At 41.7% G+C, this 72,089-nt stretch overlaps 1 protein-coding gene across 1 annotated transcript; it reads left to right on the plus strand.

Moving 5' to 3' along the window:
* Nucleotides 1–31,476: 31,476 nt before the first annotated feature.
* Nucleotides 31,477–32,166, plus strand: LOC119561846 (ARL14 effector protein). The gene is made up of 2 exons (XM_037875326.1): nt 31,477–31,721; nt 31,875–32,166. Exons 1-2 carry the CDS (start codon nt 31,523–31,525, stop codon nt 32,036–32,038), a joined length of 363 nt encoding a protein of 120 aa, XP_037731254.1. The 5' UTR covers nt 31,477–31,522; the 3' UTR covers nt 32,039–32,166.
* The last annotated feature ends 39,923 nt before the right edge of the window (nt 32,167–72,089 follow it).

The following is a 72,089-nucleotide window of genomic DNA, read 5'->3' on the forward strand; positions in this document are numbered from 1 at the left end:
TCAGTCTGTCAGTCTGTCAGTCTGTCAGTCTGTCAGTCTGTCAGTCTGTCAGTCTGTCAGTCTGTCAGTCTGTCAGTCTGTCAGTCTGTCAGTCTGTCAGTCTGTCAGTCTGTCAGTCTGTCAGTCTGTCATCAGTCTGTCAGTCTGTCAGTCTGTCAGTCTGTCAGTCTGTCAGTCTGTCAGTCTGTCAGTCTGTCAGTCTGTCAGTCTGTCAGTCTGTCAGTCTGTCAGTCTGTCAGTCTGTCAGTCTGTCAGTCTGTCAGTCTGTCAGTCTGTCAGTCTGTCAGTCTGTCAGTCTGTCAGTCTGTCAGTCTGTCAGTCTGTCAGTCTGTCAGTCTGTCAGTCTGTCAGTCTGTCAGTCTGTCAGTCTGTCAGTCTGTCAGTCTGTCAGTCTGTCAGTCTGTCAGTCTGTCAGTCTGTCAGTCTGTCAGTCTGTCAGTCTGTCAGTCTGTCAGTCTGTCAGTCTGTCAGTCTGTCAGTCTGTCAGTCTGTCAGTCTGTCAGTCTGTCAGTCTGTCAGTCTGTCAGTCTGTCAGTCTGTCAGTCTGTCAGTCTGTCAGTCTGTCAGTCTGTCAGTCTGTCAGTCTGTCAGTCTGTCAGTCTGTCAGTCTGTCAGTCTGTCAGTCTGTCAGTCTGTCAGTCTGTCAGTCTGTCAGTCTGTCAGTCTGTCAGTCTGTCAGTCTGTCAGTCTGTCAGTCTGTCAGTCTGTCAGTCTGTCAGTCTGTCAGTCTGTCAGTCTGTCAGTCTGTCAGTCTGTCAGTCTGTCAGTCTGTCAGTCTGTCAGTCTGTCAGTCTGTCAGTCTGTCAGTCTGTCAGTCTGTCAGTCTGTCAGTCTGTCAGTCTGTCAGTCTGTCAGTCTGTCAGTCTGTCAGTCTGTCAGTCTGTCAGTCTGTCAGTCTGTCAGTCTGTCAGTCTGTCAGTCTGTCAGTCTGTCAGTCTGTCAGTCTGTCAGTCTGTCAGTCTGTCAGTCTGTCAGTCTGTCAGTCTGTCAGTCTGTCAGTCTGTCAGTCTGTCAGTCTGTCAGTCTGTCAGTCTGTCAGTCTGTCAGTCTGTCAGTCTGTCAGTCTGTCAGTCTGTCAGTCTGTCAGTCTGTCAGTCTGTCAGTCTGTCAGTCTGTCAGTCTGTCAGTCTGTCAGTCTGTCAGTCTGTCAGTCTGTCAGTCTGTCAGTCTGTCAGTCTGTCAGTCTGTCAGTCTGTCAGTCTGTCAGTCTGTCAGTCTGTCAGTCTGTCAGTCTGTCAGTCTGTCAGTCTGTCAGTCTGTCAGTCTGTCAGTCTGTCAGTCTGTCAGTCTGTCAGTCTGTCAGTCTGTCAGTCTGTCAGTCTGTCAGTCTGTCAGTCTGTCAGTCTGTCAGTCTGTCAGTCTGTCAGTCTGTCAGTCTGTCAGTCTGTCAGTCTGTCAGTCTGTCAGTCTGTCAGTCTGTCAGTCTGTCAGTCTGTCAGTCTGTCAGTCTGTCAGTCTGTCAGTCTGTCAGTCTGTCAGTCTGTCAGTCTGTCAGTCTGTCAGTCTGTCAGTCTGTCAGTCTGTCAGTCTGTCAGTCTGTCAGTCTGTCAGTCTGTCAGTCTGTCAGTCTGTCAGTCTGTCAGTCTGTCAGTCTGTCAGTCTGTCAGTCTGTCAGTCTGTCAGTCTGTCAGTCTGTCAGTCTGTCAGTCTGTCAGTCTGTCAGTCTGTCAGTCTGTCAGTCTGTCAGTCTGTCAGTCTGTCAGTCTGTCAGTCTGTCAGTCTGTCAGTCTGTCAGTCTGTCAGTCTGTCAGTCTGTCAGTCTGTCAGTCTGTCAGTCTGTCAGTCTGTCAGTCTGTCAGTCTGTCAGTCTGTCAGTCTGTCAGTCTGTCAGTCTGTCAGTCTGTCAGTCTGTCAGTCTGTCAGTCTGTCAGTCTGTCAGTCTGTCAGTCTGTCAGTCTGTCAGTCTGTCAGTCTGTCAGTCTGTCAGTCTGTCAGTCTGTCAGTCTGTCAGTCTGTCAGTCTGTCAGTCTGTCAGTCTGTCAGTCTGTCAGTCTGTCAGTCTGTCAGTCTGTCAGTCTGTCAGTCTGTCAGTCTGTCAGTCTGTCAGTCTGTCAGTCTGTCAGTCTGTCAGTCTGTCAGTCTGTCAGTCTGTCAGTCTGTCAGTCTGTCAGTCTGTCAGTCTGTCAGTCTGTCAGTCTGTCAGTCTGTCAGTCTGTCAGTCTGTCAGTCTGTCAGTCTGTCAGTCTGTCAGTCTGTCAGTCTGTCAGTCTGTCAGTCTGTCAGTCTGTCAGTCTGTCAGTCTGTCAGTCTGTCAGTCTGTCAGTCTGTCAGTCTGTCAGTCTGTCAGTCTGTCAGTCTGTCAGTCTGTCAGTCTGTCAGTCTGTCAGTCTGTCAGTCTGTCAGTCTGTCAGTCTGTCAGTCTGTCAGTCTGTCAGTCTGTCAGTCTGTCAGTCTGTCAGTCTGTCAGTCTGTCAGTCTGTCAGTCTGTCAGTCTGTCAGTCTGTCAGTCTGTCAGTCTGTCAGTCTGTCAGTCTGTCAGTCTGTCAGTCTGTCAGTCTGTCAGTCTGTCAGTCTGTCAGTCTGTCAGTCTGTCAGTCTGTCAGTCTGTCAGTCTGTCAGTCTGTCAGTCTGTCAGTCTGTCAGTCTGTCAGTCTGTCAGTCTGTCAGTCTGTCAGTCTGTCAGTCTGTCAGTCTGTCAGTCTGTCAGTCTGTCAGTCTGTCAGTCTGTCAGTCTGTCAGTCTGTCAGTCTGTCAGTCTGTCAGTCTGTCAGTCTGTCAGTCTGTCAGTCTGTCAGTCTGTCAGTCTGTCAGTCTGTCAGTCTGTCAGTCTGTCAGTCTGTCAGTCTGTCAGTCTGTCAGTCTGTCAGTCTGTCAGTCTGTCAGTCTGTCAGTCTGTCAGTCTGTCAGTCTGTCAGTCTGTCAGTCTGTCAGTCTGTCAGTCTGTCAGTCTGTCAGTCTGTCAGTCTGTCAGTCTGTCAGTCTGTCAGTCTGTCAGTCTGTCAGTCTGTCAGTCTGTCAGTCTGTCAGTCTGTCAGTCTGTCAGTCTGTCAGTCTGTCAGTCTGTCAGTCTGTCAGTCTGTCAGTCTGTCAGTCTGTCAGTCTGTCAGTCTGTCAGTCTGTCAGTCTGTCAGTCTGTCAGTCTGTCAGTCTGTCAGTCTGTCAGTCTGTCAGTCTGTCAGTCTGTCAGTCTGTCAGTCTGTCAGTCTGTCAGTCTGTCAGTCTGTCAGTCTGTCAGTCTGTCAGTCTGTCAGTCTGTCAGTCTGTCAGTCTGTCAGTCTGTCAGTCTGTCAGTCTGTCAGTCTGTCAGTCTGTCAGTCTGTCAGTCTGTCAGTCTGTCAGTCTGTCAGTCTGTCAGTCTGTCAGTCTGTCAGTCTGTCAGTCTGTCAGTCTGTCAGTCTGTCAGTCTGTCAGTCTGTCAGTCTGTCAGTCTGTCAGTCTGTCAGTCTGTCAGTCTGTCAGTCTGTCAGTCTGTCAGTCTGTCAGTCTGTCAGTCTGTCAGTCTGTCAGTCTGTCAGTCTGTCAGTCTGTCAGTCTGTCAGTCTGTCAGTCTGTCAGTCTGTCAGTCTGTCAGTCTGTCAGTCTGTCAGTCTGTCAGTCTGTCAGTCTGTCAGTCTGTCAGTCTGTCAGTCTGTCAGTCTGTCAGTCTGTCAGTCTGTCAGTCTGTCAGTCTGTCAGTCTGTCAGTCTGTCAGTCTGTCAGTCTGTCAGTCTGTCAGTCTGTCAGTCTGTCAGTCTGTCAGTCTGTCAGTCTGTCAGTCTGTCAGTCTGTCAGTCTGTCAGTCTGTCAGTCTGTCAGTCTGTCAGTCTGTCAGTCTGTCAGTCTGTCAGTCTGTCAGTCTGTCAGTCTGTCAGTCTGTCAGTCTGTCAGTCTGTCAGTCTGTCAGTCTGTCAGTCTGTCAGTCTGTCAGTCTGTCAGTCTGTCAGTCTGTCAGTCTGTCAGTCTGTCAGTCTGTCAGTCTGTCAGTCTGTCAGTCTGTCAGTCTGTCAGTCTGTCAGTCTGTCAGTCTGTCAGTCTGTCAGTCTGTCAGTCTGTCAGTCTGTCAGTCTGTCAGTCTGTCAGTCTGTCAGTCTGTCAGTCTGTCAGTCTGTCAGTCTGTCAGTCTGTCAGTCTGTCAGTCTGTCAGTCTGTCAGTCTGTCAGTCTGTCAGTCTGTCAGTCTGTCAGTCTGTCAGTCTGTCAGTCTGTCAGTCTGTCAGTCTGTCAGTCTGTCAGTCTGTCAGTCTGTCAGTCTGTCAGTCTGTCAGTCTGTCAGTCTGTCAGTCTGTCAGTCTGTCAGTCTGTCAGTCTGTCAGTCTGTCAGTCTGTCAGTCTGTCAGTCTGTCAGTCTGTCAGTCTGTCAGTCTGTCAGTCTGTCAGTCTGTCAGTCTGTCAGTCTGTCAGTCTGTCAGTCTGTCAGTCTGTCAGTCTGTCAGTCTGTCAGTCTGTCAGTCTGTCAGTCTGTCAGTCTGTCAGTCTGTCAGTCTGTCAGTCTGTCAGTCTGTCAGTCTGTCAGTCTGTCAGTCTGTCAGTCTGTCAGTCTGTCAGTCTGTCAGTCTGTCAGTCTGTCAGTCTGTCAGTCTGTCAGTCTGTCAGTCTGTCAGTCTGTCAGTCTGTCAGTCTGTCAGTCTGTCAGTCTGTCAGTCTGTCAGTCTGTCAGTCTGTCAGTCTGTCAGTCTGTCAGTCTGTCAGTCTGTCAGTCTGTCAGTCTGTCAGTCTGTCAGTCTGTCAGTCTGTCAGTCTGTCAGTCTGTCAGTCTGTCAGTCTGTCAGTCTGTCAGTCTGTCAGTCTGTCAGTCTGTCAGTCTGTCAGTCTGTCAGTCTGTCAGTCTGTCAGTCTGTCAGTCTGTCAGTCTGTCAGTCTGTCAGTCTGTCAGTCTGTCAGTCTGTCAGTCTGTCAGTCTGTCAGTCTGTCAGTCTGTCAGTCTGTCAGTCTGTCAGTCTGTCAGTCTGTCAGTCTGTCAGTCTGTCAGTCTGTCAGTCTGTCAGTCTGTCAGTCTGTCAGTCTGTCAGTCTGTCAGTCTGTCAGTCTGTCAGTCTGTCAGTCTGTCAGTCTGTCAGTCTGTCAGTCTGTCAGTCTGTCAGTCTGTCAGTCTGTCAGTCTGTCAGTCTGTCAGTCTGTCAGTCTGTCAGTCTGTCAGTCTGTCAGTCTGTCAGTCTGTCAGTCTGTCAGTCTGTCAGTCTGTCAGTCTGTCAGTCTGTCAGTCTGTCAGTCTGTCAGTCTGTCAGTCTGTCAGTCTGTCAGTCTGTCAGTCTGTCAGTCTGTCAGTCTGTCAGTCTGTCAGTCTGTCAGTCTGTCAGTCTGTCAGTCTGTCAGTCTGTCAGTCTGTCAGTCTGTCAGTCTGTCAGTCTGTCAGTCTGTCAGTCTGTCAGTCTGTCAGTCTGTCAGTCTGTCAGTCTGTCAGTCTGTCAGTCTGTCAGTCTGTCAGTCTGTCAGTCTGTCAGTCTGTCAGTCTGTCAGTCTGTCAGTCTGTCAGTCTGTCAGTCTGTCAGTCTGTCAGTCTGTCAGTCTGTCAGTCTGTCAGTCTGTCAGTCTGTCAGTCTGTCAGTCTGTCAGTCTGTCAGTCTGTCAGTCTGTCAGTCTGTCAGTCTGTCAGTCTGTCAGTCTGTCAGTCTGTCAGTCTGTCAGTCTGTCAGTCTGTCAGTCTGTCAGTCTGTCAGTCTGTCAGTCTGTCAGTCTGTCAGTCTGTCAGTCTGTCAGTCTGTCAGTCTGTCAGTCTGTCAGTCTGTCAGTCTGTCAGTCTGTCAGTCTGTCAGTCTGTCAGTCTGTCAGTCTGTCAGTCTGTCAGTCTGTCAGTCTGTCAGTCTGTCAGTCTGTCAGTCTGTCAGTCTGTCAGTCTGTCAGTCTGTCAGTCTGTCAGTCTGTCAGTCTGTCAGTCTGTCAGTCTGTCAGTCTGTCAGTCTGTCAGTCTGTCAGTCTGTCAGTCTGTCAGTCTGTCAGTCTGTCAGTCTGTCAGTCTGTCAGTCTGTCAGTCTGTCAGTCTGTCAGTCTGTCAGTCTGTCAGTCTGTCAGTCTGTCAGTCTGTCAGTCTGTCAGTCTGTCAGTCTGTCAGTCTGTCAGTCTGTCAGTCTGTCAGTCTGTCAGTCTGTCAGTCTGTCAGTCTGTCAGTCTGTCAGTCTGTCAGTCTGTCAGTCTGTCAGTCTGTCAGTCTGTCAGTCTGTCAGTCTGTCAGTCTGTCAGTCTGTCAGTCTGTCAGTCTGTCAGTCTGTCAGTCTGTCAGTCTGTCAGTCTGTCAGTCTGTCAGTCTGTCAGTCTGTCAGTCTGTCAGTCTGTCAGTCTGTCAGTCTGTCAGTCTGTCAGTCTGTCAGTCTGTCAGTCTGTCAGTCTGTCAGTCTGTCAGTCTGTCAGTCTGTCAGTCTGTCAGTCTGTCAGTCTGTCAGTCTGTCAGTCTGTCAGTCTGTCAGTCTGTCAGTCTGTCAGTCTGTCAGTCTGTCAGTCTGTCAGTCTGTCAGTCTGTCAGTCTGTCAGTCTGTCAGTCTGTCAGTCTGTCAGTCTGTCAGTCTGTCAGTCTGTCAGTCTGTCAGTCTGTCAGTCTGTCAGTCTGTCAGTCTGTCAGTCTGTCAGTCTGTCAGTCTGTCAGTCTGTCAGTCTGTCAGTCTGTCAGTCTGTCAGTCTGTCAGTCTGTCAGTCTGTCAGTCTGTCAGTCTGTCAGTCTGTCAGTCTGTCAGTCTGTCAGTCTGTCAGTCTGTCAGTCTGTCAGTCTGTCAGTCTGTCAGTCTGTCAGTCTGTCAGTCTGTCAGTCTGTCAGTCTGTCAGTCTGTCAGTCTGTCAGTCTGTCAGTCTGTCAGTCTGTCAGTCTGTCAGTCTGTCAGTCTGTCAGTCTGTCAGTCTGTCAGTCTGTCAGTCTGTCAGTCTGTCAGTCTGTCAGTCTGTCAGTCTGTCAGTCTGTCAGTCTGTCAGTCTGTCAGTCTGTCAGTCTGTCAGTCTGTCAGTCTGTCAGTCTGTCAGTCTGTCAGTCTGTCAGTCTGTCAGTCTGTCAGTCTGTCAGTCTGTCAGTCTGTCAGTCTGTCAGTCTGTCAGTCTGTCAGTCTGTCAGTCTGTCAGTCTGTCAGTCTGTCAGTCTGTCAGTCTGTCAGTCTGTCAGTCTGTCAGTCTGTCAGTCTGTCAGTCTGTCAGTCTGTCAGTCTGTCAGTCTGTCAGTCTGTCAGTCTGTCAGTCTGTCAGTCTGTCAGTCTGTCAGTCTGTCAGTCTGTCAGTCTGTCAGTCTGTCAGTCTGTCAGTCTGTCAGTCTGTCAGTCTGTCAGTCTGTCAGTCTGTCAGTCTGTCAGTCTGTCAGTCTGTCAGTCTGTCAGTCTGTCAGTCTGTCAGTCTGTCAGTCTGTCAGTCTGTCAGTCTGTCAGTCTGTCAGTCTGTCAGTCTGTCAGTCTGTCAGTCTGTCAGTCTGTCAGTCTGTCAGTCTGTCAGTCTGTCAGTCTGTCAGTCTGTCAGTCTGTCAGTCTGTCAGTCTGTCAGTCTGTCAGTCTGTCAGTCTGTCAGTCTGTCAGTCTGTCAGTCTGTCAGTCTGTCAGTCTGTCAGTCTGTCAGTCTGTCAGTCTGTCAGTCTGTCAGTCTGTCAGTCTGTCAGTCTGTCAGTCTGTCAGTCTGTCAGTCTGTCAGTCTGTCAGTCTGTCAGTCTGTCAGTCTGTCAGTCTGTCAGTCTGTCAGTCTGTCAGTCTGTCAGTCTGTCAGTCTGTCAGTCTGTCAGTCTGTCAGTCTGTCAGTCTGTCAGTCTGTCAGTCTGTCAGTCTGTCAGTCTGTCAGTCTGTCAGTCTGTCAGTCTGTCAGTCTGTCAGTCTGTCAGTCTGTCAGTCTGTCAGTCTGTCAGTCTGTCAGTCTGTCAGTCTGTCAGTCTGTCAGTCTGTCAGTCTGTCAGTCTGTCAGTCTGTCAGTCTGTCAGTCTGTCAGTCTGTCAGTCTGTCAGTCTGTCAGTCTGTCAGTCTGTCAGTCTGTCAGTCTGTCAGTCTGTCAGTCTGTCAGTCTGTCAGTCTGTCAGTCTGTCAGTCTGTCAGTCTGTCAGTCTGTCAGTCTGTCAGTCTGTCAGTCTGTCAGTCTGTCAGTCTGTCAGTCTGTCAGTCTGTCAGTCTGTCAGTCTGTCAGTCTGTCAGTCTGTCAGTCTGTCAGTCTGTCAGTCTGTCAGTCTGTCAGTCTGTCAGTCTGTCAGTCTGTCAGTCTGTCAGTCTGTCAGTCTGTCAGTCTGTCAGTCTGTCAGTCTGTCAGTCTGTCAGTCTGTCAGTCTGTCAGTCTGTCAGTCTGTCAGTCTGTCAGTCTGTCAGTCTGTCAGTCTGTCAGTCTGTCAGTCTGTCAGTCTGTCAGTCTGTCAGTCTGTCAGTCTGTCAGTCTGTCAGTCTGTCAGTCTGTCAGTCTGTCAGTCTGTCAGTCTGTCAGTCTGTCAGTCTGTCAGTCTGTCAGTCTGTCAGTCTGTCAGTCTGTCAGTCTGTCAGTCTGTCAGTCTGTCAGTCTGTCAGTCTGTCAGTCTGTCAGTCTGTCAGTCTGTCAGTCTGTCAGTCTGTCAGTCTGTCAGTCTGTCAGTCTGTCAGTCTGTCAGTCTGTCAGTCTGTCAGTCTGTCAGTCTGTCAGTCTGTCAGTCTGTCAGTCTGTCAGTCTGTCAGTCTGTCAGTCTGTCAGTCTGTCAGTCTGTCAGTCTGTCAGTCTGTCAGTCTGTCAGTCTGTCAGTCTGTCAGTCTGTCAGTCTGTCAGTCTGTCAGTCTGTCAGTCTGTCAGTCTGTCAGTCTGTCAGTCTGTCAGTCTGTCAGTCTGTCAGTCTGTCAGTCTGTCAGTCTGTCAGTCTGTCAGTCTGTCAGTCTGTCAGTCTGTCAGTCTGTCAGGCTGTCAGGCTGTCAGTCTGTCAGTCTGTCAGTCTGTCAGTCTGTCAGTCTGTCAGTCTGTCAGTCTGTCAGTCTGTCAGTCTGTCAGTCTGTCAGTCTGTCAGTCTGTCAGTCTGTCAGTCTGTCAGTCTGTCAGTCTGTCAGTCTGTCAGTCTGTCAGTCTGTCAGTCTGTCAGTCTGTCAGTCTGTCAGTCTGTCAGTCTGTCAGTCTGTCAGTCTGTCAGTCTGTCAGTCTGTCAGTCTGTCAGTCTGTCAGTCTGTCAGTCTGTCAGTCTGTCAGTCTGTCAGTCTGTCAGTCTGTCAGTCTGTCAGTCTGTCAGTCTGTCAGTCTGTCAGTCTGTCAGTCTGTCAGTCTGTCAGTCTGTCAGTCTGTCAGTCTGTCAGTCTGTCAGTCTGTCAGTCTGTCAGTCTGTCAGTCTGTCAGTCTGTCAGTCTGTCAGTCTGTCAGTCTGTCAGTCTGTCAGTCTGTCAGTCTGTCAGTCTGTCAGTCTGTCAGTCTGTCAGTCTGTCAGTCTGTCAGTCTGTCAGTCTGTCAGTATGTCAGTCTGTCAGTCTGTCAGTCTGTCAGTCTGTCAGTCTGTCAGTCTGTCAGTCTGTCAGTCTGTCAGTCTGTCAGTCTGTCAGTCTGTCAGTCTGTCAGTCTGTCAGTCTGTCAGTCTGTCAGTCTGTCAGTCTGTCAGTCTGTCAGTCTGTCAGTCTGTCAGTCTGTCAGTCTGTCAGTCTGTCAGTCTGTCAGTCTGTCAGTCTGTCAGTCTGTCAGTCTGTCAGTCTGTCAGTCTGTCAGTCTGTCAGTCTGTCAGTCTGTCAGTCTGTCAGTCTGTCAGTCTGTCAGTCTGTCAGTCTGTCAGTCTGTCAGTCTGTCAGTCTGTCAGTCTGTCAGTCTGTCAGTCTGTCAGTCTGTCAGTCTGTCAGTCTGTCAGTCTGTCAGTCTGTCAGTCTGTCAGTCTGTCAGTCTGTCAGACTGACAGACTGTCAGTCTGTCAGTCTGTCAGTCTGTCAGTCTGTCAGTCTGTCAGTCTGTCAGTCTGTCAGTCTGTCAGTCTGTCAGTCTGTCAGTCTGTCAGTCTGTCAGTCTGTCAGTCTGTCAGTCTGTCAGTCTGTCAGTCTGTCAGTCTGTCAGTCTGTCAGTCTGTCATTCTGTCAGTCTGTCAGTCTGTCAGTCTGTCAGTCTGTCAGTCTGTCAGTCTGTCAGTCTGTCAGTCTGTCAGTCTGTCAGTCTGTCAGTCTGTCAGTCTGTCAGTCTGTCAGTCTGTCAGTCTGTCAGTCTGTCAGTCTGTCAGTCTGTCAGTCTGTCAGTATGTCAGTCTGTCAGTCTGTCAGTCTGTCAGTCTGTCAGTCTGTCAGTCTGTCAGTCTGTCAGTCTGTCAGTCTGTCAGTCTGTCAGTCTGTCAGTCTGTCAGTCTGTCAGTCTGTCAGTCTGTCAGTCTGTCAGTCTGTCAGTCTGTCAGTCTGTCAGTCTGTCAGTCTGTCAGTCTGTCAGTCTGTCAGTCTGTCAGTCTGTCAGTCTGTCAGTCTGTCAGTCTGTCAGTCTGTCAGTCTGTCAGTCTGTCAGTCTGTCAGTCTGTCAGTCTGTCAGTCTGTCAGTCTGTCAGTCTGTCAGTCTGTCAGTCTGTCAGTCTGTCAGTCTGTCAGTCTGTCAGTCTGTCAGTCTGTCAGTCTGTCAGTCTGTCAGTCTGTCAGTCTGTCAGACTGTCAGTCTGTCAGTCTGTCAGTCTGTCAGTCTGTCAGTCTGTCAGTCTGTCAGTCTGTCAGTCTGTCAGTCTGTCAGTCTGTCAGTCTGTCAGTCTGTCAGTCTGTCAGTCTGTCAGTCTGTCAGTCTGTCAGTCTGTCAGTCTGTCAGTCTGTCAGTCTGTCAGTCTGTCAGTCTGTCAGTCTGTCAGTCTGTCAGTCTGTCAGTCTGTCAGTCTGTCAGTCTGTCAGTCTGTCAGTCTGTCAGTCTGTCAGTCTGTCAGTCTGTCAGTCTGTCAGTCTGTCAGTCTGTCAGTCTGTCAGTCTGTCAGTCTGTCAGTCTGTCAGTCTGTCAGTCTGTCAGTCTGTCAGTCTGTCAGTCTGTCAGTCTGTCAGTCTGTCAGTCTGTCAGTCTGTCAGTCTGTCAGTCTGTCAGTCTGTCAGTCTGTCAGTCTGTCAGTCTGTCAGTCTGTCAGTCTGTCAGTCTGTCAGTCTGTCAGTCTGTCAGTCTGTCAGTCTGTCAGTCTGTCAGTCTGTCAGTCTGTCAGTCTGTCAGTCTGTCAGTCTGTCAGTCTGTCAGTCTGTCAGTCTGTCAGTCTGTCAGTCTGTCAGTCTGTCAGTCTGTCAGTCTGTCAGTCTGTCAGTCTGTCAGTCTGTCAGTCTGTCAGTCTGTCAGTCTGTCAGTCTGTCAGTCTGTCAGTCTGTCAGTCTGTCAGTCTTTCAGTCTGTCAGTCTGTCAGTCTGTCAGTCTGTCAGTCTGTCAGTCTGTCAGTCTGTCAGTCTGTCAGTCTGTCAGTCTGTCAGTCTGTCAGTCTGTCAGTCTGTCAGTCTGTCAGTCTGTCAGTCTGTCAGTCTGTCAGTCTGTCAGTCTGTCAGTCTGTCAGTCTGTCAGTCTGTCAGTCTGTCAGTCTGTCAGTCTGTCAGTCTGTCAGTCTGTCAGTCTGTCAGTCTGTCAGTCTGTCAGTCTGTCAGTCTGTCAGTCTGTCAGTCTGTCAGTCTGTCAGTCTGTCAGTCTGTCAGTCTGTCAGTCTGTCAGTCTGTCAGTCTGTCAGTCTGTCAGTCTGTCAGTCTGTCAGTCTGTCAGTCTGTCAGTCTGTCAGTCTGTCAGTCTGTCAGTCTGTCAGTCTGTCAGTCTGTCAGTCTGTCAGTCTGTCAGTCTGTCAGTCTGTCAGTCTGTCAGTCTGTCAGTCTGTCAGTCTGTCAGTCTGTCAGTCTGTCAGTCTGTCAGTCTGTCAGTCTGTCAGTCTGTCAGTCTGTCAGTCTGTCAGTCTGTCAGTCTGTCAGTCTGTCAGTCTGTCAGTCTGTCAGTCTGTCAGTCTGTCAGTCTGTCAGTCTGTCAGTCTGTCAGTCTGTCAGTCTGTCAGTCTGTCAGTCTGTCAGTCTGTCAGTCTGTCAGTCTGTCAGTCTGTCAGTCTGTCAGTCTGTCAGTCTGTCAGTCTGTCAGTCTGTCAGTCTGTCAGTCTGTCAGTCTGTCAGTCTGTCAGTCTGTCAGTCTGTCAGTCTGTCAGTCTGTCAGTCTGTCAGTCTGTCAGTCTGTCAGTCTGTCAGTCTGTCAGTCTGTCAGTCTGTCAGTCTGTCAGTCTGTCAGTCTGTCAGTCTGTCAGTCTGTCAGTCTGTCAGTCTGTCAGTCTGTCAGTCTGTCAGTCTGTCAGTCTGTCAGTCTGTCAGTCTGTCAGTCTGTCAGTCTGTCAGTCTGTCAGTCTGTCAGTCTGTCAGTCTGTCAGTCTGTCAGTCTGTCAGTCTGTCAGTCTGTCAGTCTGTCAGTCTGTCAGTCTGTCAGTCTGTCAGTCTGTCAGTCTGTCAGATGACAGTCTGACAGATTTAAGAATACCTCATACTATGCGTACCTAGTTTTTATCCTTATGGAGAAAAAACTATTGGCTTTTTTTTGGTTATTAGACGTCGATAGTAGCCTCTAGGGTTCTTATTCCCTTCTTCTATTGACAATTGCAATTGTGTTCCACTAAAGTCTTTTCGTAATGTCAAAAGGGGTATAACCCGCACTGGCAACATGGGTATTGAATTTAATTTAGATTATTAAAAATGGATTTAAACGAAACCATGTAGTAAATATTTCGCTTGATCTCTGCAGGTGATTATGCGGTCGTAAGGGTATCTAAAGGGATAACGCGAATCAAAAATTACAGCCAGTGATCTTAGGTAGGGTAGGGCCACCGGCGTAACAACAATGACGTCTCATTTACCGAATTTCCCCCTTTTTTTCTCTCTCTTAATTTAATTTATCTCTCTTCTGGAATTAATTTAAATTCTCCCGGTTTCTCTCCATTGTCTACGGTTTAATTTCGTGTGTCGTCGCAAAGACGCTCAATTTCTTGTTTAGTAATAATAGGCAACTACCAGATCTGGATTAGCAAGACCTCCACCCCCAAAGCCGACGAGCTAGAGCCGGATACTATAGCGTGCCCCGCGAGGACAGATCTGTGTTCAATACTGTACTATATAAGGTTGCACGTTACAACTTTTAGTTTCGGCTACCTTCGAACACCATTTAGAAATCCTCAAGGAAGTAGCTTGCCATATTAAAAGAGCTGGTCTGACCATAAACATAGGGTAGAGTAAATTTTGTGCTAAGAGGGTAAAATATTTGGATCATATTGTGGGAGACGGTGGGGTAGGAATGGATCCGGAAAAAACTTAGGCTATCACCGCTTGGAAATTCCCAAGACCCTCAAAGCGTTGCGAAGTTTCTTGGGTTTATGCGGGTGGTACGAAAAATTCATAAGCAACTTTGCTGCAATGACATCTCCATTAACTGACTTGCCCACTCAGAAGCGGAAGTTTGTATTTACTGAAGCAGCATTAAAGGCCTTTGAAGAGCTCTGTTTGTGCCTAACCGAAGGAGACACCTGCAGGACGATCGCGTCGCGGCAATGGTAACGATGGTTACTGCAATGCCGGACCACAGGCGATGCTGAACTGCGCTGAGGGTGAGCTAACGTGGTTAGCTGCTAGTTGAGATAGTGTATTACGAGCCCTATTCCCAGAGGTAGGAAGTAGAACCGCGGAGTTATGAGGTGTGTTGATAACTGATTTATTCTTCATTTGATACCTGCTTATATTCTACTTAGATAACGGAAGCTTAGTGTAATGGTTAGTGAAAGAAGCTATATTCTAAAGTAGGTCAGGGAATTATGATTACGGTAGTAGTTGCGTAGTTGGCTTGGCTGACACCGCAATTGTGCTGACTGCATTGGCGGGTCAGCGTATCGTTGTGACGGTGAGATGGTAAGTTAGTGAGACATATAATATGCTGACCAGCAATTCTCATCTGCAGTGAGTGCTACTGAGCGCCTGGTACTGTTCCCAACTTGGCTACTGCTTGATTTGTTGGGTGTGGTCATGTTGTGTACCTTTGGGTACGAACATTCTCCCCCCCATTGAGGGGTACCCTCAATTAAAGGCGTGATGTCGGTCAGCCCTTGGCCGAATTGTATAGAAAGCACCAAACAAATCATTGACCAAGGGGGATCTTTCCTTCAACTGCGGCGGTTCCTGTTTGTGATTCAGGTCCTTCACATCTTCTTGATGCTGCTTAACACTCCCCTTTGCGATAAAATTTACATTACTGTGGGGACTGAAATTGTGCCCTCGTAGAATTTGATCATTTGGCACGTCTATGGTATGTGGACGTTCTGCAACAAAACTAAGATCTTTCTTGGTTAAGTTTAGAAATGTTGATCCAAAGTCAGCCTTCTTGTAGGTTTTGAATTGATGAGACGTCGGTTCTATATTCATCGGATTTTTATCTTTCGTTGGCTCATAAGCAGCGTTCGGTCCTGCAAAATCATCTCTGTTTTCTGTTAGATTGGGGTTGATTTCCGTATCAGATGAGGTTTCTTTATTGAGATAACCTGTGATTACATAACCAAGCCTTGTGCCTTGTGCCAAAGGTTTATTAGGTCCTAGTTCAAGACGTTCACCGGTAATTACACGAGAAAATACTTCAACCCCGAAAGTCAGGATCTGCTAACGGCAGTCTCTCGGGAATATTAAGATCGGTTGTAATCGGTACTGACGGTTGGTCTGTAATGACTGTGGGCATAATAAATACCTCTAATAGTTTTTCAAACCCTGATGTACAGGATGAGAGCTTTAGTGTTGATCTAATTGCTGTTGATATCTTTCCTCCGATTCCAGATATTTCAATCGGTGACCTTTGTTTAAGAGATAGCAGATCTGCCGTTCTCCTTGAAATAAGATTCACCTGTGATCCACCATCTATTACAGCGCGACATATTTGTAATTGACCGTTTGGCCCTTGTAATGAGACCTTGGCGGTGGCGAGCAAAGTATATCCTCCTACGTGGTCGTAGCCTGCAACGGTTACTGCGCCGGCCACTGGATTGCTAGTCGGTCCTTGGTTTAACAGTGAATGATGCCGTTGCTGGCAGACTCGAGAAGTGGTCGGTGATCCACAGTTTTCAACCTTATGAGCTGTAGACAAACAATTTGTGCATGCTCCTACTTGAATAATGGCTTGGCGCCGTGCTTTAGGGTCCATTTGCTGGATACGGCTACATGCTCTAAGATTATGTTGTCCTAGGTGACAAATCTTACAGCTTTCTTCGTTGTGAACTGACTGATAGCGGAGTGTTGCTGTAGGTTGAGCGCTTATCGTCTCCAGCATGCAAGCGCGCCGCTCAATAAACTTCAGTACACTCCATAACGTTGGAATTTCCGCTGGCTAGAGACTGCTGGTCTAGTTATACCCGTTACTCGTAGAGTAAAAGGGTATACTAGATTCGTCGGAAAGTATGTAACAGGCAGAAGGAAGCGTTTCCGACCCCATAAAGTATATATATTCAGGATCACTAGCCGAGTCGATCTAGCCATGTCCGTCTGTCCGTCTGTCCGTCTGTCCGTCTGTCCGTATGAACGCTGAGATCTTGGAAACTATAAGAGCTACAATACTGGGATTAGGCATGCAAATTCCTGAGATTCCTGCGCAGCGCAAGTTTGTTTCAAAAGAGTGCCACGCCCACTCTAACGCCCACAAACCGCCCAAAACTGTGGCTCCTACAGTTTTGATGCTAGAACAAAAATTTTAACTGAAATGTATTGTTCTCATCAATACCTACCGACTGACCTAAAAAAAGTTTGCCACGCCCACTTTAACGCCCACAAACCGCCCACAAACTTCAAAAAATCGTAAATATGAACGCGGATATCTCGGAAAATATCAAAGATAGAGAAACGAGATTTCAGATTTAGATTCCGTAGGCTTGAGCGCAGCGCAAGTTTATTATGCGAATATGCCACGCCCACTCCAACGCCCACAAACCGCCCAAGTCTGTGGCGCCCACAATTTTCATGGTAGATAAAAAATTTAAACTGAAATGTATTGGTCTCGTCAATACCTATCGATTGATTTAAAAAAAACTTTGCCACGCCCACTCTAACGCCCACAACGCTTAAATCTGTCTACCGCCGGTAGGTGGCGCATATGCTGCTTGCATATCTCCATTTTCCTTTGGTCCCTTTAGCTGAGTAACGGGTATCTGATAGTCGAGGTACTCGACTATAGCGTTCTTCCTTGTTTTCTTCTGATAAGAAAACACAGGATTGGATCCCAGGATTTTGTGCTGATATCAAGGTTTTTAAGAGTACTCATTGATTTTTTTATAGTGTCATGCAAGGCCCTTAGTTGGCGCGAGGAGCCGTCTATAGGCTTATGGTCAATAATTTTTGCAATGGCGGCGAATACTAGTATTTTTCCGTTCTGGTACCTGGCCTTTAAACGCAACCAGGTGTCGTCATAGCCACCCTGTGAGAATGCTGTGTCTGTCAAGACGTTTCTCGCTTCACCACGAAGCGAACTCTGTAGAATATGTAGTTTTTGACTGGCCGAATATGGTTTGTTATGTACCAATTCCACAAAGAGATCATGGAACCGTGGCCAGTCTAGATACTCGCCGTTGAACTCTGGAATGCTAATTGGCGGAAGTGCCAAGTTTAGGCTAATTGGCGCGTCGTTTTCTCGTAGCAGGTTCATTTCGTATTCCTCGTATAATGTGTGGAATTGGACTAGCTCTGCTTCTGCCAGAGCTGCGGCCCCAGGTGTGCTATCCAATTCGTCGTGGGCTTGCCTTAGTAACGCCCAATGGAGATCCAGGTGCCTTTGTAGGGCTGGGGTGACAGTTGGGGCGTTCGAGGCTAATGTTAATGATGACTCCAATTCGTTGCATCTTCTCTGCAACTGTCGGATCACCGTGTCAATTGGGGAATCTCCTTTGACTTGATCTCTTGTTGTGATCTTGATGTTGGCCGAAGTTCGTCTGGGGGCCTTCGGAAGCCCGCTTCCAGTCGGCATGTTGTCCAGAAAGATATTCTGATATTTTTCGACCAGCTCTTTAAGTGCAGTGGGTAGTGCCGCTTGCTGGACTTCTTCATCTAGGTCGCAAAACTGCTGCCAGAGATCGTTTAACTGAGTTAGCTTACCGGAATAATAGCCTTCTCGGTGGCGTCGGTCGGCAGAATCCTTGCCATAATTCTTAATGAGCTGTTGGATTTTCCCTTGCAGCTCGTTTTGGGTGTCTAGTAATCGATTGTGTAAATCGATTCTTGTGTGACTTGTTTCCTCAATGAATGAAGTAGACATATTGTGTGTCTTGGAAACAAAGAATCTTGTGAAGCTGGATGAAGCTGAGTATCCTGTGAAGCTGGATGAAGCTGAGTATCCTGTTAAGCTGGATGAAGCTGAAGTTCCTGTGACGCTGGAAGAAGAAGCGTATCCTGTGAAGCTGGACGAAGCTGAAGTTCCTGTGACGCTGGAAGAAGAAGCGAATCCTGTGAAGCAGGATTAAGCTGAAGTTCCTGTGACGCTGGAAGAAGAAGCGTATCCTGTGAAGCTGGATGAAGCTGAAGTTCCTGTGACGCTGGAAGAAGAAGCGAATCCTGTGAAGCTGGATTAAGCTGAAGTTCCTGTGACGCTGGAAGAAGAAGCGTATCCTGTGAAGCTGGATGAAGCTGAAGTTCCTGTGACGCTGGAAGACGAAGCGTATCCTGTGAAGCTGGATTAAGCTGAAGTTCCTGTGACGCTGGAAGAAGAAGCGTATCCTGTGAAGCTGGATTAAGCTGAAGTTCCTGTGACGCTGGAAGAAGAAGCGAATCCTGTGAAGCTGGATTAAGCTGAAGTTCCTGTGACGCTGGAAGACGAAGCGTATCCTTTGAAGCTGGATGAAGCTGAAGTTCCTTTAGTGGGAAGGGGGTTGCTTGAGTGTGTTCCTTTGTTGTTAAAGGATCACGTCGGGGTGACCAATGTTTGTGCCTAACCGAAGTAGACACCTGCAGGACGATCGCGTCGCGGCAATGGTAACGATGGTTACTGCAATGCCGGACCACAGGCGATGCTGAACTGCGCTGAGGGTGAGCTAACGTGGTTAGCTGCTAGTTGAGATAGTGTATTACGAGCCCTATTCCCAGAGGTAGGAAGTAGAACCGCGGAGTTATGAGGTGTGTTGATAACTGATTTATTCTTCATTTGATACCTGCTTATATTCTACTTAGATAACGGAAGCTTAGTGTAATGGTTAGTGAAAGAAGCTATATTCTAAAGTAGGTCAGGGAATTATGATTGCGGTAGCAGTTGCGTAGTTGGCTCGGCTGACACCGCAAATGTGCTGACTGCATTGGCGGGTCAGCGTATCGTTGTGACGGTGAGATGGTGAGTTAGTGAGACATATAATATGCTGACCAGCAATTCTCATCTGCAGTGAGTGCTACTGAGCGCCTGGTACTGTTCCCAACTTGGCTACTGCTTGATTTGTTGGGTGTGGTCATGTTGAGTACCTTTGGGTACGAACAAGCTCAAAGAAAAATTAAGTCAAGCTTTTTTCCTCAGAAGTGCCGATTTTTCGAAGCCATTCTATATACACTACGATGCCAGCAAGACCGGGGCTGGAGGAGTGCTAGTACAACTTTCCCCTGATGGAGATGAGTGTCCAACAGCATTTGTTTCTAAAAAACTCAACAGGGCGCAGAAAAACTACTCTGTTACCTAGCAGGAATGCTTGCCCCAACTTTTTGGTCCTTCGAGCCAGAATTCAAAATCTTCGGATTTTCCTCTCCTGGAGTTTCCTTTGATTTTTTCCAGCAGGCTTGAACCGCTCCAGGTAAATTCCATTGACTATAATTTGCCGGTCAAGCCAGTTTTTCGAACCCTATTTTGACTAACCTTCTGTATGATATATTGTCTAAATCCAAAAGTGATTAATCCGAGGCAACGGCAATGAATATATGTATTTCAATTCCGTTATTTGTGCCCGACAATATTCCAGTTTCCTTTGCCCACAATTGTACACTTGAAACAATTCCAGAAGATATTTCTGTGCTACTATTCAACAAATATTTCTCAAATATATTTTCAATTCCAATTGTGTGTAAAATATAACTCAGCCACAGTTAAAAATTCCCGATCATAAAATGTTACCTTAAGATTTGCACTTCTTATTTTTGACTGTGTTCCAGCTGCGTGTGTATATTTACATAAATAATAATAAATAATACAGTCCACTCTAACTACTCTTCTAATACAGTAAACTCCAACTACTTTTCTCGACCTGCAAATACCGCTAAATTATTTCTAAAATTAAAAACAAAGTTACAATATCCACAAATTAACTCCAGCAATTCGTCCGCAATTTAGTTGGGCAGGTGACAAACAAACGCACCGACAAACAAACATAAGCGAAGTCTTTACAATTCCCGCATTGCGGCTGCAGGCGAGACCGAAGCAGACACGAAATCCATACTAAAATCCAAGTATTACCAAACGTACTCCACTTATGAAATGGTTGCCGCGCAGCTTATGGAAAAAATCCAAAAAGGCTCACCACAAATACCTCAAGCTTCAGTAACTCCGTCCCAAAATTCCAAGTCTTATGGCTGTCTGGCGATTATCTTCGCTGGCCGACTTTCCGGGACCTTTTCAGGGCAATATACATAGACAATCCGAGTCTAACGCCCGTTGAAAAATTATTCCACTTAAATTCAAAAACAAGTGGCGAAGCTCATTCTATAGTTTCGAGATCCCCACTCACCAATGATGGCTTTCGCTCAGCCTGGAAAAACCTAACTGAGCGTTTCGAAAATAAGCGATTGCAGGTGAACAGTCACCTGAAAACACTTTTCAATGTGCAATCCATAGCACAGGAGTCGGGAGCAGCCTTAAAGGAACTTCAACGTATTATTCAAGGTTGCTTAACTTTCTTAAAATTTTCCGGTGTTAATATTGAGAATTGGGACCCTATCCTGGTTTATATGTGCTCGACAAAACTACCAAAGCTCACGATCTCATTATGGGAGCAATCCATCCAAAATAAAGCCGAAATTCCTACGTGGCTTGAGCTTGATTCCTATTTGACGGAGCGCCATCGAACTCTTGAGGCCGTCGATAGCTTCCGATCTGCCAATTTCCTCCATGCCCAGTCCAAAGACACAAATCGAGTGGCAGAATTTCCAAAAATAAATTCCTTCAACACAAGGTTAGTTCCGATACCCAAAGGCTGCGATCTGTGTTCGAAGAAGAACCACCCCGTGCGTATATGTCCACGCTTCCTACAAATGACGGTAGACGATCGCCTAGAAGCAGCTGTGCTCCAATTGCTTTGCAAGCAGCCATCAATTTCGGGATTGCACAAGCGCTCACAACTGTCTAACTTGCCAAGATCGGCATCACACATTGCTGCATCGAAACATCGGTCCTACTACTCCGTCGAATCCATCCGACCCTACAAGGCCAGTATCCGCCTCAGTTCCACACACCATTTCGTCCTATTCAGCGCAAGTTTCCGTACAAAAAGTCCCTCCTAAGAATACTCTATCCGAATATTGGGTTCCATACCCCGCCCTGGATTGCAGACGTACTAGAGGTATTAAATCCTACCAATGCCGAGTCTGCCAAAATATCCATCCTCTAAGGAAGTGCCACCACTTTCTGAGGCTAAGCCCCCAGAATCGGCTCCAGGAAGTACATATCCAGAAGAACTGCTCCAATAGCTTGGCTCACAATCATTCCAAAGACTCCTGCCGCAGTGGTCATCACTGCCACAAGTGTGGAAAGGGCCACCACACTATCCTACATACGGACGACCGATCTTCACTTCCATCATATTCCGGAGCCTACTATCCTGAGGTTCTTGCTACGGGTGTCCTCGCAAGGGGGGGGAAGAATGTTTACATCAAAAGGACCTTTAATGTCAGGAGGCAGTGTCGACCTGCAGTTTTTGTCCAGACGTCTACCTCTCGCACTGTCGTCCACTCTCCTTCTCCATCTCTCCCCTGTCTCCGCTCCTATCTGGAGCGCTTAAGTGAAGTTAGGCTTAACTTGTTCTTATTTCCAAGTGTACCAATAAACACCTATGCACGTCGCGCATAGAACCCCAAAGTACCCCCGTGTTTTTTGAGTACCCTTCGTTCTTGGGACCTCATCTATTTCAGCGATCAAGCCACCCCGCCCCAACACTTACCTTTGGTGTCCCTGAGACGATTATCTCAGATAACGGAGCTGAATTTCGTTAAGAAGCTCTCCAAAAGCTCTTGGCGTGCTACGGCATGCTTTAACTGCAATTCATGCCCCAAAGGGAAATTCGACAAATTGCGCGATAGAGCCAGTGAAATTATGCTAAAGCAGCATCTGACGAATGAAAAGCAATATAATAGGAGAGCTCGAGAAGTCATCTATAAGAAAGGCTAGAAGGTGTTTAGGCGAGAATTTTAAACAAAGGAATTTCGAGGCCGACTTCAATGCAAAATGCGGACCCAGTTTTCTCAAGGCTAGAGTTCGTAAGAGATTTGGAGAAGCCTATTATGAACTTGAGGATATGCAAGGGAAGCTCCAAAATAAGGCCACAAGCGGTATCAGATCTGTCGCTTAGTCGGTGAGCACCAGTCTGATTTTAGCAGATATACATACAGATGCAAATGTTGCGGAGAAAATGTTCCCGAAGCATGTGCCTAGGCATCGCCACATATCCCCTTTCTTGTTAAGATCGCGAGATTTAAGGGTCAAAGTGTGAGTGAGCAAACACCCTATGGTCTAAAAAGGGTGAAAGGGATGATAGGCTTTCTCCTTCTATTGTGGGGAAACTTGTCAAGAGGCGTCCCTATAAAAGCTGCGCACCGCGGGCACAAGCCTCACAAAAATGATTTCATAGTGGCAGTGCAAAGTGCGGTAAGCGGAAAATTGTCCGCCCGGTTAAAGTCAGTCTAAGTTAAAGTTCTTTGTTTTGTAGTGATCTTTTCCAATAAATGCAACGGATCTTGGGCTCAATAGCAACCAGTTCACTGATAGGGCAAAGCCATCGGGTAAGGTAGTCCAGAAAGTTGGTAGCACAGCAAATTAAGAAAAAACCCAATTCAATTGGCAGTTCTTCGAACATCTCGTCCAGGAAATGAAAATTTTCAATTCAACTACCTACAACAAACATACGTCTATAGCTGTCAGCGCAAAGAATATGGGGAGGGGTTGGCTCAAATTGCCACAGTTGCACTATAGGCTGGCTGACCACTTTTTGTGGCCAAAAATCCATTTTTCGAAAGTCGTTAATAATTTTTACCAAACAAGTTATAATGGCATCGAAAGATAGCGGTTTGTACTATATGTTTGTGGTCGTCACAAGTTGGATTTGTTTGTGTTGTCCCTCTAATTGAGTGTTTTTTATAGTCGCTTTACGTGTACAAATTTACAAAAAAAACTAACTTTAAATAGAGATATAAAGTGAGTTTCACCTAGTTTTACCTTAATATTTTCACTGTGTTGTCGGTAGTTCAGTTCTTGTTCATATGAATGCTATCCTAAAGTGCAATTTTGCGCACTTTCATCGCAATTTAACTTTTTAGGTCACAACCTCAGATTGGCCAATACAAAATTGTTTTGGATTTGGAGTTCTGGAGAGACAAAGCAGGCAATATTTGACAGATTTAGACCTTTGATATCTGGTTCAGATGCTTATGAGGATGTTTTAAAAAAACAAAGCGAAGCTTTTTGTCATAGATTGTCCCGCAAATGGACATCTTGCAAAAATTAATTTGAGTCATTTCAAAAGAAAGTACTTAACTTGGCTTACATCCCACATTGAGGCTTGCATAAATGGCAGGCCAAAATTGCCTTATTTGTTGCCGGGAGCAAGGGCTCAGAGAAGAGCAGCTTCAAATTTTATCAAACCCACGGCTGGGAATATTAAATTATTAATAAATTCACCTAGTGGGGCTGCGCGTAAGGGCGGTAACATGTAAAAAATGGGCGGTGCCACATCTTTTTTCTAAATATATGTTCATTATATCAATATAAATCCAAATCAAAAATATACACCTTTATATTAAGTTTTTTTTTTAGGGTAAGTATTTTCTTATCTATTTTTACATTATTTTTTATGATATAACAAGAAATTTGTCCAAAAAGGGGCGTTGCCACGCCTTTTTTCTGTTAACTTGCTAATTATAAGCCCAAATATAAGAACCGAACTCAAATATTTGGTTTTGCTTGAAGTTATTAATTTTGGCCACAAAAAGTGTTCAGCCAGCCTATAGTGAGTTGTAACATACCCTAAAAGCCAAAGCCAGCTTCACAGATTTGAATTGCCGTACAGATCACGCAAAGGCCGCCGCCCAAAAATTAAATAAAAAGGACCGGCTGACGCAGCACCAGCGTCGTCTGAAAGGGCAATCGCTTTTAGTCATAAGCGAAAATTAGAAAAAAAGATCCTATTTTTTTTTTGTAATATGTTATTATTGATTTTTTTTCTTTATTTTTGTATTGGTAGCGTGAGAGAGTCCAGCTAAAGGCGCTTAGGCGCAAATGCAAATGCGAAGAGAATAATAAGCTGTCGACTTCCTTTTTTATGTCAAGGTTGTAGTTTGGTGCGGCATGGCAAAATAGGGCTTTAGACCAGTGGTCGGCAGCGTCCTATCTAGTGAGCATAGGGAAGTGTTCTGCCCATCCTCTGCTCGCTCACGTATAACGTAGATGTTCGTATGACTTCGGCATGGGTCTTCGGGTCTTTTTTTTCTCAGCTTCGGCGCACTTTTTTGCTGCTGCGGCAGAGAATTTCAGTGCAAAACAGAGAAACGTCAGGCGTCAGAGCGCTGCGCGCCAACTTCGTGTTTTTTATACTCACACTAATGCAAGGCAAACTTGTGATGGTATGTGTGTGCCGACCACTGCTTTAGACCTTTAATTTATATCCCCCCAAACAGATTAACAGCGGAAATCGACTGGAAGCGCTTTCATCGGGGATCGCAACAAAGCATGTAAGTCACTTTGTAACCATGCATAAGATATTCAGACAAAAACAAATATAAGGCGGCCCTATGACAAAATAAACGCAGAAAGCAACAACACCAAGTAGTCGAAAACAGAACGCTTGAGGGCCTATCTGCATGCCCCTTACCACGCTCCTGTAAGCGTTTTTATACCCGTTACTCGTAGAGTAAAAGGGTATACTAGATTCGTCGGAAAGTATGTAACAGGCAGAAGGAAGCGTTTCCGACCCCATAAAGTATATATATTCTTGATCAGGATCACTAGCCGAGTCGATCTAGCCATGTCCGTCTGTCCGTCTGTCCGTCTGTCCGTCTGTCCGTCTGTCCGTCTGTCCGTCTGTCTGTCCGGATGAACGCTGAGATCTTGGAAACTATGAGAGCTAGGCTATTGAGATTTGGCGTGCAGATTCCTGAGCTTCTTACGCAGCGCAAGTTTGTTTCAGTAGAGTGCCACGCCCACTTTTACGCCCACAAACCGCCCAAAACTGTTGCTCCTACAGTTTTGATGCTAGAATAAAAATTTTAACTGAAATGTATTGTTCTCATCAATACCTATCGATTGACTTAAAAAAAAGTTTGCCACGCCCACTTTATCGCCCACAAACCGCCCCCAAACTTCAAAAAATCGTAAATATGAACGTGGATATCTCGGAAACTATCAAAGATATAGAATCAGGATTTCAGATTTAGATTCCGAACCTTTGTACGCAGCGCAATTTTGATACGCGAGTATGCCACGCCCACTCTAACGCCCACAAACCGCCCAAGCCTGTGGCGCCCACAATTTTCATGCTAGATATAAAATTTTAACTGAACTGTATCGGTCTCGTCAATACCTATCGATTGACCAAAAAAAAAATTTTCCACGCCCACCCTAACGCCCATAACGCTTAAATCTGTCTACCGCCGGTAGGTGGCGCATTTCAGTCTTGCTTTGCTGCTTGCTTATTTCCATTTCCCTTTGGTCCCTTTAGCTGAGTAACGGGTATCTGATAGTCGAGGCACTCGACTATAGCGTTCTTTCTTGTCATACCCGTTACTCGTAGAGTAAAAGGGTATACTAGATTCGTCGGAAAGTATGTAACAGGCAGAAGGAAGCGTTTCCGACCCCATAAAGTATATATATTCTTGATCAGGATCACTAGCCGAGTCGATCTAGCCATGTCCGTCTGTCCGTCTGTCCGTCTGTCCGTCTGTCCGTCTGTCTGTCCGGATGAACGCTGAGATCTTGGAAACTATGAGAGCTAGGCTATTGAGATTTGGCGAGCAGATTCCTGAGCTTCTTACGCAGCGCAAGTTTGTTTCAGTAAAGTGCCACGCCCACTCTAACGCCCACAAACCGCCCAAAACTGTGGCTTCTACAGTTTTGATGCTAGAGTAAAAATTTAAACTGAAATGAATTGTTCATAGCAATACCTATCGATTGACCCAAAAAAAAGTTTGCCACGCCCACTTGGATGCCCACAAACCGCCCACAAACTTCAAAAAATCGTAAATATTAACGCGGATATCTCGGAAACTATCAAAGATAGAGTATTGGGATTTCAGATTTAGATTCCGTAGCTTTGTACGCAGCGCAGGTTTGTTATGCGAATATGCCACGCCCACTCTAACGCCCACAACGCTTAAATCTGTCTACCGCCGGTAGGTGGCGCATTTGCTGCTTGCATATCTCCATTTTCCTTTGGTCCCTTTAGCTGAGTAACGGGTATCTGATAGTCGAGGTACTCGACTATAGCGTTCTTCCTTGTTTTTAGTTTAGCTTCGTCCAAGCGAGGTTGCTTCGACGCATGCGCGCCTGTTAGCGAATCTGATGTTCGGTTACGGCGCGCTCGGTAGCTTCGGTAAAGCTTAGCAACAACAATTTAAGAGATGCACTCTCAAGCGCCTCAAAAGTTCGGTTTGTTTACCTTTTCTGAAGCGCAGCTGCGCGTTTAAAAGCTTTTCGTTTAGTTCATTTGTTAATTGTAAATTCGATTTAGGTTTGCGTTCGATATTCCGAGTTTAGTCATAAATTTAATGTCCTTTTAAATTATCGTATTTTTATGTATCGTGTATCTTGAAGATTTTAAATATGATTTAATGTTTAGCAACTAATTTATTCACGTTAAACTCAATGCTGTCCTAGGCGTTTAAGACATTAGCGAAAAGTGTCATCAAAAATAATAATTTTTTGAAAAAGATGATCGCAGGCAGGGTGGGCTATGCAGCCACAACAACAACAGTGGCTGCAACATATATCTGAGGGAATGTGCAATAGTTTTATTTGACTGTCGTTTCTCCGTCCGGTTGTTATGTGCGTGTCTAGGTGCTCTTCGTACCTTGATCGTACCTTTGTTTGTCGCAAGCACGCTCAATTTATAAGAGAGGTGATGCATATGAGAGGGCGGGATAGCAGTGGCAAGAGCTTCACACCCAAGTGACGAGTACTAGCTGGCCATATATAGCGTGCGCTGCTGCTAGTCCTAGATAACATCAGCCCAAAAGATATTTCTTGGTATAACAAAAAGTCCTAAGTATCAGCGTTTATAATACCACAGGTTTGTATTTCGAGGAAGACCCAAGCGAATAGAGGGCAACAGCAATCCGTTTATCCAATGCAATGGCTAGGGGGAAACACATGATTACCAATTATGATGCAAATATTATTGCATCGTGATCATTAAAAAACGTTAAAATAATTCGCTTTTCTTTCGTGATACATGATATATTGCTGTTTACGTGTATCGATGAGTGAAATATCATTGAGAACAAACATAATAATTATTAAAAACCACGAAGTAAGTTTAATTCTTTACAACTGATCATGCCTTTTTAAATTAAACGTGTCCACGATTGGTGTGGGCAATGCTAAAGTTACGGGAGTAACCGATGTCGTTTTCATAAACTGATTGTTAAAAATTTACACTAGAACCAATTAAAAACAAGGAAGAACGCTATAGTCGAGTACCTCGACTATCAGATACCCGTTACTCAGCTAAAGGGACCAAAGGGAAATGGAGATATGCAAGCAGCAAAGCGAGATTGAAATGCGCCACCTATCGGTGGTAGACAGATTTAAGCGTTATGGGCGTTAGAGTAGGCGTGGCAAATTTTTTTTTGGGTCAATCGATAGGTATTGACGAGACCAATGCAGTTCAAGTTTTGTATCTAGCATGAAAATTGTGGGCGCCACAGTCTTGGGCGGTTTGTGGGCGTTAGAGTGGGCGTGGCATACTTGTGTAACAAACTTGCGCTGCGCACAAGGCTACGTAATCTAAATCTGAGATCCCAATTCTCCATCATTGATAGTTTCCGAGATATCCACGTTCATATTTACGATTTTTAGAAGTTTGTGGGCGGTTTGTGGGCGTGTCAAACTTTTTTTTTTATCAATCGATAGGTATTGATAAGAACAATACGTTTCAGATAAAATTTTTATTCTAGCATCAAAACTGTAGGAGCCAGTTTTGGGCGGTTTGTGGGCGTTAGAGTGGGCGTGGCATTCTACTGAAACAAACTTGCGCTGCGTAAGAAGCTCAGGAATCTGCACGCCAAATCTCAATAGCCTAGCTCTCATAGTTTCCGAGATCTCAGCGTTCATCCGGACAGACAGACGGACATGGCTAGATCGACTAGGCTAGTGGTCCTGATCAAGAATATATACACTTTATGGGGTCGGAAACGCTTCCTTCTGCCTGTTACATACTTTCCGACGAATCTAGTATACCCTTTTACTCTACGAGTAACGGGTATAATAATACATTTCAATTGCATAGTGGAGTTTTTCAGGTAAACTGTTTTACTTTTTTAACGTCGTTATGTATCATAAGCGTTCAGCAGAACATAATTGATCACTGATTACTGATGACTTACTATTTTTTTTGTCTAAGTTTGGCAGCAGTCCCACCAACTTCTCGAATAATTTCCTGTCAACGCGGAAGGATTCCTTCAATAACTCTTCTGAATTTTCCTGCGCGTCAGTCTTCCTAAAGGTCCCATTTCGCTTCTATCCATATATGGGAATTATTCTATACATATTCCATATTCTATTATTCTATCCATAAATTGGAATTATATAATTATAATTGTCTGTTTTCTAGCCTACGTATGTCGAATCTCTTATTCGAAATAGTTGCTTTTTCAGCAAAGCGTGGGATTTGCTACACGCTCCCATTATTTTGACAAATTTGCCACATATAATTATGCTGTGCAACATATTATTTGTATCCATTGTATACTTTAGCCAACAAATTACAAACACACTGAACAACTGTTGCAAACGCGTTTGCAAATGGAAACACCTCCGCGTTGCCTATCGCGTTTCCTATCGAAAAATACCAAAAGTTCGGCGTATTGGAAATTGGGCTTAGGATCCTGAGCGACGGCAGATGGTGGATGTGTTTCTATGAGAAGAGGCTATAAACGCCAGTTTACCAAAATGTACGGTCCTTTTTTAATAATAAAGTGGAACGTTTGTATGCTCTGCAAATAATGTAGGGTTGTCAAATATTTTTTAAAATATCGTATCGATCATATTTTTTAATTGATTATATTCAAAGTATCAAGCAAAAATATCGATATATTCTATAGTTTTGATATTCTTATTTCAATGAAAAGTCGATAAAGTGCTGTAAAAGCTCTCTTTTACTTTAAGCCAAGTACTCACATCGGCGAAAACTGCGAGCTAACCATAGGAGTGAGCGAGAGGCAAATACGCGGCTCACGCTTTTCGTCGGGTGTGTTTTTCAGCGCGGTACTCAGATGAGCTAAGGAAATACCAGAAAAAATGTCAGATTTTGCGAGTGAATTTCGATTAACGAATAAGAAATTTGATCTTTGGCGGTGTTTGTGTAAAGGCGTTATGGAAACTAAAAATTAAAATTGGAAGAAAAGCCCCAAAACCGGCTGCAGGAGGTCAGTGCAGATGAGATAGGACGCCTAATCCAAGCTGTTGTCGTTTATTGTGGGGTTTCACCGACAGGAAGCAATACCACAACAGGGGCAAATCCGCAGAATAGTTGAAGTGCTGGAGGAGATTCACTAGAGAATCCCAGTGGGAAGGAACATGCCGAGTGGGATTTCGCTCTCTACATGGACATCCTGCCGGGCGTGTCCTCGTAAATATAGTAGAACCTTGCCAAAAGAACTTGGTTACGTTTTACTAATAAAAGTATCTTTTTAGCAGAGCCACCAGTATTACGATATCCGTCGACCTTTTCATTAGGACTCCAGACACCACCACCACCAGCTACTTGGCCAGCTTAAGCGGAGCTTGAGGACCCACTGGCTTCTATAGGGAGGAGAAAAATAGGGCGCCCGCTAAGGAACAGTTGGAGAAGCCATTGCCAGCCACTGCCAGGATGCTGGGCGACTTCCTGCAGCATCAGCGGATCAACTCCGTTCCCAATCCGGCTGCCACTTCCTCAAGGTCCAATATGCCTTTTGGGACTCGGAGCTGGACTGCGATGGAGCGTGAAAGATGGTGAGGTATCCGTGGGACGAGAAGGAAGCTTTAAACTACTAATTTACATAAATAAAAACATTCGTTGAACATTGCATATATTTTTTTTAATTCTTTGTGTACCAGCAGATTCCTCCTTTTTTAAATTTCTCCAATTGATTTGTTTTCCGTTTGGCAACAAACCCAGCTGCTTGACAGTAAGACCATGCTACATGCATTGCGGGTGAACTTTGAAAACTTCGGTCACTCTACAAAGAATAAGATTTTTCGACTAGTGAAACTCTTAGCCGATCTGAGTACTAGGCTTTACCAAATAGAGCGTGCACTAGGTAGATTGAAAAATATCGATTTCTAAGACAGCTTCCAATATTATAATTGCATCGATTTTAAAAATACTCGTTGGTCTATTTGATTGTCGGTTATCCGAATCCGGAAATCGCAAACAACGCTTTTAATAGCGGACGCTAACCACTCTGAAGGTTCTGAGCTAAAGCCTAGTACTCACATCGACGAAAACCGCGAGCTAACCATAGGAATCAGCGAGAGGCAAAAAGGCGGCTAAAACTTTTCGTCGGGTCTGTTTTTCAGCGCGGTACTCAGATGAGCTGAGGAAATACCAGAAAAAATACCAGATTTTGTGAATTTTCGATGAACGCCGTTAGCCGCGGCCCAAAGAATAAGAAATTTAATCTTTGGAGGTATTCGTGCAGAGGCGGTGTTGAATTTAATAATTAAAAATAGAAGAAAAACACCCAAAACGGCTAAAGGAGGTCAGTGCAGATGAAAAAGGACGCCAAATCCAAGCTGTTGCCCATTATTGAGGGACTTGACCGACAGGTAGCAATACCACAGCGGGGTAAATCCGCAGATTAGTTGAAGCGGTGGAGGAGATCCACTAGAGAATCCCAGAAGTAAGGAACATGGAACATCGCTCGATCTCCGACAAGCTCTCCATTGAGGACTCCTTCTTCACCAGCTATTTGGCAGCTGGTGATAGAGTGAAGATAGAGAATGTGCCGGCTTCTATAGGGAGGAGGAAATAAGGTCGCCCGCTAAGGGACAGCAGGAGAAGCCATCACCAGCCATTATTGGCCAGCTCGAAGCTGACCTACAGATGGCGCGGGAAAGATGGCGAAGCATCCGTGGGACGAGAAGGAAGCCTTAAACTTCTAATTTACAGAAATAAAAACATTCGTTGAATATTTCATTTAATTTTATTTTAATTTCTATGCGCACCAGCAGACTCTTCTTTTTTAAATTGCTGCAATTGATTTGTTTTCCGTTTGACAACAAGCCCAGCTGCTTGACAGTAAGACCATGTCACATGCATGGCGGGTGAACTTTGAAAACTTCGGTCACACTACTCAGATCGGCTAAGAGTTTCACAAGTCGAAAAATCGTATTCTCTGTAGTGTGACCGAAGTTTTCAAAGTTCACCCACAATGCATGTGGCATGGTCTTACTGTCAAGCAGCTGGGCTTGCTGTCAAACGGAAACCAAATCACTTGGAGCAATTTTAAAAAGAAGAGTCTGCTGGTGCGCAAAGAAATTAAAATAAAATTAAATGAAATATTCAACGAATGTTTTTATTTCTGTAAATTAGAAGTTTAAGGCTTCCTTCTCGTCCCACGGATGCTTCGCCATCTTTCCCGCGCCATCTGTAGGCCAGCTTCAAGCTGGCCAATAATGGCTGGTGATGGCTCCTCAAGCTGTCCCTTAGCGGGCGACCTTATTTCCTCCTCCCTATAGAAGCCGGCGCATCCTCTATCTCCGTTCCATCACCAGCTGCCAAGTAGCGAACGGCGACTAACGGCGTTCATTGAAAATTCACTCTCGAAATCTGGTATTTTTTCTGGTAGTTCCTTAGCTCATCTGAGTACCGCGCTAAAAAACACACCCAAAGAAAAGCTTTAGCCGCCTGTTTGCCTCTCGCTCACTCCTATGGTTACCTCGCGGTTTTCGTCGATGTGAGTACTAGGCTTTAACTTGGATAACCAGGTATCGTAATGCTATTTTATAAATATATTATTTGTAGCGTGGACTTAATTTTACCAACTCAAAAATATCAACAAAATATCACAAAATAATATCGTATTTTTTAAATTCATTCAAATACCATATCACGATTCATTTTTATAAAAATAAAAATAGCCGTGTATCGATATATTGATATACTCTCAACAACCCAAATATGATGCTTGCGATTAAATAATAATGCGATGTTAACTAACAACAAGTGTACAACAAGTGGGAACAGAACACGTTAAATGTATAGTTGGATACATCACGTACCGGCATCGTCTAAGTGATTAATACCAAAATACTCCAGTAGTGGCAGCATAGCGGACACGGTATATTTAAATAATAAATAGGCGGTCATATTATTTTATTAGTAGGTCTCCGAAAGTAAAATGAGTTCATATATTGATCCTGACTATTCTATAGGTCGCAACCTGCGACAGAGACAAAGGAGAATAGGCGTTTCTAACGCAAATGAAAGAATAGATTCAGACAAAAATAAAAGAAAAGGAAAGAAAAAAGGGCAATGCTTCGGAAAAAATAGCGCGTATGATGAATATGGAAATATACGCATCAACGGCCTAGACATTTGTGAGAACATGAAAAACATACTTTCGAGGGTGTCACATAAATCGAAAAGCGCTGAATTGGAGGAAGTTTTATATTTTAATGACTAAGCTCTGGATTTCATTTTTGTGACTCCCCTGAAACAGTTGACATTTAAAAAAATATATTTATTTTTAGGCGACTGCTTAAATAAAGAATGTGAAGGTTGTTGGTTTGAGTGCCGTAGTTGTGGCTCTACCAGATGTGGTCCTCAATGCCGCTCAAATCGAAAGTTCTTCTACGAGGGCATTACATATGATGGAAAAGACTTATCTATACATAATAAATATATTCCAAAATAAAATAGTGAATAATTCTATAGCTACACAATTGAATGAATCGAACAAAACAACAAACTTTTATAACTATGTATATATGTATGTATGTATATCCGGTTATATCTAATAAAATACCATTTAATCGACAAGAACTTCACTTCAGATTTTCTAATTCTGCACGCCGCAATGTATTCGGCTAAGAAGCTTCAAGCCTGTTAGCTCTAGGGTGGGGTTAATGAGTTATGGAGCTAACTGCCTTTTTTGTAGGTTCTGCCTGACCTGTTCGTATGAACGCCGAGATTTCGGGAACTAAAAAAGCTATAAACATGGGTTTTGGCTTGCAGATTCTAGAGCTTCTTGCGCAGTGCAACTTCATTTCAGCAGGGTCCCACGCCCACTTAAACGCCCATAAACATATAACCTGTGTGGCGCCCACATTTTTATACCCGTTACTCGTAGAGTAAAAGGGTATACTAGATTCGTCGGAAAGTATGTAACAGGCAGAAGGAAGCGTTTCCGACCCCATAAAGTATATATATTCTTGATCAGGATCACTAGCCGAGTCGATCTAGCCATGTCCGTCTGTCCGTCTGTCCGTCTGTCTGTCCGGATGAACGCTGAGATCTTGGAAACTATGAGAGCTAGGCTATTGAGATTTGGCGTGCAGATTCCTGAGCTTCTTACGCAGCGCAAGTTTGTTTCAGTAGAGTGCCACGCCCACTTTTACGCCCACAAACCGCCCAAAACTGTTGCTCCTACAGTTTTGATGCTAGAATAAAAATTTTAACTGAAATGTATTGTTCTCATCAATACCTATCGATTGACTTAAAAAAAAGTTTGCCACGCCCACTTTATCGCCCACAAACCGCCCCCAAACTTCAAAAAATCGTAAATATGAACGTGGATATCTCGGAAACTATCAAAGATATAGAATCAGGATTTCAGATTTAGATTCCGAACCTTTGTACGCAGCGCAATTTTGATACGCGAGTATGCCACGCCCACTCTAACGCCCACAAACCGCCCAAGCCTGTGGCGCCCACAATTTTCATGCTAGATATAAAATTTTAACTGAACTGTATCGGTCTCGTCAATACCTATCGATTGACCAAAAAAAAAATTTTCCACGCCCACCCTAACGCCCATAACGCTTAAATCTGTCTACCGCCGGTAGGTGGCGCATTTCAGTCTTGCTTTGCTGCTTGCTTATTTCCATTTCCCTTTGGTCCCTTTAGCTGAGTAACGGGTATCTGATAGTCGAGGCACTCGACTATAGCGTTCTTTCTTGTTATATATATTTTGTTTAAGTGTAAATGTGATTTTGTTCTGATTATCAATACCTATCAGCATGCCACAAATTGTTTAAATCGGACCATTCAATAAAGTTATAAGCAAATAAAGGGTTTAATCTCGGAAACAGCCGATATGCTGCATATCTCCTTCTCCCTTGCACTTCCTTTAGTTGAGTAACGGCTATGTAATAGTCGAGGCCGTCGACTTTAGCGTTCAATCTTGTTTTTGACTGAGTTGCCGCGGTCACTCGGACAGCCGACATACAATTTTTTATAGAAAAGTAAAACATTTTGCGCTGTTTATTCTATTTTGCAAATGGTTGGTATCTGTAATTTAATTGTATTTATCTGATGTTTGTCAAAATCACATTTATTTACTTCTTGGACACTGTAACTTGCTGTTCTATTAAACTGCTATAAATGTGTCTGAGCCGAACAGTTGCTGGACAGGATGCCGAGCTGGGCATGTTGACGTCGCCCACTCCGCTGGAAGTCATATATTGAGGACAGGAGAAGGGCTTCCTGTCACTAGTGCAAGGCTAAATGAAGGGTCTAATCTCAGAATAATCGGCCATGTATTGCTAAGTCCTCCAAACATTTTATAACGTTCCCGAAATATATTTAAAATAAATAATTTTAACGAATTTATAGGGGTTTTAATATAAATTAGTTGAAGTGTGGTTGTAACTGCAGAAGAGTCCCTCGCTGCAGTCCTTAATCAGTAGCCGGTTGGCCGATGGTCAAAATTGATGTGATCTCTGGAAATGATAATTGTCCAGCTTCCTTCGCAGCAGCTCTCGATTAGCTGCCGGTAGTCGGTTGATTAGCTTCTCATCTACTATGATAATTGTCCAGCTTCCTCCGCAGCAGCTCTCAATTAGCTGCCGGTAGTCGGTTGATTAGCTTCTCATCTACTGAAGAGTTATGATGATTACGCTGGAAGGGTAACTGCCCTCCGTTCGCTGCTGGCCTAGAGACTCAGTCAGCGTTTAAGTAATAAGTTATACGGCGGTTGCCGGAGTCATTTCAGAATGAACTTGTGTTCTTTATTCTTTGAATGTTGCAAATGAACTGAATCTTAAAGCTAACATAATTGAACTTCATAGCGGCCACTCCAATGGGCAGTGCTTGCTGGCTATGCATGAGCTTCCGGCCAGACGCTGTGTCAGCAGTTTGGCCGGAGCGGACTTTTGGGCGATCGGTTAATGCCGTCGCCCGGCTGAGTTAGTTAACTACTCCCCCCTCAGGATTAAGGCCGCTCTCGGCCGACCCTATTTGGGCGATCATTTCTTATATCTGGGCCGCAGATCTCCTGGCCTGGATAACTCGTCGATAAGTTAAGCCGATGCAGATCAACGCGCAGCATATCGCTCCTGCGACTAGTACCATCTGATGTGAATGATAGTCGTTGACATCCTCCCCGAATCTTTTAATGTGTTCCAGATTACGTTCACTCAAGCGGTGAAGGTATGGAAGACTGAGTATGTTATGCTCCATAGTAATATTCAGGGAGGGCGAGCTAGCTACTCCTAAGGAAGGGCTTCGTTGGGGTTCGCGAATGCTTTTTTCCTGTCGCGAAGCAGTTTTACAAAAGCATCCCTAGCTAGAGGCGGTGCATCGGAGCAATCCACGTTAGTAAATTGACATCGGGGCATGATTGAAATTCGACTTTTTCTACTTCGTTGCCCCGTTTGAGGTGGCCGGAGGCTAGACAAAGTGATACCCCTGCCTGTTTTAACAGGTCAAGACCAACAATAGCATCAAAGGAGGACAAATCAGGTAAGATGAAGAACGTGGCCTTCAAGTTAAAAACTGATACAAAGCATTTCTTTGTAATAGTGGTGGCGCCATGAATAGAATGGATTCTAAATGGCAATTCTACCGGGCGGACGCCTTTCAATCCCTCATATGGCCGGATAAAATTTTTTGACGCGCCCGTGTCTATGAGAAGCTTTATGTCAATCCCCGATACTCTTCGTCCGATGATGGGTAGCAGGGATTTTCCCCTAAAAAATTAATGACGTCCGAGTCGTACTCGCAAATGGCGTCGTCGTTAATTTCTTGCGCCGCGCTACAAGCTGCGGTAATGTATGTTTCTTCTGCATCGTCTGCGCTTTGCGCGACATGGTGAACCCTCTGTTTTTTATGTGGTCCCGATCGAACGGACGCGGCCGTTTCCTATTTTGGTATGTCGGGGCCTGAGATGGTTTAAGCATCCTGGACAGTGATGGGTCAACATCCATGGGTTCGGGAGTATTTCTTTGAAGCCTATCACTGCGTGGAGCAGAGTGTACTTGAGCTTTGTGCTGTTTATTGAAGTACGGATTTATACTAGTACCTGGTTGCGGATTAGCATGAGGATTGGCCCGTTGGCGTTCTTGCGCCTTCGGAAATAGTTTTTTGTCCCTATCCTCCTGGCTTCTTGCAAGAGTATGCCTTTCGTGGTTCCACTTCTTGAGCCAATGCAAGTGCTGATGGCATGTCCTTTGGCTTTGCCGAGAAGAGGACGTCGGTGAGACTGCGTTTTAGTCCAGAGATAAATACGCGGAGGGCATCATCCCGGAATTTTTCGCATAAAACTTGTGCCGCCGAGGCTTCATATGACATAGTTGCCTTATTAGTGAGGAGTGTAAGCTTCCTTTCCACCTCGTCGTAATACTGTAGAAGCGAGAGATTCCCCTGTCTGAGGGTACCCATCTCCTGCTCTATGACGTGCATTGTTCGCTTGTCACTGTATGTGAAATCGAGTCGATTTATAATCGCATCGAAGTTCAACACGGTGCCAAATGAAGATAGTACGGCATCGGCAGGGCCTCTAATCTTTATCTGCATGGTTAACGATAGCATGTACGACCGCCTTTATGTGGTCTGGGTTAAATGCCATACTTATGACTGCGGATGTGCTAGCGCTTACACTTTTCGGTGTAGAGGCTCTGGTCGGCCCTTCGGTCTTCGGACTCAGAGTCGCTGTCGAACTGTTTGTTACTCCTATATTGCTGGAACGGGTTGCTCATATGGAGCTAAATCACAATAGCGAATTAATGTATGTTCAAGCAGCCTTGCCCATGGATATGGCGAGGGGGCTGCGGGGGCTGAGTCGCCGCTTGGACACGAAGGAACAAAAAACTGCCACAGTCGAGGGACCGTGGTGGCTAAGCTGCCGCTCTGATGGACAAAAAAGCGAAGCTAACAAAATTGGAATACAAACGTCGGGGTGTCGAGTTCGAGTGTTGTAGTGTAGTGGGGAGCGATAAAAAGACAAACCCAAGATTGTTGCGAAGCTAACATAAAGAATTTCGATGCAAGCAAAAAAACAACTACATATAAAGGGTGAATTAAACGCACATAATTGAAAATGAGACAGTGACAGTCGTCAAAAAAACAGTTCAATAAATTAATTAATTTATTTATTTTCCAGCAGCGCCTTTGCGCCTAGTCTGGGATATTTAATAAGTCTGGTTGATATATGGGGAATAATGTGTGGCACTAAGATATTTATCAAAAAATTTAAATAATGCAAACAACATACAACGATAAACATCTAGAATATCACATGTGATAATAACAATTAAATTGTCAAACAATTAACGAGTATGTTAATTAATAAAAATGTTCACACGCAACTTTAATACGAAGCTGCAGAGAATATTCTGGCAGTGTATGTATTTAAATATTTAATAAATGCAGATGCCGGGAAAATATATGTATGAGGGGCTCACTTACATGGTTTCCCAATTCTATATCAATGGCCGATGGTCAAAATTGATGTGATCTCTGGAAATGATAATTGTCCAGTTTCCTTCGCAGCAGCTCTCGATTAGCTGCCGGTAGTCGGTTGATTACCTTCTGATCTACTATAATAATTGTCCAGCTTCCTCCGCAGCAGCTCTCGGTTGATTAGCTTCTCATCTACTGAAGAGTTATGATGATTACGCTGGAAGGGTAACTGCCCTCAGTCCGCTGCTGGCCTAGAGACTCAGTCAGCATTTAAGTAATAAGAAGTTATACGGCGGTTGCCGGAGTCATTTCAGAATGAACTTGTGTTCTTTATTCTTTGAATGTTGAAAATGAACTGAATCTTAAAGCTAACATATTTGTACTTCATAGCGGCCACTCCAATGGGCAGTGCTTGCCGGCTATGCATGAGCTTCCGGCCAGACGCTGTGTCAGCAGTTTGGCCGGAGCGGACTTTTGGGCGATCGGTTAATGTCGTCGCCCGGCTGAGTTAGTTAACTTATACATTTGTATTCCAAGAAGTAATAGCTTAATAAAAGTAAAAAAGAGAACGCTATAGTCGAGACACTCCAGCGACTCGGCTACTGATCCCTAGAATATATATATATATTTTATAAGGTCGGAAACGCTTTATTCTACCTGTTACATACTTTCTGACCAATCTGTAGTCTTTTACTCTACGAGTAACGGGTATAAAAGTCTGAAACTGTTGCACTGGCTACCCACCAAAGACCATAGAATAACAAGATGCGTAACTAGGAGTAAGAAAATGTACACAGGCGGGCTAATTTTTGCAAAGCAACCCTTACACGTATAGGAATCTATTTGCTTCTATTTGTCGTTGCTTTGCTTCCTTCTCTCTCCCTCTCTCTTGCTATCTCGCTCACGACACTCCGCGCTGTGAAAAAGTCAAAACTCAATTTTTGTCTGAATTGTCGATTCTTGAATTATTATTATTACGAAAAGGAATCGATCTAAGAGACGCATTGCTCATGCGAATTATAAGCGGGCTGTGGCGCTCTGCGTATGTTGGTGACCCGTGGATAATGGATTTGAGTTCCAAGTTCGAGTCCACTCAGAGGCTGGATTCAACTAAATTTTTTTTTTAGTTTTTTTTTTATTTTAATATTTTTTTAGCTGTACTTTTCTGATTATTTTTTTTTATAGATAGATTTTTTATATTTTTAGTTTTTTTTTATTATTTTAAATTATGTTTTTGTAGCCGACTTTTTTTTTAGATGTACCAATTGGGACTTTAGCAATTAATCGCTCCTATAGATATATTTTTTTTTGTGTAAATTACATATCAAAGCCTTTAAAAATATATTCAATAACAATAAAAACATGAACACAATAAGTAATTCACTTTGCATAAAAGCGTAATGTGTACTCGAGAAAACGATTTTTCATTATATTTTGTTGAATATGGTGAGTGCAAAATGCAAATTTTTGATAAATAGATTAAAGCTTTACTGTTCCAAGATCACCAGATATTTATTTATTTTTGACGAAGTATATTTAGCATATTGCTACTTTTACATTTGTCTGGGGAGTCTAGCCACTAACAATGTTTGTACAGCAAAACTCTAATCAATGTATCTAGCATTAGCATTTTATGTGAATAGCACTCATGATTTTCATTAATTAAAAAAAAAAAAAAGATTGCATAAAAAAAAGTTGTTCCCATTCGAGGTTGAACTCCGACCTGCAATTCCCGCGGTTGAGCGACTAGACCCATGGCCTACAGGCCATTGACACCTCACGTTAGTCAAATGTGAGATTGAGCCCTTATTGCAGCAGACCACACGAAATGATTCACCAACACAACCAAAGAGCTTTACACGGACAACGCACACTAGCAAAATCGAAAATCCACATCGAAAATCCACACCAAAAATTTTGCCGTACATTCCGTTGTATGGCTGTTACGCATCTTGTTATTCTATGGTCTTTGCTACCACATTGTTAAAGCGACCATATTTATGAAGATTTTGTAAGAGTGTAAATGCAATTTTTTGTATTAACAATATCAATCTTCAATCCAAAACTTGTCGAAATCGGATCATCCAATAAAAAGTTATAAGCAAATAAAGAAATCGACGCTAGGTGGCGCCGTTGTGGGGTGTGTAATTGTGAACAGTCGCTTTGCTGCATGTCACCATTTCCCTAGCATTCCCATTAGCTGAGAAAGGGATATTTGATAGTATATTTATTCTTGGTCAGCATCAACCGCCGATTGATCCAGCCATTTTTGTCTGTCCGATTTCACACTAACTAGTCTCTCAGTTTTAAAAGTTTTATTAAAAGTCATTCAAAACTTTCTTTCTATTGAAGAAAGCATATTAGTTGAAACGAATAACATTGGATCCTATTGCTCCCTCAAGATTGATAGGAAAAGTACACTATTTATACACACTATTTATACACACTATAGTAAAAGGGTGCACTAGATTCGTTGGAAAGTATGTAACAGGCAGAAGGAAGCGTTTCCGACCCCATAAAGTGTATATATTCTTGATCTAGCCTTGATAACAAGCCGAGTCGATCTAGCCATGCCCGTCTGTCCGTATGAACGCTGAGATCTCAGAAACTACAAGAGCTAGGCTATTGGGATTTGGCATGAAGATTCCTGAGCTTCTTGCGCAGCGCAAGTCTGTTTTAGAAGGGTGCTACGCCCACTCTAACGCCCACAAACCACCCAAGACTGTGGCTCCCAAAGTTTTGATGGTAGAATACAAATTTTAATTTTTGTATTCTTGGACGTTGATGCACTATGGTCAGTACAAACAAGTGGCCCTTACGACACCAAGCAATGCTTGTTACGCGCGGAGCCCTAAACCGATTTGGGCAAGTAAACGAAATCGCGGACATGGAAAAAGACGACATAACAATAGACAGTTTAAAATACATGCTCACATAGAATGGCTAGTAACATAGAAATTTACAAATTATTGGAAGATAGAAAATACATAAGTTTATCATAATTAGTTGCATTAGGGCTATCAAACAGTAAGACGTGACACAGTGCATTATAGTCGTCACAAAGAACCCGAAAAGATCATGAAGGGCATAATTGGATCTACATATTGGCAGGAACAACGAACGAAAACGACGAACTGTTCTACAGGGTACATTCCAGTTGAGGGAACTAAGAAGGAAGGGAGAGTCGACATCACCATTAATTAATTTATGCAAAAACCTAACTCCATGACACTTTCTACGATGGTTCAGGGTTGGTAAGTCCAGCAGGCGCAACCTCGCATGATAAGAGGGCAATCGACTTCCTGTGTCCCAGTTTAAACCTCTCAAAGCAAATAAAAGAAATTGTTTTTGAACGGACTCTAACATATTTTGGTAACAGCTAATTTGAGGTGACCATATACACGAGCAATATTCCATTGACGGACGAACAAGAGAAACATACAAAAGCTTTGTTGTGTATGGATCATCAAACTCCCTTGACCAACGCTTCATAAACGCCAGGAGACTTCTGGCTTTGTTAGTTATAGTAGATATATGGTCTTTAAAACTAAGTTTATGAGCAAATAGAACGCCAAGATCATGAACAGAAAAAATACGTTCAAGGGCGTTATTTCCGATAGAATAAGAATAGAGAGATGGATTACAACGATAAAAGGTCATAAAGTTACTTTAGAATAGTTCAAATTCAACATGTTAATCATGCACCACGTATACAAACAATCAAGATCTAATTGAAGGTCATTATATGAATTAGGTAAACATATGGACAAACATAGCTTGACATCATCTGCATACATTAAAACAGTTGACGATTTTATGACATAAGGTAGATCGTTAATCATTAAGCCAAAAAGTAAAGGTCCCAGGTGGCTACCCTGTGGCACTCCAGAAGTAACATTAATTATTTTGGAAATTTTATTATTAAAACAGACCATTTGAGTTCTATTAGAAAGGTAGGAAAATATCCACTCTAGTAGGTTGGGTAGAAAACCTAAAAGGGACAATTTATAAATAAGAATCCTATGGTTCACTGAATCAAAAGCTTTAGAGAAATCGGTATAAATCACATCAGTTTGATGATGTGTCAGAAAGCCTCTAGTAATTAAAGACGTAAATTCAAGTAGGTTTGTAGAAGCAGAGCGACATCTAGTGAAGCCATGCTGACAAGGTGAAATAAGAGACCTGCAATGATGCTGCAACTGACAGGTAATAATTTTTTCAAAAAGTTTAGGAATAGTACTGAGTTTAGCAATACCACGATAGTTTGAGATATCGGACTTGTTCCCTTTTTATAAGTTGGAAATATCATTATCATCAGATGCTACATTATAATTGAGAAAAAGAGAGGGATGGATGCAGTTAGATTTCCGTTTAGAATTGACGAAAGAAAAGAAAAGCTTAGGATTACTTTTGAAATCACGCTTGCAACGAGACAGGTCATTTTTGTTGGGATTGGGACAAATTCCACCTTAGCTGAACTATATTTGGTGAAGTCTGTCTGTAAGCCGGATATTTTGAACCGTTTAAATAGTCTGGTTTTTTATTCTTTAGATAAGATAGTTGACGGGTAAACCATGGAGAGCTGTAAGAATTCTTCATGGAGGAAAGAGGGACATGTTCATCAAATAGACGGTAAAGGACCTCATAAAAGTACCTAACTGCATCATCAACAGGAAGGTCAACTAGAAAGGACCAGCTCACTGTCGATAAAGATTCCACTAGTCTGCCGTAATCAGTCCTCTTAAAACACAAGCTAGGCTGTACATTTATTGCAGTCCTAGGATTATTAAAAAATCCATTAATACAGAGCTGAAGGGTAGGATGATAACAATCTTCAGATAAAGATAGTGGCGAAACACGACTGACTTCAGCATCGCTACTATCATAAACAAAGATTAAGTCAAGAAGACGACCAATATGATTGGGAATCCTGTTAACTTGCTGCAAAGATAGTTCAACAAGACCATCAATAAAATCATTTTGCATCCTCGGAATCATTGACAATGAGTCCTTACTCTCCAACCAAGAGATATTGGGAAGATTAAAGTCACCAAGCACAATAAGTTGGTCAGTTTCAGCAAGCAACAAGGAGATAGAATGTATTGCGGACAGGTGCAATAGATACACGTTAAATTCAGAGCCAGGAGGTATATACGAGCAGGTTAAAAAAATGTTGCTTTTTGGGAAAGATAATTTTACGGAAATAAATTCAATACCTGATGATTCAGAAATATCAACAAACTCAGAAGTTAAATTGGATTTGACTCCAATAAGAACGCCTCCACCTCGACGGATCTGACGATCCTTCCGATAAACAAAAAAGTTATTAGACAAAATCTCACTATCGTGTACGGATGGGTTAAGCCAGGTCTCAGTGAGTACAATAACATTGGCCTCAAAAATTGAACTATTTATATAAAGCGTAGAGAGTTTACTAAGAAGCCCCTAGGTACCATGACAGTGAGTGGTACCGGAGAAGAGAGAGCAGGGCTATGGGTGTTTTTCCTAGGGATCATGCTAGTAAGTGGGACAGCTAGCTAGAGGCAGTACAAGGTGCGGCAGAGCCCCGGAAGTGGCAACAGCCGGTGAACGGTTAGTAGGCCTTAATGACTCAGGCGAAACTACAGTCCCCGAATCTGGCAGCGATTGCCCCGTGGCGTCATTCGTTGATGACTCGATCCCATTGGGATCATCCTCATCGCACGACACATAGCCTGCAGTGGGGCTGGGAAGAGAGAGGTTGGTCGAGAGATCTGGAACATGTAAAGATACATTAGGCAGTGTAGGACTACGATTTATATTTAATGAAGACTGACTTAGAAGAATCCGACCTTTAAAGTTGGAGTCGCAGACAGTAAATCGACTTAAGGGGTTATATACCTTTTAGAGCGAAAAAATTGAGGGAACTTTAGATTTTTTTCAGGTGTGTAGCAAATATTTTATGACACTGAAGTTATTATTTATTGATAGTACATGTTTTTATCGAAACAATAGGCGTTTGTTCTTGAAAAAATTTAAATAATTTTCGAAGTTATGGCAATTCTCTCGGAACCCTTTTTTTTATAGCGGCTTGCGGTGGCCACGATGGAAGTCCAGCAGGTCAACTGAAATCAAAAAACCAAAAAAATTTTATTAGTATAGTATTATTTCCAGTTCGTGAACGATTATTTTCAAGAATATTTGGTTTTTTCTGCATACAGTAACGATTTTTCCAAAAAGTTAATTTTTCGAGTTCTAAAAATTTTATTAAAAAATTCTGATCTGCAAAATCAAAAATGACGCATAAAAACTGAATCGTTCCCAAACTCGGCACAATCATTACGAATAATTTAAAAAAAAACAAGGAAGAACGCTATAGTCGAGTACCTCGACTATCAGATACCCGTTACTCAGCTAAAGGGACCAAAGGGAAATGGAGATATGCAAGCAGCAAAGCGAGATTTAAATGCGCCACCTACCGGCGGAAGACAGATTTAAGCATTGTGGGCGTTAGGGTAGGCGTGGCAAATTTTTTTTTGGATCAATCGATAGGCATTGACGAGACCAATACATTTCAGTTAAAATTTTTAATCTAGCATACAAATTGTGGGCGCCACAGGCTTGGGCGGTTTGTGGGCGTTAGAGTGGGCGTGGCATATTTGCGTAACAAACTTGCGCTGCGCACAAGGCTACGGAATCTAAATCTGAAATCCCAATACTCTATCTTTGATAGTTTCCGAGATATCCGCGTTCATATTTACGATTTTTTGAAGTTTGTGGGCGGTTTGTGGGCGTTAGAGTGGGCGTGGCAAACTTTTTTTTGGGTCAATCGATAGGTATTGATGAGAACAATTCATTTCAGTTTAAATTTTTACTCTAGCATCAAAACTGTAGAAGCCACAGTTTTGGGCGGTTTGTGGGCGTTAGAGTGGGCGTGGCACTCTACTGAAACAAACTTGCGCTGCGTAAGAAGCTCAGGAATCTGCTCGCCAAATCTCAATAGCCTAGCTCTCATAGTTTCCAAGATCTCAGCGTTCATCCGGACAGACAGACGGACAGACGGACAGACGGACAGACGGACAGACGGACAGACGGACAGACGGACAGACGGACATGGCTAGATCGACTCGGCTAGTGATCCTGACCAAGAATATATATACTTTATGGGGTCGGAAACGCTTCCTTCTGCCTGTTACATACTTTCCGACGAATCTAGTATACCCTTTTACTCTACGAGTAACGGGTATAATTAAGAAGATCGATCAAATAGTTCTTGTGCAATCGCGGCCACAGCAAAGTCACTTTTGGAAAAACACGACTTTAAGATAATCGCATTCAAAGTTGCTTGACGCTGTCCGCAGCCGTGACGAACCGCGCCTCAAAACGCTGTTTTCCGATCGAACTATTATTCGGATCTCTATGAAAATTTGGGAAAATGTTCTCTAGGGGATATACTTTAGGATTCAGCAAAAAAAATTTGTTTCGTTTTTTTGAAAAAAAAAGGTATACAAGGTGAGTTCCAAAGTAAACAGGACTTTTTGAATCTAGCGCCCTCTAGTGGCGCCATCTATATGTCATCTTGTGCGTTAGAATCTGCTATCGTTTATCGACTTCCAGTAAAAATTTCATGACATTTCATCTATTGGAAGTGAGGCTATTGCGTTTTAAGTGTCAGTATGTTTTTGTCATCGGTGCGAAAATGAGCTTCGAACAAAGAGCCAACATTAAATTTTGTTTTAAAATTAGTAAAACTTCTACCGAAACGTTTCAATTGATGAAACAAGTTTATGGCGATGATTGCCTATCCCGTAGCAGAGTGCACGAGTGGTTTCTTCGTTTTCAAAGTGGTCGTGAGGACATAAATGACGGACGAGCCGAAACCCACGAAATCGCGCCTGGAGAAGTCAAAAGTGAAGACAATGCTGATTTGTTTTTATGATTCCAAGGGTATTGTCCACAAAGAATTTGTTCCACCCGGCCAAAACGTTAATGCGGTATTCTACCTTGGAGTTTTGAAGCGTTTGGTGCGCCGTATTCGACGTGTTCGGCCCGAATATCGCGAAGATGGAAGTTGGCGTTTGTTGCACGATAATGAGCCGTCTCATCGATCGACGCTTGTGTCCGACTATTTGACCAAAAATTACATTTTAACCATCAACCACTCCCCGTATTCACCTGATATGGCACCGTGCGACTTCTACCTTTTCGGAAAAATGCATTTGCCGATGAAAGAAAAGCGTTATGCAGACGTAGAGGCCATTCAAGAGGCTTGCACCGGAATACTGGCGGCCATACCGGGCAACGAGCTAAAACACTCGTTCGACATGCTTTTGGACCGTGCAAAACGCTGTATTAAAGCAGAAGGAGACTATTTTGAATAAAATAAATTGATTTTGCCGAAAAAACTATTTGTTCTGTTTTTTTTTTTAAAGTCCTGTTTACTTTGGAACTCACCTTGTATAACCCCTTAATAAGTCCGTAAATCCAGCACGTAATGCCTGGAACTCCAGCTCTGTTTGCCTCATAAATGCTCTTATATCAATTTTGATATGTAGGCATGTAGGGCACGTCCAGTCCAGGTTAGCATTAGATCATGGGCAGCACTATGCCCAAAGTCTGCACATTTAGCGTGCGCAATGTTCTTACATAACCAGCAACTAACAATTGGCTGCCGAGAAGTGATTTTGCCAACAAATTGGCAACCAACAACACAACAGGCAGACATTGTTTACACGTTGAAGTCAGTTAAATGTAGAATGTAGAAAGAACAGCTGTGTGGCTTTGCAAAACGCAGAGGAAAGATGAGAAAAGAGAGCGATAAAAACCAATTCAGCAAAGACCCGTTAACTCGAAAATGAGAGCCGGTGACTGAAGTTGGGAGAATGTAGCAGAGCGAACGGTGCTAGAGAGCGCCAGAACAACAATGTAAATAAGAAACAACAACAATGCACAAAGCACCCGCGTCGTTAACTATTATCCAAAATAATAACAAAGATAATGGTTTTAACACAAATAACTAATTTGCATGCAAACGGCGGCCTCAACCGAGTTGAAAATGTAAATTTGGGAATATATCAGATCGGTAATTTAGACACTAGGCGAATAAATGTGGGAGCGAGTATAAAACACGTCCGTGTACAACAGAGACCGAAAGTTCATGTGCGTATGTATTCATTGAAAGTTCTATGACTCCGTTCTATTGTTCCGACTGTCTGGTGATGGTGTGCCGTAGATGTTATATTTTCAATTTTTAGGTGGTTGCACAAATCATTTATAATTGAATTCTTATATGTGTACCCATGTCTGTAATGAACGTTTTCATTGGACCGTACTTCAGAATAAATGATTCAAAAATTGCTTCAGCGACAGAGTTCGCGTTCTTATTTGCAACTTGTATGGCAACTAAATATTTAATTAGGTCACATATTAGAGTGACTGCATACTCATTGCCATTTTCTGATTTTGGTAGTGGACCAATAGTGTCCACTATCACTCTGTCGAAAGCATTTATTGGCGTATCAGTTATTATTAATGGAGTCTTATTGTGCTTAGTTATTTTAACTTTTGGGCATTTCTGACATTTTCGTATGCATTCAGTAATATCTGGAGTCATACCTTTCCAAAAATAGGCAATTCAATTTATTTGATTTCCGCGCGGATTTTCTGTCTATTTTTATATCTAGTAGGGGCTTTCATTATATTTCCAGTAATGTTTTGTAGATCTTTAATGGTTATTCTTTAATTAACCGTTAATTGTCTTTTCCCTTTAGGTATTCAACTGTGAAGTCATACTCTTCTAATTCTAGCCTCATACGTGTCAGTTTAGAGCTCGGATTGATCATTGAAAATTGATATATTAATGGTCTGTGATCTGTTTTGATTGTAAAGTGATTTCCATAAATATATGGTCGAAAATGTAATATTCCCCAGTGAATTGCAGCTAATTCCTGCTCAGTTGTACACTTATTACTTTCTCCCTTAGTGAAAGCTCTGGATGCATATGCAATGGGAAGTTGGGGCCCGTTGTGGTTTTGAGTTAAAACCGCTCCACACGCTTGCTTACTTGCATCAGTAATAATACAAATATCTTTGCTGAAATCGGGATATTGTAGCAAAGTAGGTTCCATGAGTTTTGTTTTTAAATATTAGAATGCGTTTTGGCATTCATCTGTCCATTCAAAAGGAACATTTTTTACATAATCTTGTTATGTGCCGTGAATATTCGTCGAAATTTTGTATGAAACGACTATAATAATTTCAAAATGCTACGAAACGTCTAGCGCTGTCCGCATTGTGCGTCGCAGGGTAATTCATAATGACGTCATATTTCTTGTCGTCTGGAAGTATTCCTTTATCTGTGCATTTATGACCGAGAAAAGTCGTAGTATGGAAACGCGGATTAACTGATTTTAATGGACTTTGAACTCGTAAAAATGTCACGATCATGTCAATAAAGAGTATACTTAATTGCCCCCATCGCCCCCACATCCCCATTTGACAATATTGATCATGTATCCTTCCCCTCATTATGAGCAATTAATAGTCACGTGAGAAAGGTGCACGTGGGGAAAGTAGCACACCCATAGTATCCAACGGTTGTTATTTTAGAGGAACATATCCGATCATGCTGGGGAAAGGTGTGATTACGTACTCTTTTGCCTCATTATCACAGGTGTTGCTGTGCACGTAAGAAAATTCGCACACCCAAAGTATCCAAAAGATGGTTATCTTAGAGGAACATGTCCGATTATGTTAGGGAATATTGTTTCCTATGATTGTAAAACTAATTTAGCCCCAATAAAATAAATCTCACAAGTTAATGATTCTCAGATGTGGAATATTTTCAAACACACATTTCTTTTCCGCCCAGAACGTTTAACTGGTAAATTGTCTAAGATTCTCTCCTTTCCACAAATGGGTCATAAACATGTCATAAAAGGGATTCAAGCAACAGCTACCCAGCATGCACACCTGTCCATTACCTGACCGCAATAAAAGGGACATACATACGCCTCACGCCAACGACCTCTCGGCTGACTGCTAGCTCTAACACGTCCCATAATAAGGGTTGAAATCACGACCGCGCAATAGCTCGCAAGTAGACGACATATCGCCGTCGAGGAAATATTTTCCATTCTCCGTACCTGTAATTTTAACTCAAAATAAAAAGTCAGAACTTTATTTTGCAGCATGATAATACATTTTTTGGTATTGCGAACATGTTTTATTATAAATTGAAATTAATTTTCTGGCTTCGTTCCGGCGATTTGCATGGAAGAGGCAGGCGCTCGTTTCCGATGTCAATTCAGGATTACAAAATGTAAAGTGTTCACCATAATTCTTAGTTTTGAGATCATGTCCACCTCGATTCATGAACATATTTTTTGTGTTTGGAAGGTGTTGAAAATGCTGACCAATTATCTGTACTTTAAGTTGTTCAATAAATTGGTAAATTTCCTCATGAAATTTCATTTTATTAATTTTGTTTTCTTGTAGGTCTTTACACATCTAGTCTCAACTTTGAAATGATCTATAAAATTATTTAATTGTTTTTGAGCTACTTTAAAAAAAAGTTTATATATTGTATGCATTGTTAGGAGCACAAACCCCGCCTTTAAGGTGTGTTTCAAAATAGGGAAAACGGTTTACCTTCAACCTTTTTAATGACGGACAGCCCATTTCTTCGATATTTACGAGCTGAAGACTCCCAAAAAACGTCTGTAGAAATCGTTTCTTTTCCACACCTTTACAAATAATTTGTTTTCCGCTTGTAATTGATCTTAGATACTTTCGAGTTTGTGGAAAACAGTTTTCTAATTAGTTCCTAAAAATTTTGTGATGTGTATTGGTCAACCAAATTGCAGTCTTTCAAGATTTTGTATTTAGCAAAGTAAAAACTATTGTTCAAATTTGGATATTTTTCGAATACAATTCCAATTTCCTTTAGAATAAAAGTATTATTATTATGAAAGAAACTTTGAACATCAATCGAAACAGTATCTTTCAACATTTTTCTAATGTTAAACAACTCGTTGTACTAGTCCGTTTAATGGGTTATATTCAACTAAATGGTCATGTATGAGGAGACAGTAAGCTTGGGTATTTACATGACTTGGTGTCTTCAGTTCTATTGAAATTCTCACATCAATAGGACCAGTTTTCACTGATTCGTTTTCATATGAAAGATCAACCACAATAACAGGGGTCTTCAATTTAAATTCATTTGGGGTAAAAATTGGTTGTGATTCACGATTATAATAACTAGATGGAAATCTTGTATACATTTCATATAGGTGAGCATACTGATTCTTACTAAAATTAACATTAAGATTATCATATGGATATGACTCAGAATTCAAGTGACCTTTCAAGTTTGATAAGTTATTTGTGATAAGTTCTCCATTTAGTGTAAATACAATTAAGGCAAATCTAGGTTTTTCGCGGTAAGCCGACAATTTCTCATTTCAGCTGTGTTGACTGCCGTACCTTAATTTGGGGTTAACATATGAATCCCAACTCCGGAATGCGATTGGTAGGTTTACACCACTTTTAATAATATCGTTCATCTTAATTTTTGCAAAATCGATCGGAGTTACATGGGGAATTTTCCAGGTTATATTCGTCATTTCCAGCTGAAAAGTTTGTTCATTTCTGGTTTGTTCAAACACATCACCAAGATTCTTAGTTAGCATCAACACTAGTTCGTGCTTACAATTTAACAAAACTTTTTATAATCCGCAGCAAATCCCAACAAATTTTTTAATGATACAGAAAAGATAAAGTGGGGTCCCGTAGAAATTTCGTCTCCACTGCTCCATCCAGAATTTAATAGATTTTGACTTTGAAGATTATCAAGATATATATAATTTTTTAGGGTTGTAGTCATACCGATCGTGTTTTATCAATCTCACATTCATTTATTTCGTACTTAATGTCATCCAAAAAGTTAGCCATACAATTATTTAAAAATAAAAGTGGTAAAATTATCAGTTTTAGTTCCATTCGAGGAATCTTTTCTAATAATTCCTTAAAAAATAAGGTAACTTTCGTGAGGAAGCACGTACAAGTTTGGATTTTGGATAGTAATTCGAATTTCATCGCTTGGTTTAAATGTTTGATTATACGATGATAAGTATGAAACTCTTTCTTCGAAATACTCTCATCTGAGTACACTTTTTCTCGAACATTTAAAATTTCGTTCATTGTTTTCCTTATCCCCTTTTTTATTATACTCGAAGCTTCAATCCTAACGACTTTAAAAATAGTTTATTTTTCAAAGTAAGTGAGCTTCTTTTTACTGTTGATCCTCTTTCTATAGCTTTACAATTAGTAATGCTTGGCTGAGGACTTAAGCTACGTCTTTTATTTTAAATAATCATTCTATTAACCGAATGTGCATGCGAATCGAAACGTTTTCACCACGTAAATTCACCAAATCACCGTTTTTATCAACTATGCGTTAAGATAGTGTGCTTATTTCATCACAGTTGATTGGTAAATAAATTAGGTTATGTGGTGTCACTGTCATTTTATACCCAGGCGGAACATTAATGCCAAACTCATGTAACGTATGATTCGGTGTATTATCTACATATGAACCGCTGATTATATTACATTCCAAACGAATCGTATTAATTTTTAATATGTTCACAGTCTGATCTGATCGATAAATTTTTGTAGGATGTGGTTCTAGTACTTTTTGATTGAAACCAAACAGTTGTCCAACCGATCTTTACTTGTTAAAGTAAACTGACTCTCGCATGGTAGTTATTTCAACTTGAAGTGTATTATTGTTACTTTGAATTTTAAATTTATTTTCAAGGTTATAGTCTTTTAGTTTATTGTAAATGATATCGGTGATATCATTCAATTCATATGATCCAGTAGGAATTGTAATAACCTTGTCACCGATGTGGACGAGATTATGTTTTTCATCAATATCTGGAATCGAATTATACATATTAAAATCGATAAGAGCGCACTCATATCGACCATTCAATTCGATAGGTGGGAAAAAGTTTGTATTTATAATGGAACTATTTCCATTCAAGGATAATGCAAGTGATCTAGACATATTGAAATCTCTTAATAAACTGTGGGATTGAAAGTATCTTACCAAGCTTTATATTGAAATTACTCCTTAAATCATAATAAATTGATCAAATCCTTTTTGTATCTTCCGTTATCCATTTCGTTATCCTTGCTAATTATTTGACACATTTTTGACACATTTTCACAAATTTTTCATAATTCATATCAGTGTTAATATGGTCCCGATATATATGCCGCATATTTAAATCATCTTGTTTAAACATTATAATAAAGTTGGCACTATCACGAAACAGATGTTTCGGTATATGATTATATGTTTGACATAAGTAAAAAGAGTCGATATTTTTATGTCGACCCATTCGGTTTGGATAATTTCTCTAAGTACTCATAGGTTGATATAAACTTTTTGAAATATATAAACGATTTCGAATTTTAATCCCTTAGGACTCTCTATTAGACTTAACATAATATTAGTTTTACCACAATTCGAAGGCCCAACAATTAGAGCCCTTATTGTGTTCGGTAAGAGAGCACTATTTCGTGGCGGTAGATTTTTCTCCTTTTCATCGTTAATATTTCTAACTACAATTATTTGTTTTTCACTTATTAAACACATCTTTCAATCTAATGTATTAATGTATTAATGTAATAATTAATGTATTAAACATCAATAAAATGGGAAAACGTTTTTATAATCGCATCAGTCGTATTTTTAATTGTAAACACGGTGGTGGTCTTGGAACGCGGTGATCAAGGAATAAACCCATTGGATGAAGCTTTCAAAGAGCACGATATTGCATATTCTCAAAACAAGGCATTGAGTGAACGACATAGGGCAGACTCCATATTAATTGACAAAGCCTGGTCGCGTGTCAAGGCAGCAGATAGCAGTCTTGGTGAAAAGCAGCAGCATACTTTGTTACAAATATAATGAAAGCCAAGAAAAAATTTGCTATGGGATTGAATAAAACTGAAAAGAAAGGGAGGAAAAAGATAATGAAGAATAAAATGAAGAAGACAAACCTTTCGACTGTTAATAATGTTGCTACTAAGACATTAAAAAAACAAAAACCATTAGACATTATGAGTGCAATTAAAGTTGCACGTAAATCAATTCATCAATCAATGGGTTCTAAGAAAAATGTTAAAGTACCTCGAGTAATTGATGTACCCAAAATTGGAGGTTTTCTACCAATCGTGTCGATCTTGACAGCCCTCAGCGCTCTTGGTAGTTTAGCAAGTGGTAGTGCAGCAATTGCAAAAACAATTAACAATGCGAGAATGGCTAAAGAAGATATGGAGGAGAAGAAACGCCACAACAGGAAAATTGAAAGTGTTGCTGTAGGAGAAGGATTATATCTCAAGCCCTATAGAAAGGGTTATGGTTTCTTTCTTAAGCCCTATAGTAAGGGGAAAGGAATTAAGAAGCGAAAAAACTAATTTCTCTGCTACCCAATAGACTTATTCATCGTGTAATCAAACATATGAAATTCAAATTACTATCCAAAATCAAGACTTGTACGTGCTTCCTCACGAAAGTTACCTTAATTTTCAAGGACTTATTAGAAAAGATTCACTGAATGGACCTACAACTGATAATGTTACCACTTTTTTTTTAAATAATTGTATGGCTAACTTGTTGGATGAAATTAAGTACGAAATAAATGAATGTGAGATTGATAAAACACGATTTGTCGGTATGACTACAACTCTAAAAAATTATATATCTCTTGATAATCTTCAAAGTCAAAATTTATTAAATTCTGGATGGAGCAGTGGAGACGAAATTTCTACGGGACCCCACTTTATCTTTTCTGTACCATTAAAAAATTTGTTGGGATTTGCTGCGGATTATAAAAAGTTTTGTTAAATTGTAAGCACGAACTAATGTTGATGCTAACTAAGAATCTTGGTGATGTGTTTGAACAAACCAGAAATGAACAATCTTTTCAGCTGGAAATTACGAATATAACCTGGAAAATTCCCCATGTAACTCCGATCGATTTTGGAAAAATTAAGATGTACGATATTATTAAAAGTGGTGTAAACCTACCAATCGCATTCCGGAGTTGGGATTCATATGTTAACCCCAAATTAAGGTATGACAGTCAACACAGCTGAAATGAGAAATTGACGGCTTACCGCGAAAAACCTAGATTTGCCTTAATTGGATTTACACTAAATGGAGAACTTATCACAAATAACTTATCAAACTTGAAAGGTCACTTAAATTCTGAGTCATATCCATATGATAATCTGAATGTTGATTTTAGTAAGAATCAGTATGCTGACCTATATGAAATGTATTCAAGATTTCAATCTAGTTATTATAATCGTGAGTCACAACCATTTTTGACCCCAAATGAATTTAAATTGAAGGCCCCTATTATTGTGGTTGATCTTTCATATCAAAACGAATCAGTGAAAACTGGTCCTATTGAAGTGAGAATTTCAATAGAACTGAAGGCACCAAGTCATGTAAATACCCAAGCTTACTGTCTTTTCATACATGACCGTTTAGTTGAATATAACCCATTAAACGGACTAGTACAACGAGTTATTTAACACTAGAAAAATGTTGAAAGAAACTGTTTCGATCGATGTTCAAGGTGTCTTTGATAATAATAATAATTTTATTCTAACGGAAATTAAAATTGTATTCGAAAAAGATCCAAACTTGAATAATAGTTTTTTAATAGAACCACCATATGATTTTACTTTGAAAGACTGCAATTTGGTTAGCCAATACACATCACAAAATGTTTTGGAACGATGGAGAAAACAGTTTTCCACAAACTCGAAAGTACAAGTACAAGCGGAAAACAAATTATTTGTAAAGGTGTGGAAAAGAAACGATTTCTACAGACGATTTCAGCTCATTAATATCGAGGAAATGGGCTATTTTATTTTGTAATGTTTTAAAGTAGGAAACACACGAAGAAGTGTGAAAGTCAGGATGGCCGTGTCGTAGATTAGTTGGCCAATTCAAGTTGTAACAACTGTTAGCTTTGGTTTGTCTTTCGCTTCCCATTCGTTTTCATGTACTTCTGTGCTGTTCCTTCGGCTGTTCAAATGGAGGCAACAGTTTCTGTCGTCAACGTAAGTCTGTGCACTGGTGTGAGCGAGATAGAAGGATGCAGGTGTCCGCATCAAAAAGGAATAACGGAAATTTCTCAGTAGTGTGTGTATTGGAATGCGAAAGCGAGAGTAGAATAAAGTAGAGAGCGACGCTGGCAAATGGGACGAAAGCAGTAAGAGAGAGCATTCGTATTTGAAGAGCCAAACTAAAAAGATGCCACGCACCAGAAAACGTTTCCGTTCGGACCACCACGAAGAGCAGTTTGAAGCAGAGGACGATTTTAGTGAATCCTCGACATATGTATATATACTTAATAGACAAGAAATGTCTCTTGCGGTTTATGTATATGTCGCAGAGGAGGTAATTCAGTCTTTCGTTAGGCATGAGACTTTAAGGTGTGACCATGGGTAGAACTGGTACCAGGTATGATGGGGACTCAGTTTGCGAACTGAGGTTTTGTATGGCTTCGTTGCGTTGCTAGGTCTGGTCGCTCTCCTTCTTTTTCGTCCTGAGCTATAACGTGGTGTACAATTGAGGACTGCTAAAAGGTTAATTATTATGAGCAACAAAGGCAACGAAGACTCGCTGCATCAGCCAGAACACAATATGGTACAACAACAAGCAATCGATCAAGCGACTAATGAGAACCTTCATGGAGAAGGCTCCAATTTTTCGACATCATAAGTGGGATTCGGCCCTAACCAAACTTCTTCCAAGGATGTCTTCTGGAACTGGTTAAGAGACTACAGATGCCGGCGAGTGAGTTGCAACAGACTAGCGACGGTCGACATCATCCTACGAGGAAAATCATTGAGTGACAGCGCTCTTATATTAGCGTTAAGTAAAGCTTTAGAAGGCACAGCGGCGCAATGGTTATCTCAAATATGCTACCCAGGAATAACTTGGCAACAGTTCCGGCAATTGTTTGAGCAGCGATTCAAGACTTCATAGCCACTAATTGTCAAAAAAAAACTGCAGAATACCAGATTGGGAGTAAGAACGGAAAAAAGAGTGGAAAGAGTGCGCTATAGTGGAGCCTCAATCGAGTATGCTGGTCAATGGTGAGAGATCTCTAATTACCTTTGACTCGGGAGCTGAGTGCTCATTAATTAAGGAAGCGTTTCTAATAAGTTAGTTGGTAAGAGGATTCATAGCGTTATTTCTTTAAAGGGGATAGGTAATGCCAATACTTATAGTACCGCACAAGTTGAATCAAACATTATGATTGATGGAACTTCCTTGGTTATTTTGTTTCATATAGTACCAGACGAATGTATGAAAAATAATATTTTAATCGGCATAGAAATGTTGGCTCAAGGGTTTTCAGTAAAAGTCTCCTACGATAATTTAAAAATTGTTCAAACTATAGTTGCATACATTTGTGAAACCACTCAACCTTCTAATTTTGATAAATGGTCGAAAATGGAAAGGAAATGTTAATATCATTGCTAAAGCAACATTCTAAAGCTTTTATCAAAGGCACTCCGCAAACGCGGAGAAGAAGAATTGATCCAATATAAAGGTATCAGGCCTAGTAACTCACCATTTGCGAGTCCTGCATTATTAGTAAAGAAGAAAAGCGGCTCAGCAACACTTTGTGATGATTATAGAGAATTAAATAAAAATACCGTAGCTGATAAGTTTTCATTACCGTTAATATCAGATCAAATATCTAGACTTAGGGGGGCTAAATATTTAATATAAAAAGTGGCGTTGCCTCCACCGAAGTCAGTTGCTTCTCTAAGACAATTCATTGGGTTAGCGTCATATTACCGTCAATTCATTTGGGGGTTTTCTCAACTGATGAAACCATCATATTTTCTCACATCTGAAAAGAAAAGTTTTGATTGGCAAACACAACATGAACAAATTCGCAATAAAATAATAAGTGTATTAACAAACAAGCCTGTCTTGATTATTTTTGATCCTCAATTTCCGATAGAACTGCATACCGATGCCAGATCTATCGGGTACGGTGCCATCCTTTTGCACCGCATAAACTCCAAGAACCATCTGGTTGAATATTTTAGCAGAGCAACTAGCCCCTGTGAGTCCCCAGATATACATCATATGAACTGGAAACGTTGGCTGTCGTGAATGCTGTAAATCATTTTCGTCACTATCTGCATGGTAGAAAATTCGTGATTTTTACTGACTGTAATTCAATGAAATCTTCTCGAAGTAAAGGCGAGTTGTCACCTAGGATTTATCGTTGGTGGGAGTTTTACAAATATTTGAATTCGAAATTGAGTACAGAGAAGGTAAACGTATGGCACACGTGGACTTTCTATTTAGTAACCCGGTGTGTCTAAAGAATAAGTCAAATAAAATAGAAGAAAAACGAATTGACTTAACAGAAATATCGGAGAACTGGATACTGGTGGAACAACAAAAGGATCCAGAAATATCAGAAATCTTAGCTAAATTGAAGAATGACGATTTACCATTGGCATTAGTGGCCACTTATGAAATTAGATCAAATGTCTTGTATAAAAATATTCAGAGGAATTCAAGAACTCGTTGTTTACCTGTAGTGCCTGGTGCTTTTCGCTGGTCAGTTATAAATCAGGTACATAAGTCTATCATGCATCTAGGTTGGGAGAAAACACTGGATAATGTGTACGATCATTACTGGTTTTCGAGTATGGCAAAATATGTTTGAAGATTTGTGAAGAACTGCAATACATGCAGAGTTTCTAAGGGTACCTCAGGGAAACCTCAAATGGAATTACACCCAATTCTAAAAATAAGCATTCCTTGGCACACTGTTCACATAGATATATCTGGAAAATTGAGCGGAAAAGGTGATCGTAAAGAATATATTATTGTACTAATCGACGCTTTTACAAAATACGTTTATCTATTTAACACCTTTTCCTTGGATGCTAATACTTGTATAAACGCAATGAAATCTTCGATTGCCATTTTTGGCGTGCCAACACGTTTAATTGCTTCACGGGCACAAAGTTTATGCAATTTTGTTCTAGCCAAAAAATACAATTACATCTTATTGGAACGGGCGCAAGTCGAGCCAACGGTCAAGTTGAAAGGGTCATGAGTACAATGAAGAATCTGTTGACGGCTGTTGAGACAGGCTCTAGATCGGGGCAGGATGCACTGGGGGATATACAGTTAATCGTAACACTAAGTGTAGTCCTTTAGAACTTTTGATTGGTAAAGTTGGGCGACCACTGAGGTTGATACCTATTAGTGATACCGAAGATGAAATTGACAAGATTAAATCAAGGGAGTTGGCCGCTAAGAACATGGAGGAGGCCGCTAAGTATGAGAAGACCAAATTTGATAAAAATAAGGCTAAAGTAACAAGGTTCTGTGTGGGTGACTTTGTTCTGCTTAAAAACAGCGAGAGACAGCAAACGAAATTAGATTCAAAGTTCAGAGGACCCTTTTTGGTGGTCGAGGTATTGGACGGAGACCGATACGTTTTAAAGTCTAAAGCCTGTTGAAAAAGAGAGTGTTCGTGTAGCCATGTGATTGGCGATGGACGAGAGTTGCTTTAGAAATGTGTTTGAAGAATTCGGGAAGTCATGTGATTGGCGATGGACGAGAGTTGCTTTACAAATGTGTTTGATGAATTCGTGAAGCCAAGTGTTGGGCGATGAACGAGTAATGTATTTGATGAATTCGTGAAGCCAAGTGTTGGGCGATGGACGAGTAATGTATTTGATAAATTCATGAAGCCAAGTGTTGGGCGATGGACGAGTAATGTAATTGATGAATTCGTGAAGCCAAGTGTTGGGCGATGGACGAGTAATGTATTTAATGAATTTCTGAAGCCATGTTTTTGGGCGAAGGACAATTTAATTTGCTTGAAAATGTGTGAAGCCAATGTGTTTGGCGAAGAATTTAAAAGTTGGCTAGTAAAAGTCTTGTTATGTATTTTGCTTTACGAATTAACGATTTGAACTAATTAATGTATAATTTGAAAATGTTTTTTTGATCTCTTGTTTGGATATGTAACAAGAAAGGAAGTTAGCTTCGGCATGCCGAAGTTTGTATACCCTTGCAGTTAAAATTATTAAATTTGAAAATACAAAAAAAGATATTCCCAATAGTATAAGATCAAAAAACACCGAAGATATAATTTGTTTCATATTATTTTCCCACCAATTTTCCGATCGTTTCTATGGCAGCTATATGATATAGTCGTCCGATTTTGATAAAATTAAATTCGAAATTCAGAACTAATTAAAAAATGTTATTTTCAAGCGTAGGAGGTCATATGCTAAAAAACACCGAAGCTATAATTTGTTTTATATTATTTTCCCACCAATTTTCCGATCGCTCCTATGGCAGCTATATGATATAGTCGCCCGATTTTGATAAAATTTAATTCGAAGTTCAAAACTAATTAAAAAATGTTATTTCCAAGCTAAGGAGATTATATGTTAAACAAGGAAGAACGCTATAGTCGAGTACCCCGACTATCAGATACCCGTTACTCAGCTAAAGGGACCAAATGGAAATGGAGATATGCAAGCAGCAAAGCAATATTGAAATGCGCCACCTACCGGCGGTAGACAGACTTAAGCGTTATGGGCGTTAGAGTGGGCGTGGCAAATTTTTTTTTGAATCAATCGATAGGTATTGACGAGACCATTACATTTCAGTTAAAATTTTGTATCTAGCATGAAAATTGTGGGCGCCACAGGTTTGGGCGGTTTGTGGGCGTTTGAGTGGGCGTGGCATATTCGCGTAACAAACATGCGCTGCGCTCAAGCCTACGGAATCTAAATCTGAGATCCCAATTCTCTATCTTTGATAGTTTCCGAGATATCCACGTTCATATTTACGATTTTTTGAAGTTTGTGGGCGGTTTGTGGGTTGTAAAGTGGGCGTGGCTTTTTTTTTGGGTCATTCGATAGGTATTGATGAGAACAACACATTTCAGTTAAAATTTTTATTCTAGCATCAAAACTATAGGAGCCACAGTTTTGGGCGGTTTGTGGGCGTTAGAGTGGGCGTGGCACTCTACTGAAACAAACTTGCGCTGCGTAAGAAGCTGAGGAATCTGCACGCCAAATCTCAATATCCTAGCTTTTATAGTTTCCGAGATCTCAGCGTTCATCCGGACGGACAGACAGACGGACAGACGGACATGGCTAGATCGACTCAGGCTTGTGATCCTGATCAAGAATGTATATACTTTATGGGGTCGGAATCGCTTCCTTCTGCCTGTTACATACTTTCCGACGAATCTAGTATACCCTTTTACTCTACGAGTAACGGGTATAAAAACACCAAAGATAAAATTTTTTGAAATTTTGTTTCCGATTATTCCTATGGGAGCTATAAGATATAGTTGTCCGATCCGGCTGGTTTCGACTTATATACTACCTGCAAAAGATATAAGACTTTTGGGAAAGTTTCAGGCCGATAGCTTTAAAACTGTGAGACTAGTTTGCGTAGAAACGGACGGACAGACGGACATGGCTAGATCGACTCGTCTAGTGATGCTCGATATGGGTCGGAAACGTCTCCTTCACTGCATTGCAAACTTCTGACTAAAATCAATAAACCCTCTGCAATGGTATAATGGATATAACACAGATATGTTAAAATAGTGTACATGTTAAAAATAGAAGTTAAGTTATGTTAATGAACATTGTATGGATTTGAGATTATGTGGTTATGTTCTTCGGAAGCATGCAATAAAAATTATAAAGTGGAATGAAATTCAGATGTGTATTATAGACACAAGGACGTGTATATGCCAGGATGGCCGTGTCGGAGAGGAGGTAATTCAGTCTTTCGTTGGGCATGAGACTTTAAGGTGTAACGATGGGTAGAACTGGTACATACCAGTTCTGGTATGATGGGGACTTAGTTTGCGAACTGAGGTTTTGTGTGGCTTCATTGCATTGCATGGTCTGGTCGCTCTCCTTCTTTATCGTCCTCGGCTATAACGTGGTGTACAATTAAGGACTGCTAAAAGGTTAATTATTATGAGCAACAAAGGCAACGAAGACTCTATGCATCAGCCAGAACACAATATGAAACAACAACAAGCAATCGATAAATTTTTCGACACATAATATGCAATTTATTACTGGAATATATTGCTTTCAAAACGCAATTTTTTTTTTTATGAAATGTCAAAAGTACTAGTCTGCACGAATTACAAAAATATATCTATACCCTTGCAGATCATTCCTCTTAAATAAAAAAATTTATCTCAGAAGTATTACAAAAATGTTGATTTTATATTTACTTGCGTATACAAAAAAATATAGCAGTTTTTTTTTATATTGACTTTTATTTTTCGGTTCTTCTCATTGCAGCTACATATATATTATACAATTTTTGTTAATTTTAATTTAAAACTCTAAAATTTTAAAAAATCTTACATCTCAGAGTGAAGGCAAATACAATTATACAATTTTTCCCATTAATTTCTTATTAATTAATCGATTGTTTCTATGGCAGTTATGTTATATAGTCATTCGATTTTGTTAAAATTAAATTAAAAATTCAGAAAACTTAAAATATTTTTTTGAAGTTAGGGGAATGTGGGGTAAGAACAGTAATGAAAGTTTGGTTGGACATAGAATTTATAAAAAGAAGTCATCCCCATTAAAGTAATATCATTGCAAATCCTGTTCTTTTGGGTATAACTTTTTCAAACACCACTTTGAAATCAATTGCAAAGTCTTCGAAAAATGTTGTATTTGTATACGTTGTATATTGACGCAGAGGACCGCATTTAAGTAAGATATATAGCATATGATTATTCCCTGAAAATTCAACGGTGTCAACTCGACCGCGTTTTGGTCCGCTTGGCTTGGCTTGGCACTATTGGTAGTATTACTGGCATCTACTTCAAAAAATACGTATTATCAAATATTTCCTTCAACTATCCTTGTCCCACAGGTGGTGTTTTGAGTTGTTGCATGATAAGATAGAGCACTAACAAAAAATAAAAAACAAGTAAGCGTTTGGGACAAGTTAAGCTTTAGAAAAAAAAAAATTAAAAAATATCGCGATTGACCAATGCACTATGGGCAAAAAAACCGTTTTTGGTGCATAAACTCTAGTTTTTAAGATATTGACTTGAAACTTTTTTTGGTGTATTATTTAAACTTAAACAAAATTTTGGTTTTTGTTTTTTTTTTCATTTGTCCACCGCACAGTGGTTAAAAATACATTTTAAAATAAGTAATTATTATAAATTATAATTTTAATCCTATTTGGTGTTACATTATAGAAAAAAACCGGTAACATATTTGGGATCCATTGTTACATTTGAAGAACACTGAAAAAAAATTCGATTAATTTATTTAATAACTCAACCATTTTAACTTACTCTTTTTATTTTTTCCTTGTTTTTTAGTTTTCAATATCGTCTATTACCTCTTCCTCTAATTCTATTTCAAAAGTGTCACTTACATCATCGTTACAATTTTCTTCATCTGTGTCTTCTGTGCCTGGGGATATGATTGGCGAATCCAAAAGATCTACAACCTCTGCTGGCAGAGGCATCCGGTTGGTTTTTGTTGAGCAAAAACTAGATAATAGGTGATCAGACGAATCCATAGCTCCAATGCTTCTCGCGAGCGTTTGTTGCTTTCCCAAACTGCAAGAAGAGCCCCGTGACCAAACACATATGTCTCTACATAAACGCAAGTTTAGCGAAAAGGAGCAAAAATGAGCAAAATGGTTAGTTGTATGACAATAAGGACACTTTTGTAATCAATTTCTCGTTGTTACTCTTTTGCAAGTCTGTGCTATTAATAAGTTATACTCCACAAAACACAAACACAATTGTTAGTTCAAATCAATAAAGATACACATATAAAACAGTTCACAGGTGGACAACAAGACACATAAAATCAAATGTTTAAGCTAATTTGCATTAATAAATACCTTTGCAAGGAATTTCCATTTTCATATTTATTAAAATTTTTTTTCACAGAAAACAACAAGCACGTAAAGTTTGCCAATTTTTCGCGCCAATTTAACGACATAGCAAAGCCTCTCGAACAGCTGACTTTGTTGGAGTGGCAACACTACAGAGTTTTTGGAGGGCGGTTTTTTTGAAATGAAGATGTCTAGATTCGATTAGAATGGGCCATTCATAAAACTTAATTAAGAAAATTAATAGGTTTATGCACCAAAATCGGGTTTTTTACCCACAGTATTCCTAAGAATAATGGCGAATATCTCCATTGGCCGCGGATCTACGACTTATTTGTGGAATTCGTACATAATAAACCGTACTTAGCCAGGCTTAAGCTGCATATTCTACAAGGTTCACTCCGAGGTGAAGCAAGGAACATTTTGCCAAACAGCCTGCTCACAGGATGGATACAAAGACGCCCGGCTACCACTAAAAGCCAGGTCCCAAAACGGCAAAATATTAGCCTTTGCTGCAATAGGAGAAATCATTGATTATATGCCCATTAACTGGTCTTTACAACAGCTTCGAGCACTATATGATACAGCCCGAAAGACTTTGAGCACCCTTAAAAACCTCTATATCAGGTCAACATCCTGGAATGCAATCTTGTGTTTTATTATCAGAAGGAAACTAGACCAATAGACTCCAATTGCATTGGAAAATTCAGCGGATGCACCAACGGAAATTCCAGTGTTAAAGATTGTATTAAGCGGCGCGCCTGCATGCTGGAGAAAGTTAACCACGCTCCGCCATCAGTCAGTCCAAAACGAAGAGAGCTGCAAAATATGTCAACTAGGTCCACACCACTTTATGGAGGGAAGCCGTTTTCAGGAAATGGATCCCAAAACGCGCCGCCAAGCTATTATTCAAGTAGGAGCATTATCATTACTGGGGCCAACCAGTACAACCAACAAACATGTCAGGTGAATCTTATCTCAATGAGGACTGCAGATCTGCTACCGATTAATTAAATGTCGTCAGCGATTGAAATATGTGGAATCGGAGGAAAAATTACAACCGCAACTAGTTAAATACTAAGGCTCTCGTCACGTACATAAGATTTTGAAACACTAGTAGGGGTATTTATTATTTCCACAGTCATTACCAATAAACCATCATTACCGATTGCAAGCGGTCTTAATATTCCCGAGGGACTGCCGTTAGCAGATCCTGACTTTTGGCAACCTGGAGCCATAGACCTGAACTTAGGGGTGGTCTTTATCCCTGTTTAATGTCCGGTGAACTTCTTAGACTAGGACTTAACAAACATTTTGCGCAAAGCAATGTAGGATATGGATATATAGTCATAGGTTTTCTTAATCAAATCAAGCTTATTTTCGATGAAGGCGTAGACGATCTTGAAAGACCTAACCCTGATTGTGAGCTAACGAATGATTGAAATCTGGTGGATGACAACCAATTCGATAAAGAAAATAGCAAACGGATAATTAAGATCTCTTGACAGCGATTTAGCGTTGATGGATCATAAAATGATAGAGCCTGAAGACAAAAGTCGCCAATCAAGAACTATCGAAACTAACCCATCAAATAATGTTTCTTTGCGGCTAACTGAAGTACATACTGCAAGAGAATAAACGATTAACATAGGACCGACTTCTGATCAACTTCAAAACTACAATAATTCTAAATTTTTGATGACATCTCTAAATTTAACCAAGAATTATCTAAGCTTTGTTGCAGAAGGTCGGCATACTATAGACGTGCCACAAAGGGGAACGTTTAGCAGCTGAAAGATGTGTAGGACTTTAATCATAAACATGAACCTTCGCAGCTGATGGAAAGATCCACCATGGTTAATGATTTGTTAGCTGCTTACTGTACAATTCGGTGAAGGGCTGGCCGACATCACGTCTTAATTAAGGGTACCCCTCAATGGGGGGAATATTCGTACCCAAAGTTGCTTAACATGACCAGCAAACCAAGCAGTAGCCAAGTTGGGAACAGTACCAGGCACCCAATTGCACCGACTGCTGATGAGAATTGCTGATCTGCGGTCAACACATTCTGCAGTGTCGGCCGAGCCAACTACGCAAACTGTTAGCATAGTCAAAATCACTGAACTACCTTTTTTCCGATTATTCCCATTGGAGCTATCTGATATCAAATAAAAAACCTCCTTACGAGGTAAGGGGTCATGACGATAGCACCTTCAACTTACATAAGTTCTGTTATCAAATTTTGTGACGAAAAATGCTTGTAAATTCAACTAAACAGATTCACTTTCAAAAATGTTCTCTTTCTGCCCGCTTCAGCAAAATAATGAAGATTCTAGCTATTCTTTTGCAGCGAGAAAATTTTAGAAAGTGCATTTGCTTAGTTATTTTTATGAGAATAAGCGTTATACATCAAAAGTTGAGAAGTCTCAAAGCCCATATTGTTTGAAATTTAAGAAGAAATCTTTCGAACCACTTTGAGAAAATAGGCAAAAAGTGTTTTAAAAAAACTTTTTGCTATAACTTTGAATTTGTTGTATTTAGAGAATTAAAGCAAAGGCAACGTGATGTGCATACTAAATTGAGTTTTCAGCGGTATATCAATAGCGTAGCTTTAGTTGTTTAGAACCTATAAGCCTTTGAGATCTAGTTATTTTTCTTGGAATTCCCACTAAACTAGCTTGTTTTTCCAAAAGTCGTAAAACAAAAGTTTTCCATCTTGAGCTTTTTAATACAGCCATAAAGTTCCCAAGACCCTAAAACCAAAAAGGAATTAACTCCCCCAAGCAAAGGGATAAACATTTTCATTTTGTTTTTGGAATAGCTTTTGCATGAACCGCTTTTACAAATGAGGTGTCATTCGACTTGGTTAGTAACCTGGGGAATTTATCCCCTCCGGCCCCAAGAGTTAAAATGTTTAAAATTTTCACTTTTACATTTTCACCGCCTTTTCTCCAAATCCGTTGCTTGGTTAAGGACCTCCTACAAGCTGCCAAATCAAAGGAGGACAGCTAGAAGCAACGGGCCCGTCTGGTCGAGATCGAACAAAAACTTTGCGATGCAAAGCATTTCCGCCAATGCCTTCATTTACCTATAGATTTAATAACCTCTATCCACAAGTCCATGCTTGCAAACACTGCTTGTATAACACTAACAATTTAGTAGGCCAAGACTAACAACATATAGCTAATATTTTAATTAGTCTATATAATTATAATTATAATTTTAAATCAACCATATGTATCTTTAAAAAATGTCTTCCATTGAGTGATCATTGGTCCGATATCTACTCATCCCAAAATATTGATGGTGCTATAAAAATTTTTTATACTGTAGTAAATTCGTTAATCTTTAGAATCTTTACAATATCCGCATATATAAAAGGAATCATTTATAATTCCACGCCACAAGAAGGGTAGCAAAGCAATTACTTATAGAGGTATCCCTAAATTGTCAGCGATCTCAAAGCTTTTCGAAAATATTATTACTCCCATTTGCAGTACCTCTTTAGGTCAGTTATATCTCCGTCTCATCACGGGTTTATGAAACGAAGATCAACAACAACTAACCTTTTGGAACTTACTTCATTTGTGATAAGGGGAAAAAATATTTTCAAGCAGACGTCATTTACACTGACTTTAGTAAAACATTTGACTGTGAAAATCAAGTTCTTCTGGTTAGAAAACTCAATTTATTAGGGTTCCTTGTTGACCTTTTAAGGTGGATCTTAAGATATCTGAATTGTAATTTTAGTAATTTTTGAAATTCAATACTCAATACGCGACATACAAGCTGAATGAGGTTTCATTGGATAGAATAACTTCAGTAAACGATATTGGTGTTTTGTTGGACCCAAGACTAAAGTTAAGTGATCGCATTTCGTCGTTTCGAATAATGCAAGGTTTGCGCTTTGCTCTATTAAAAGATGGTCAAAGGAATTTGATGATCCTTATATTACTAAGACCTTATTTATTTTACTTGTCCGCCTGATACTTGAGTATAGATAATCCGTCTTGAGTCCAGTACGGAAGATATTTTTGCTATTTGCTTTAAGGCTCTTTTACTGGGATGCAAATCTCATTTTACCTTCTTAATATTTTAACTAACTTACCCTCCCAAGCCAACCGCAGAACGATGCTTGGAACAGTCTTTATTTATAAACCTTATTCGAGGGGAAATTGATAGCATCGACTTGGTTCGCTAGCTAATCTTTTCTGTTTCATGCTGATTACCAAGAAATTACATTCCACTAATTTTAAATCATTGTAGATTTAACTATGGCCTTTATGACCTTTCAGAGGATTATTTTCATACTATAATAGACTTTATGCTATTATCTCAATATCTGACCCTCTGCCTCTCTTCAAACGATTAATATTAAATTTTCTAGCACAGAATTAGATAATACTTTTTTTTTTCAAGCTATATCTTTATTTTCTACGCTTCTATCATCTCGTGAATTCGTGCCGCGGCCGTGGGATCCCGCGCGATTTTTCAAGAAAATATATATTCGACCTCTTACATATAAATTTAAAAAAAAACAAGGAAGAACGCTCAGAAACCCGTTACTCAGCTAAAGGGACCAAAGGAAAATGGAGATATGCAAGCAGCAAAGCGAGGTTGAAATGCGCCACCTACCGGCGGTAGACAGATTAAAGCGTTATGGGCGTTAGAGTGGGCGTGGCAAACTTTTTTTTGGATCAATCGATAGGTATTGACGAGACAATACATTTCAGTTAAAATTTTTTATCTAGCATGAATATTGTGGGCGTCTTAGGTTTGAGTGGTTTGTGGGCGTAAGAGTGGGCGTGGCATATTCGCGTAACAAACTTGCGCTGCGTACAAGGCTACGGAATCTAAATCTTAGATCCCAGTTCTCTAGCTTTGATAGTTTCCGAGATATCCACGTTCATACTTACGAGTTTTTGAAGTTTAAGGGCGGTTTGTGGGCGCTAAAGTGGGCGTGGCAAACTTTTTTTTTATCAATCGATAGGTATTGATGAGAACAATACATCTCAGTTAAAGTTATTAACTAAATAAATTATTTATTCAAGCATCAAAACTGTAGGAGCCACAGTTTTGGGCGGTTTGTGGGCGTTAGGGTGGGCGTGGCACGCTACTGAAACAATCTTGAGCTGCGTAAGAAGCTCAGGAACCTGCATGCCAAATCTTAATAGACTAGCTCTTATAGTTTTCGAGATCTCAGCGTTCATCCGGACGGACAGACAGACGGACATGGCTAGATCGACTCGGCTAGTGATCCTAATCAAGAATATATATACTGTATGGGGTCGGAAACGCTTTCTTCTGCCTGTTACATACTTTCTGACGAATTTAGTATACCCTTTCACTCTACTAGTAACGGGTATAATTAAATACAGTAACTCAAACGACAATATGGCCAACGTGGTCACTATTGTCAAAGTAATTGACTAAAGAGATGACATAAATTCACTGTACGTCTGATATTGACTATTTTCAGCACCCTACAATTTCTTTAGACATTATATGTTAAATATCATACATTTTTTAAGCAAAATTGTGTTAAAAATCGTTAAGAGAAGAATGGATAACTTAGATATAGTATAAAATAAAATTTTAATAAAAAATATCAAAGTAAATATAAAACTAAATAAATGTTTAAACTACCTGTCTTAAAAATGATCTGTAACAGAGACCCAAATTTTACATGTAGAATTTTGCAATTGGTCTCAACGACCTCGAGGCGCATATCACAGCTCGAATTTTTATACCCGTTATTCGTAGAGTAAAACAGTATACTAGATTCGTCGGAAAGTATGTAACAGGCAGAAGGAAGCGTTTCCGACCCCATAAAGTATATAGATTCTTGATCAGGATCACTAGTCGAGTCGATCTAGCCATGTCCGTCTGTCTGTCCGGATGAACGCTGAGATCTCGGAAAGTATGAGAGCTAGGCTATTAAGATTTGGCGTGCAGATTCCTGAGCTTCTTACGCAGCGCAAGTTTGTTTCAGTAGACTGCCCAAAACTGTGGATCCTACAGTTTTGATGCTAGAGTAAAAATTTAAGCTGAAATGAATTGTTCTCATCAATACCTACCGCCTACAAACTTCAAAAAATCGTAAGTATGAACGCGGATATCTCGGATACTGTCAAAGATAGAGAATTGGGATTTCAGATTTAGATTCCGTAGCCTTGTACGCAGCGCAAGTTTGTTATTCGAATTTGCTACGCCCACTCTAACGCCCACAAGCCGCCCAAGCCTGTGGCGCCCACAACTTTCATGATAGATACAAAATTTTAACTGAAATGTATTGGTCTCGTCAATACCTATCGATTGATCCAAAAAAAATGTTGCCACGCCCACTCTTACGCCCATAACGCTTAAATCTGTCTACCGCCGGTAGGTGGCGCATTTCAACCTCGCTTTGCTGCTTGCATATCTCCATTTTCCTTTGGTCCCTTTAGCTAAGTAACGGGTATCTGATAGTCGAGGTACTCGACTATAGCGTTCTTCCTTGTTTTACATAAATACATTTCAATGAGAATTGTCCCCATTAGTTCGTTGTTCAAAGACACAAAAAGCTATAGTATTGACGACCATCTCAGGTGTAAAGGTGAAGATTTTCATAAAAGAATATTCCGCACTGGGTCGAGCAATACACTTTTTGGAATATATAACGTACCAGTATGGAATGGAACGATATATGCAAGTCTATGTATAAATGAGATAAAGGCAAATTACCAAACATAAGGTAACATTAGTAGATTATTTTAACGAAGCACATATGTATATACATATATATATATACAAATAGGAAAACTATAAACAAATCGACTTGATAGGGCATAGGGCTGGGCAGAAGCAGAGAAGGTGTTCTACCGTTTCCTCTTCTTCTTCACCTGAAGTTCTACAGAAGTCATTTCTTGGGGCTTTTAGCCTGCCGGCATGTGTGCCAACGAGTCAGTGGCCTGTAAGAGCTCGAGCTAGGATACCACACTCTGTGCGGCTCAATTGTATAGTTCCGAAGTTTTTTTTACTGCTAATCACAGGCCTTGTCTGGTGGGAGATACGACACTGTGGTGCGTTTTGCCAATGAGTGTTGGCTAATTTGTTAAAGTAGGTTTTAATATTTAGCTTGCAAGTGGTCACGGGCATGCCGACATTCTCCTTTTCTGGAAGGAGAGGTGCCCTGCCTGGCTTACTCGTCCGCTATGCCGCCAACGTGTCCTTCTAATTTGGAGCCAGCTGTATAGAAACAGATGGCGTCCGTTGAGCCCGGTCGGCCCTGTTCCCATTCCACTCTATCTGGAATCAGGGCCTCAAAGGGTGTGTGACTGTATTCAAGAGATTTCGGATTCGATTTATCATACTGGAGCATCTTAGCATGACCATAAACTCCACTCCAAATAGTAGGATTGGCTTGACTACCGCTGTGTATATCCAGTTGACTATTCTAGCGGACATGCCCCATCTTAGCCCAATTGCTTCTTTACAGGAGAAAATTTTAGACGCTTATCTAATACTAACCCTAAGTATCTGGCGTGATTGCTAAAAGTGAGATTACAGTTGTTTAAAATGGGTTTAGGGGTTTAGCCAAAGTCCGTTCTTTATCGTCCATTCCGATAGTATTTTAAGTTTTGCGGTCATAAGATCGCAGAGTGTTTGTGGATATTTGCCATTAAAGATGATAGCGACATCGTCTGCGTATACCACTTCCTTACAGCCTCCTCCCTCAAGAACCCGCAGTAGTTTATTTAGTGGTGATAGTAGACCTCCTTGCGGGGTGCCTTGAGGTCCCTATTGTTGTTGTGACCATTCTGCGTATCAGCCATTTATGGATCAACCCCACAATTGGCGGCTCAACCCCTAGCTCTGTGAGGGAAGGAAGAACGTTGTTGAAGGCTCCCTCTATGTCAAGGAAGGCGATCAATGTGTATTGCTTGATGCTGAGTGATTTCTCGATGCTGCTTACCACCAAGTGTAGGTGGCCTTCTCCGCCTTGATATGAAAACCACTTTCGTTTCCCGCCATGCGGTTGGTAGTTCTCCTACCGCCAGGATGATGTGGAAGATTTTTCTCAGCTAGTTATCCTGCTTGTATGCCGGTCCCGGCGATTTGTATGGTTTGACACTTTAAATGGACTACTTAATGTTGCGGTCTGATAGGGGGAGATCTAATTTGATTTCTTCTCCGGCACTTCTTTCTGAAGGATGACCTGTTTGTTGGCTCCCTGGCAAGTGAGCGTCTAGGAGCAGGTCCAAGGACTCTTTCCTTGAGTCTGACCATGTTCCATTTGCCTTCTGAAGATAGCCCAAGGACGCAGCCGGCTTAGAAAGTATTTTCCTGAGCCTTGCGGCATCAGTCGTTTTTTTCTATATCAGAGCAGAAGGTCTGCCATGCAGTTCGTTTCGCTCTTCTAATGGCCTCTTTGTAAGAGGCTAGTTCATGCGTGTAGCTCTGCCAGTTAGTGTCCTCATTTCCCGCCTTTGCTCTGTTAAACAGGCATCTGCAGTTGGTTCTGAAGATTGATAGTTGTTGGGTGCACCTGGTGGGTTTTTTCCTTCCCTTTAGTTTTTCTGTAGAGCATGCAAGTACGAAGGCAGTGTTGCATGCTTCTGTGAATTTATCTACTGTTCTATCCAGCTTCTGTGGGTCTGTAATGCTTTCTGGCGGTTCCGGTGACATTCGTCAAAACTTCTTTGTACCTGTGCCAGTCTGCCCGTATGAGGTTAGTGAAACTGGCCGGCAAGGGCGAATCAAGGGACAATATTGTTTCTATGAATCTATGAACTAAAAAAGAGTGCTAGTTAGAGACTGCCCAGTTTTTGACTGCGCCTACGAGTGATTCTGATACCAATGTTCGATCTATTATCGTTTGGCAGGTTTTGGTGCAGCAGATGCAGCTTCATGTGGTGTAGGTTGATTTGCAGAAGTCTTATTCACACTTACAGCTGCAACCTACACCACAGTGACGTCGGCCTCCTCTGTATCGCTCAGGTCCACGTCTTCGATTGCCGGTCCAAGCGCTCGCATCTCTCTGCTCAGGTGCCTCCAACTGCTCAGCAAGCACCTGCTCGGCTGGGTTGCCGGCAGAGCTTCCAGCGGCACTGGAGTCGCCCTTATATATTTTAATATGGATGGCACTATAACAGAAGTTCAGCACTCCTTGAGCAGCCTTGATTGGAGCAACCGACTCCTTGTTAAGGACCATGATCGCCTGGTTGACATCCCCTTCATGTTCCTCCACCTTGACGACTTTCCAGTCTTCCGTGGGGAGGTGCGTGTGGCATTCGTGTAACATGTAGAGGATGTGATCCGGCGCCTTTTTTGCAGCTGGGAGCCAACTCCGAGCTCGGGGCCTACTGGGGACGTCACACCAGTCTAGTGCGACAATGTTCACTCTTTATTTACTGGGGTTTCCGTTCACGATTCCGTGTTTGACTTCTCCCACCAGTTAATTCACAGTTGGCCTCGAAAGAGGTCTTCCGCTTTTCGCAACCTGCGACCCGCTCGGTTGCCCCAGCTAGACGCACAGTGCTACCTCTTCAAACTAACTGGAAAGATAATCGTAGAGGAGCAGCAGTTGTCCGCAGATGTGATGATTGGTGGGAACAGCCACAACGTTCCTGGAAACAGAGCTAGCAGACTACAGCACCATGACGGGAATATCGAACAAGGCAGAGCCCCAGATCAAAATGAAGAATGACAAGCCAATCAACTGCTCCCCCATCGTGATGGTGAATAGAAGACATGCAAGTGGAGGCTGTGCGTCGACTTCAGACAGATCAACGCGAAGTCTGTAAAAGATGCCTACCCGATGCCGGAAGCGCTGTAAATTAGCCACTTGGACCTGAAGGATGGATACTGGCAGATCCCACTGGAAAAAAGCAGCAGACAATACACGGCTTTCACAGAACCAGGCAAAGGTTTGTTCCAGTGGAGGTTAATGCCGTTTGTTCTCCATTCTGCGTCTGCAACCTTTCTGCGGGTTTTGGACCAAGTAATTGGTCCCGATTGGTCACCTCACGCATTCGCTTACCAGGATGACATAAAAGTGATCGGGCGTACGCTAGAAGAACACAAGGAAAACGTAAGAGAA

The sequence above is a fragment of the Drosophila subpulchrella genome, unplaced genomic scaffold, assembly GCF_014743375.2.
Source record: "Drosophila subpulchrella strain 33 F10 #4 breed RU33 unplaced genomic scaffold, RU_Dsub_v1.1 Primary Assembly Seq378, whole genome shotgun sequence".
NCBI classification, from domain to species: domain Eukaryota; kingdom Metazoa; phylum Arthropoda; class Insecta; order Diptera; family Drosophilidae; genus Drosophila; species Drosophila subpulchrella.

Bases quoted from the DNA above. Each gene is read 5' to 3' on its own strand.
- LOC119561846 (XM_037875326.1), top strand. From the start codon at position 31,523: ATGAGTTCATATATTGATCCTGACTATTCTATAGGTCGCAACCTGCGA. The intron at 31,722-31,874 runs GTGAGAACATGA...ATTTATTTTTAG, and splicing joins CATCAACGGCCTAGACATTT to GCGACTGCTTAAATAAAGAA.